At 44.6% G+C, this 70,777-nt stretch overlaps 2 protein-coding genes and 1 long non-coding RNA gene across 6 annotated transcripts; 1 reads left to right on the forward strand and 2 right to left on the reverse strand.

The window, feature by feature from the left end:
* Positions 1–5,660: 5,660 nt before the first annotated feature.
* On the reverse strand, positions 5,661–14,281 carry POU2AF3 (POU class 2 homeobox associating factor 3). The gene is made up of 5 exons (XM_084783812.1): positions 14,180–14,281; positions 13,205–13,299; positions 9,427–9,481; positions 7,855–8,084; positions 5,661–6,259 (listed from the first exon to the last, which is right to left on the reverse strand). The coding sequence occupies exons 2-5, from the start codon at positions 13,262–13,264 to the stop codon at positions 5,894–5,896; spliced, it is 711 nt and encodes a 236-aa protein (XP_084639938.1). The 5' UTR covers positions 13,265–13,299; positions 14,180–14,281; the 3' UTR covers positions 5,661–5,893.
* Positions 10,452–18,719, forward strand: LOC311598604. Of its 2 annotated transcripts, none has more exons than XR_014779598.1 (4): positions 10,452–10,642; positions 11,873–12,127; positions 14,085–14,532; positions 15,100–18,719. It is a non-coding gene; the product is annotated as an uncharacterized lncRNA (long non-coding RNA). The 2 variants fall into 2 exon arrangements; XR_014779599.1 differs by having other exon boundaries at positions 14,085–14,317.
* A 6,030-nt stretch (positions 18,720–24,749) lies between these two features.
* POU2AF2 (POU class 2 homeobox associating factor 2) lies at positions 24,750–54,407 on the reverse strand. Of its 3 annotated transcripts, none has more exons than XM_084783397.1 (4): positions 54,276–54,407; positions 29,825–29,867; positions 26,344–26,645; positions 24,750–25,301 (listed from the first exon to the last, which is right to left on the reverse strand). In XM_084783397.1, exons 2-4 carry the CDS (start codon positions 29,829–29,831, stop codon positions 24,900–24,902), a joined length of 711 nt encoding a protein of 236 aa, XP_084639523.1. In that variant the 5' UTR covers positions 29,832–29,867; positions 54,276–54,407; the 3' UTR covers positions 24,750–24,899. The 3 variants fall into 3 exon arrangements, with proteins under 3 accessions (XP_084639523.1, XP_084639522.1, XP_084639524.1); XM_084783396.1 differs by lacking the exon at positions 54,276–54,407 and adding an exon at positions 36,512–36,612; XM_084783398.1 differs by lacking the exon at positions 29,825–29,867 and having other exon boundaries at positions 54,276–54,403.
* Between the last annotated feature and the right edge of the window lie 16,370 nt (positions 54,408–70,777).

Here is a 70,777-nt window from a genome sequence, read left to right on the forward strand (position 1 = left end):
CCAGGTGAAAGCTGATGGAGAGTACCTCCTTCACATGTACACACACACACACACACACACACACACAGACACACACACACACACAGACACACACACACAGACACACACACACACACAGACACACACACACACAGACACACACACACAGACACACACACACAGACACACACACAGAGAGAGAGAGAGAGAGAGAGAGAGAGAGAGAGAGAGAGAAGCAGAGAGGCAGAGAGACAGAGAGACAGACAAAGATATGGGCACACATACAGAGAAAGACACACACAATATTGGCATATTTTAAAGATATTTTATTGGATTCGTATACCTTCATCTCCCTTCTAACCCTTATTTCATCCTAATCCCTTCTGACTCCCCAACACTAGGTATGAGGAAAGGAAAGTTAGAGGGGAAAGAGGGGCACAGACCTCTATAGGCTACTTTCTGCTGGTTAGGGGTGTTAGGTTCCTTGGGGGCAAATTCAATCTTTGTTGTCAGAATACCCAGCAGCCCAGCAGCCCAGCAGCCCAGCAGTCCAGCAGCCCAGCAGTCCAGCAGCCCAGCAGCCCAGCAGCCCAGCAGCCCAGCAGCCCAGCAGCCCAGCAACAGCAAATGCAAGAGCAAAGGGAGCAGCAGGACAAACCAGCAGCAGCCGGGAGAACAGCAAGGAGAGCAGCAGCTGCCACAGGTCCTCTTGAGGTTTTCTCATTTATACTCTCAGCACAGTCCCCAGAATTAAACTATCTGCAGCCTCTTTTAGTGCACAAGGCAAATCATAAGGACCTGTTATGAACCAGTCTCTTATCCCACACCTGGGATTAAAACAAAAACATATTAACATAACATAACTGGGTTTTTAGAGAAATCAAAACTTTCACTATGAGAGAGAGCGAGAGCGAGAGCAAGAGAGAGAGAGAGAGAGAGAGAGAGAGAGAGAGAGAGAGAGAGAGAGAGAGAAACAGACAGACAGACAGACAGATGCAGAGAAACAGACAGACAGATGCAGAGAAACATACAGACAGACAGACAGATGCAGAGAAACAGACAGACAGACCGAGACTATACATCCATATTTCCCAAAGCCCTGAAGGATGCTCCTCATCTATACTAAGAAAAAGCAACTTTGCTGTCTGGCCTAGAGAGCACAGATTCTTGTTTGCAATGAGTCTGATGCTTCATTTTCATGCAAAACTGTATTCAAATTGTTGATAATTTTAGTCCCTAATATTCCCAAAGGCCTATTGGAGTGTAAGTACAGAGGTTAAGTACTCTGCATTTAAAGCATGTGAGTTCTAAATGGCATCCTCTGACCACGTCAAATCCTAGCTCCAAGGTTTTAAGATACTTCATTGATCAAGATCTGTTCACCAGCAGGTTGTCTCCCTACTGCTACTTGTAAGAAAAGGACTGACAGGGTGGGGTCACCGTCTGGAGCAGTGTTACCAGTGTGTTGTACTAGGCGTTGATTATACAAGTTCAAGAATGTGGAAATGATGATGGGACTGTGTTTATTTTGACTTTGGTTATTCACATTGTTATTGGCGTTGACCATAATCTAATGATTTTCTAAACCATCTTTTCTAGATTGCCAAGCTAGTAATAAAAATACATTTATCACCTGGTGTGGTGGTGCACACCTGTAATCCCAGTAATAGGAGAGGCAGAAGCAGGCCAGTCTCTGTGAGTTCGAGGCCAGCCTGGTCTACAAAGTGAGTCCAGGACAGCCATGGTTACCCAGAGAAATCCTGTCAATAAATAAATAAATAAATAAATAAATAAATAAATTATATGTATCAGCAGGCAGCTCCCTTTTCATCATTCAGTTGTCCTTGTATATCTATAGGGGCCTCCCACATGTTCACTGCAGGCTTAGACTAGTCACCAAGATGTCTGTGCTCTGTGCCATTGCATGAGGTAATAGTTTACAAGCACCTGCTACCTTATGCTCTGTGTCATTTTATCTCTATTGGGTTCAAGAGCTGACCCATAATTTACATTTCCAGAGGACTTGAAGGTAAGTATGCGCCCGTCCAAACTGAACTTCTCACAGAGCCCAGGTTTAAAAACGGAGTGCCCTTTCAGTCCTTCCCTTTGCACGTTGAAAGCCCTTACTTAGCATTTGCTTTATATTGGCTAATATTCTCAGATAGTTTGAGAATAACAGATTTATTCATTTAAGTTTCCAACTATAATTTCATTAAAGGTCTCTGTTGTGTGAAGAACCAGCTAAGAGCCAGCTATAACCTTTATGGTGAAAGGTCGAATTCCAAAATGATTATTATTTTTTTAGGTGTAATATACAGAGCATATACAGAAGAAGCTTTGGGAGTTTGGATTATATCCTCAGATACCCTGTGTGTAAAAATTCTTATTAGAAGTATTAGCGGGGCGCAGTGGCGCACACTTGTAATCCCAGCATACAGGGAGGCAGAGGCAGGTGGATCTCTGTGAGTTCAAAGCCAGCTTGGTCTACAAGGTGAGTCCAGGACAGCCAAGGCTACACAGAGAAACAAAAACAGAAAAAAGAAAGAAAGAAAGAGAGAAAGAAAGAAAGAAGGAAGGACGGAAGGACGGAAGGAAGGAAGGAAGAAAAATAGAAGCGTTGTGACATGAACACTTTCTTTCATTTCTTTATCTCCATTTTCGTCTTCTTTAAGTGGGGTAAACACACACACACACACAAAATGAGACAATAGTAATCTGATGCTTGTGTGGTTGTTTGTGGGTTAGCAAGATGATACAGGAGGCACAGAGCAAATAAGTGATTAGTATTATGCTAATAGGTCCTTCCATTGAACTGTGGAGAGGAGCATTGCACATGCAGTGTAGACAAAGGCATGGAGGACACGCAGACACCTGGCCCCAGCCCACACTTACCTGGCCATGTTTTCTCATGCTGAGGCACAGGCATGCTGTCCATGTGTCCACGTGTGTGCTGATGCTAGTCTAGGCTAGCGGTTCTCAACCTTCCTAAAGCTGCAATCCTTTAATATAGCTCCTCACGTTGTGGTGAGCCCAGCCACAGAATTATCTTGCTGCTGCTTCATAACAGTGATACTTTTATGCGTTTGTAATGTAAATATCTGACATGCACAACCCCAAAGGGGTTGTGACCCACAGGTTGAGAACCGCGCGTCTAGGCCGTCCTGTGCTGCTGGTGATGAGCAGTTCCAGGGCTTTCCTGGGAGTTGTGGCAGATGTGTGGGCAGAGTCCATCCACTTAGTCATACGTTACTTGACCTATTGGTCTGGCTTCGAATCAAAATTTCTATTTTAAGGTTAAATGGTTATTTGTCTGTCTGTCTGTCTTTCCGTCTGTCTGTCTGTCTGTCTGGTGATGTCTATTGCTGGCTTCCACACACAGTGACACACACATACATGCATATGAGAGAGAGAGAGAGAGAGAGAGAGAGAGAGAGAGAGAGAGAGAGAGAGAGAGAGAACAAGAAAATAAGAATGTCAGAAAATGCTTTGTTAAAACTGGGAGGGAATTGATTGAGAAGGTACCAAACTGAGGGAGAAAGAGGAGAGTGGAGGAGGAGGAAGAAGAGCAAGGGGGAAGAGGAGAGGCAGGGGCATGACGAGGAATGGCATCCAGGGCAGGGATGTATTAGCACCAACCACTGGGCAGTGTTTGCTCCCCTGCTCTCCCTTGGGGACAGCTGCTGGAGGTGGGATGGAGACTATGGGGTGGCCTTGGACCACATGAATAGGTATGTGCTGACTTCAGGCCAGCATCGGTTTAATTTCAAGCCACCAAAAGTCTAATATTGTTGGCAGCAATCGTTCATTTCCATGGCACAGTTATTCTTTGAGGCAGGCTAGAACCTGTCCTGTTTGCCCAAGCCTTACTTAAGTTCCCGGAGAGAGGACACATGGCGCTTGCTGTTCTGAAAGCACCCCTGTCTTTTCATAAGGAGAAGGCCTCAGAGTGGCTGTGAGTCAGCTTCCCCGCGCTGAGGACCTCACACTGTCCTGGGGCTGACAACAGACCTTCGCTCGGGGCTTAATGACCCCATAGTCTACTTAACAGTGTTTTACAAAAGGTGCCTCTAACTTATTGCCACTCAAGAGTAAGGAGCAGAGTTTGGGGTTCCTTTAGACTCAAGTTCAGGTGCTACTTTCAGGGAGGATCCGTGCCATTGACTTAACTATTCTGGGTTGTGGTTGCTATGGAACGACTACGTAAACACGTGTTAATTGCCTGTCTTCAGAGATCATTACTGTTCTACGAGCAAGCGCTCATGTATACAAAGTGATGCTGTGTAACCTTGCCTCCCAAATTATCCCTAATTGGCCAATAAAATTGTCTATACCTGGGCTGGGCAAAAGAGAGGTGGGCCGGGCTAAGGTTTGCGGGCTTGGAGGGGAGAAGGATCATGGGACAAGAAGATGCAGGAGAGGAGGAAGGAAGAGGAAAGGAGCAAGTCGCCATGGGTTAGCGTGAACAAGAAGCATGTGGCTGGGAGGAGCTTGCTCTGAGGATTGGTGTGATGGAGAGAAGCAGCCCAAATGGAGCATGTGCAAGTGTTTATGGGAAATTTGGATGGGATGTGTGGCCGGGAGATAACAAAGGTAGTTTAGGGGGTTAAGATCTGCTCCACTCCAGTGTCTAAGGCATAGTAAAAATCTAACAGGTGTTTGAGTCTTTAATTTCTATGATAGTGGTCCAAATAGTAACTGCTGCATTTGATAAAAATATGAATAAGTATTATTTAATAATGCTTTTGCCGCACACTCCTTATTTTGCTCTCCGTGTTGTTATGAAGAGTGGATGGGACAGTGCCTGAGAAACCCGCACATAGCACACCACGTAGGAAGGGCCCAGAGCACTGTAGCTGTGGTGCCAGTACTGCACCATGTGTTGAAAGGTGGGACATGAGAAACGCACCCCAGATTTCACTCCTGTGATTTTACGTCCAGATGCCTTCAGCAAAAAGATTAGCGGGTGTCATCTGTCTGACTAGTGCAGTTTGACTCCGCATCCGTTACTTTCCTTGACCTTGAGAGACAGCTGGGCTCTTTAGCAGATTGATTGGATGACTCAAACTCTGGAAGCCGGCTGTAAGCAACACTGACAGCTTTAGAAGTTTCTGTGTGGGCATGCATGATACATATTTAAGGATCTGAGGCAGGAGTTCAGGAAGAGAAGATAACCACAAATCGTGGCATGGGATCTACTATACGGCAGATGCCAAGAGAGAGAAGATCAATATTTGCTGAGAAAGTTTATAAAGCAGTACTTTGGGGACGCAAAAGAGTTGTCTCAAGGTTAACATTGCTGTAGGTAAAGTGTGTGCTTTTGGTCACATTAACATTCCACTGACTAATGCTGGCTACAAGAGACCAGTGAGTCATCCTGTTTTTGTTTGATGTTGCTCCAAAAAGCACATCCTCAATTAACCAAAGCAGGTTTCCCCTTTTGCAGCATCTTAGTGACACCTACCCCTCTATTCTATGGCACTCAGGGCATTCCATTATATTAGAATAATTTTAAATGCACAAATCAGTTAGATGAAACTATTCAAGTATAGTTAGTGGTTATCTGGTTAGTTAATAATATTGAACTCAAATGATACTAGTAGTGGAACTTAAAAAAAAACCCAACACATATTATACAAAGTCATTTATTAGTTTACAAAAGAGTTTGTTCGTTACACCAAGAAGCAAGGCACTGGGGAAAAAATCCATACAAAAACTGAGCATATAAAATAAGAGTGTCACAAGACCAAGGTTTGAAGGCTTCGTGTTGATTCCTACGCTAGTTGTTGGGTAGTTGCAAACAGTGAGCTGTAAACCACGCGTGGGCTACTTTGTGAACGGGTTGACTGTTTTGAAGTGTCATCTAGGTGCGGCAGAGAAACAGATACACCCATGGCACATCCCAGTGTGGTTTCTACTAACTGTAGCAGGCATCCCAGCTGGTTTCTCTCTGATAGAAATCGCCAGGGGTGGCTGCCAGGGGGGCAAAGTCCACACAGTCTGTGCTGGAGTAGAACTCCGTGGTTCTGAGAGCATCCAAATGTTCTGCCTCACAGGATGCACAGTAGCAGGCGGAGGGGGCGGCTGGGGAGAAGTGGTTGTGCTGGGTGTGGGAAGGCCAGTGGTGGCAGGAGTAGCCTTCTTCTGGGAGGCTGTAGTGTAGGGAATCCAGAGAAGGGGACGAGGTGGGATTTTCTGGAGTGTAGGAGGGCAGCTGAGCTGGTGAGTAGCCGCAGTCGAAGGAGCCAGAGAGACTGGAGGAATCCGAAGGCGACCCTGGAGTCTAGAGAAATGGAGACCAGGAGACAAAAAGCTTGGTAACTTAGACAGGATCAAAAGAACTGAGCAGTGTGGGTTTTCTTGTGCAAAATGAGAAAATTAGGGGTAAGAATAAGCTCCAAACCCTCAGCCTAAATCCTTGGAGGTAATCTCATTTGCTGACTGTGGTTTCGCGACACCACATCCTATATTTCCTTTTCTCTTTCCCAACAATCAATTGCCTTGCCTCACTGCCCTCTTTGTTAAAACCCATGCTTTGCAGGCTGTTTTGTTCTTAAGCCACAGACCCTCACTGTGTCTCAGTCACCTGCACATCAAATCCTGCTGCATGCCACAGTATAAGCTGCAGGTGGCACCTTGGATGTCGCTCCATACCTTTGACTGCTAGGAGCCAGGTAAACACACAGAGGAAAAGCTGAGTCCTTAAGGACCCAGCATCTAGAACACTCCAAGATGAGATGCTCCCCATCCTGTCACCAATGGATTTCCCCTTAGCTGCCAGAGCTCTACCACCTCTTAAGCAAGTTTATGGTGACCAACCTTGGAAGCAGAGCAGGAACTATGTGCTCTCTCCTCACTAAAATACTCTCTCTCTCTCTCTCTCTCTCTCTCTCTCTCTCTCTCTCTATATATATATATATATATATATATATATATATATATATTTCCTAATATAGATACTCTATATATACTAAGTATATATTATATATACACCTAAATACACACTCTGTGGTGTTAATTTCCTCTCTTCTCTAAGTTCAGTCTCCCTCATATATAGACTTTTGACAGATAAAATGTATTAACATTTCATTTTATAAGAAAAAACTTACAAAGTTTAAAAAGTTATACATCTCTATGACATCAAAGCAGCAATATTACTCATTTTAAAGAGAACACATTTCTGAACATTTGAGATCTATCAAGAACAGAAAATCTAAATTCTTTCAAAGATTAGGATTTTTTTTGTCTTTGTTTGTGAGAAAGTCTCATGTACTTCAACTCCATATTTAACTGAGACTGACCTTGAACTCCTAATCCTTTTGTCTAAGCCTTCTAAGTGCTGGGATTAAAGGCATATACCACAGGATTTGTCTTACCAACCATCTCAGGTTTCAGTGTGTCCCTCTCAAATAGGCCACTTTGTAGAGCCAATTCAGCAGTGAAGCCAGGCCTCATTAGAATATTTGGTATCATATATATATATATACACACACACGTGTGTGTGTGTGTGTGTGTGTGTGTGTGTGTGTGTGTGTGTGTATTCCATTTCAAGGACTTAAAAATCTAAGAGCTATTGTTTAAACTATTGATTTTCAAATAACAGATGTCTTAACAGGTGTTTTAAAAAAAACCAAGTGAGTAGCACCAGGGGACATTTTTATTGCCAGACATCCATTTACTTGGAAAATCATAATACGTGTATTCAAAGGTTTATGCCCTTCAAGGTGCCCACACATTGAGCTTTAAATGCTTCCCTGACTATTTCCTGGTTGATAACATTTGTATGCTTTCTCACGAGATGATGCAAACACTTCTACAAGGCATCTCTACCCCACAGTTAGCAAGCACCAGGCTACAGGAAGGATGCAGATGAATTACCAGGCTCTGGTTATAGCAGAAAGGGGCCACTTGGCAGCTGTCTGGGAAATAGTGGGGAGCACTTTGTGTGGAGTTGAGCAAAGGCTCCAGGAGTGTCTCTGTCTGAAGGTAGGACTCAAAGATCTGATCGAGGCAGCTTGGAGTTTCCTCACAAGAGACACAGGTGGAAAATTCTCGGGGTTGAAAATAACTGGGTGTAGAAGACATCGGTTCAGGCTCAAAATACAGTCCTACAAGAGAAGAGGAAACATTTTTTTACTTGAAAAATGCAAAAAAAAAAAAAAGATTTGGATAGAGTTTTCTTCCATTTATTATATTTAGGGGGAAATGGTGGTCGAGAAGTTTCCTATAAGTAAACAGTTTAGGAATTTGGACTGTATCAGTTGTCTTAGGTTAATCCAAGTTGCAGAGAAATGAATCTGATCAGTAACATGATAGCTAGCTCTCAATATGATTAGAGTGAAATGAAAGGCCGCCTAGTAGCTCAGGCAGTATCTAAATGTGACAGTCAAGAAAGAGCGCAAGCCTCCACCTTTGGGAGTATAAAAGCATTAACAACTAAACTCCATCTGCACTTCAGGAAAGCTTCTCTGATGGATTTGTTGGGGGGTCCGGGCTTTGGGAAACCTTCTGAAACAATGCTCTTGTTGCTTTCCTCAACTTTCCATGTAGCAAGTTTAATTGTCCAGGAGAGGGCTTTGAGAAACGGCGCAGATGGTAATGCACATGCTCAAACTGGAAGCCTAGGGCGTAGAGTGGGAATTAGTAGCACGTTGCTCAGAAGCACAAAGAACAAAAGTGTCTTGTGTGTGGACAGCTTGCGATGAGAATACAATGAAAAAGAAAAAGAGTGATACAGGACCAAGGAGAGTAATCCGAAAAAGACATCACCCCTTCTTTCCAGTTAATATGAACGTTTCCACTGTGTGATAACCAGTCTTAAAGGTTCAAAGAAGAGAGGCTTAGAGGGAGCCCGTTAACGGTCTCAGATCCCTTCCAGGTTAAGTTAAAGTGACATATTTGGTGGGAACTGCTATAGGCACAGGCTTCCTTCTGTAAGACTTCCTTAAATTCTTAGCTGCTGAAGGGCACCGGAAGGATTGTTTATGTAACAGAGTTGTCCGTTTTGGGCTAGGGAAACTTACACTTGTTTGAACTGCTTTCTGGGAAGAGAGTAAAGAGTGGGAAGGAAGCCCCTGTCGGTTGCGAGCTAAAGGAACAAGAGCAAAGGCTTTATTCTGGATGTTCACATTACAACTCACACTGCACCAAGAAAAGATAGCAAGATTCTAAAACCAACCCCGATTTTATAGTGAAGTTTGGGTTGCCTGGAGACCAGCAGCCGGGATTAAACGTAAAGGACTAAAGTCTTGGTACAGCATAGACAGTTCAGAATGAGGACAAGACTTTGTCTTTCTTTCCTTTCTGGGCTTGCATCTGGAGTCACCTTCTGATTGGTTGGATTCCAATTAAATGGTGGTGCCTCTCTTAACCCCTGAGTCAGGCTCTAAAGGGCTTCTGAGATGGACTTCTGAAAGGCGTTGAGGGAACTGTAAAGCTGGCTGGACTGACCTGCAGGCGATGGCACGGTGGGGTCTGGAAGGTGGATACTGCTGCTTCCTGGCAGCTGTCAAAGCAAGAAGAGGACCATGAAGCAAAGGGAGGCGCTGGCTGCACTTCTCCACTGGGGAAGCTGGGCAGGGAACTCTGATGGGGACAGCTGCTTCTGCTCTGCGGTAAGCCTTCCTTTAGGAACGCTGGGCTTTCAACACAGCCGGCATTATGTTGTAGGTTTGATTTTATGTTTGCTTACTGAGGATTGCTTTTCCTTTCTAACATCAGATTTCTTGATAAAATTAAGTTATTAATTTAGATAAAGGTTAATGTAAATCATTTTTGTTACAGAAATACAACAACTCAAAAAAGCTCAGCAAGCAGCCACTCTATTAAGCAATTTATTTTCTAATGAATATGAGTTAATATTTACTTAACTCAACTCTGACTTTAGTCAATACATTTTCTTAAAGTTGTATCCACTACGTGGTTTCTGGGTCCTAGGAATTAATTTCCCCTAAAGGATATATAATGAGACATTGTTTCTAGATTTCTTAAATCTGAGAAGCTAAAATATTCACATTTATGACCTTTAAAATATAAGAAAATTATTGAAGTATTCAGTGATTCACATCCTATAAACATTTGAGTTCATAGCTAGAAAATGCAGTTCTTTGCATATTTCAAAAAACTATTTTCTATAAAATTTGTTTTTTTTAAATTATTGTATCTAAATACTGAAAATTCACAAGGCTGAGCCTTTCAAATACTGAAAGTTAAGCAGCTTGCCTTTTCCAGTTGAAAGCACAATTATACTAACCGAGTAATTCAGGATTTTTTTTTTCTTTTAGCTTCCAGGTGGTGGCTTTAAAGTTTAAAGGGACCAGCACTGTTGCTCTGGGCTAGGAAGCAGAGCTCACCACACCTCTCTTGGGTTGCAGGGGTTTGCGCACTCCTGTCCCCTGAGCCACTGCAAGCACTGCACAAGCCAGCCACAGCTCAAACAGGAGGTGTGTTACTTTTGAAAATGATCCATGCTGTAATGTCATGAACCAGGAAGCTGGAGGCCTTTACCAGCTCTTTATGCAAATATTTGGCTGCAGCTTGAGCTGAAGGACTTGGAAGGAGTGGGTTTTTAAAAAATCTGCTTCATTGTAGAGCTTGCTTTTAACCCCCTGCTTCCCCCGGATTGACCTGTTTGCTTGCTTCCCTGTTATCCTGTTATCTCCCGGAGGTATGTTGACAATATCCTATTTGATATTATCTTTCTTGTCCTTAGTTCACTTTCTACTTTGCTCCAAGAATACAAAGAATGGCACTTCTCTTATTTCAACCAGCACACATAGCCACAATCTACTATATATAAAAACATGCCAGGCCTATGAAAACAAAACAAAACAAAACAAAACAAAACTAATGGTTAAAAAGAAGAAAGGTCAGTTTTTATCTGTAGATAGGTACTAACTCAAGTTTCTCTCTTCTTTACCCTAAAGGTGAAGAAGTGATGTGCGTGTGTGTGTGTGTGTGTGTGTGTGTGTGTGTGTGTGTGTGTGTGTAAATTGATATGGCTGCAGTAAGTTTTGAAAACTAAATTTACTAGTCTGACACATATAGTTTCTTCTGGTACAGGTTGAGACCCAGATATCTATCTCAGTCTATAACTACCACTTATGATTGGTTTCTTAAAATTTCAAGCAGATACTATTCTGGCTTCATAGCAAACTATGGAAATGTCTTTTTTTTTTTTTTTTTTTTTTTTTTTGCTTTTCCGTATTTGGTACAATGAATTCTCTCTTATATTAGTTTCCCAGAGATGCCATCTCTGCTAAGCTAGAACGGTCTGCGGGGAGAAGGCAGGCATTGTTCTCCCTGGGATGCTATGTACCACCCTTGCTGTCTCAGCAGTCCCAGACTCCCAGATCCTTCTGTTTGCTCTCGGAAAGAGACTTTTACATCTGGGTCTCCTACTGCAACTCTATGTACTGGACTCCTGTGTGCTGGGAAGGGCAGGGGTGGGAACTTTGTGCAGGAGCAGAGTAGAGTTCTCCAACCAAGCAGTGTAGGTTCTTGATGGACATCAGTTCTGAAACCATGCTTCAGTCTCAGACGGAACTCAGAAAATGCCAGCTCAGACTTAGTCTCAGGATCAGAAACTGGTCAAAAACCCAAGGTGAAGTGTTTTCTCTTATCCTGTGCTCTGCTACAAGCCAACAACGGTCACACCATTAGCCACAGTATTCATTGCTCTGCCTAAATGGGATGTCCTGGGTATAGCTGAAGTGAGTTCTGCTAAGTACCAAAGCTCCTTGCTGAAAGATTAGGTTTTATTGTAAACACCTCTATTGACTGGTTTTTGTCTGCAAAAGCTTTTCCCGGATCCCTTGGCCCTATTTTTACTAATGGTATAGCTATGGACTATTGAGATGATTAAATTCTTTCCTGCTTAGTGTGATTTCCTCTGCAGGAAGATGAGCCTGCCCTGAAAAATAGGAGGACCTTGTTTCTGCCTTTAGCCTGGTACCAACCTCAACACTTTGGATCTTAGCTATCATGGAGGAATACAGACTTCTGATCTATCTATGTCATCTGATCATGACAGCCAAATGAAATAATGAAATACAAAAGTGCCTTAAACAAAGAGTCACTGCAAATTCCCCTTCGCATTGCATTCTGCTGTTACCTGAAATTCTGCAAACAGAGATAACTAATTTCTCTAGCTGTAAGTACCAAATCATAGCAAATATAGCTGAACTCTAAATTCCAAACACATCACTGCAAACTGGCTATCCATCCTTGGTTGGAATTGGCTTTAGTGACCTTTCCCGAATCATCTCGGTTGAGCATTCACTATGGAGAATACTGTTTAAGTTCCCAGTTAACCTTTGTACGACCCCATTAGCTTTCCACTGAAGGATGAAGGGAACAGATGAAAGAGTAAGGTAGTGTGCTGGCGGATGTGTGCCACAGGGCTGCTCAGAACTCAGCCCCGTCCCTCTGGCTCAGAAACCTGTCTCACTGTTCCTTCATAGCTTCTCCCTCCCATTGCTTGAGGTGCCAAAGTCCCGTTTGTGAAGTCCGACATGGAGCACACACAGTATCACATGTTGACAGGGACCGGCGATAGCATATGTGGTTGATCCTCCCTCCACACCCACTCCCACCCACAAGCAATAGCAGTGTCACGTGCTGAAGGCTCTTTGAATTGAACTCCTCCTTCTTGGCGGACAACCACGCGGAACTTATATGGTCCTGCAGTGGCCCTGAGCCCTCAGGTCTCATACGTGAAGTGTCAGGGCGCCCTACGACTGCCCGGTTCAGTTTTGTGATAGTTCTGTGTATTCCAGATAGAGGCCTTTCTCTCTGGAGACTTCCAACGATTGGTGATTTTTCACACAAATAACCTCAGGGCCTAAATTACAGAGAAACTAGGTAGGTTTCTTGGAGAGCTTTTTTTTTTTCTCTATGAATTTGTAGAGCCTGTATCTACATTCCTGCTTAACACCGTAACAACATACTTACCTGCTGGCTGCCTCTCTCCCTTGCAGAGGGCTAACAAGCCTTCCACACTCAGTTATGAGCTATAAGTGGTGAAAGACGAGCCTCCCACAATCCTGAGGCCTACACCATGTCCCTCATGTTTTTTGTGGCTACCTGTGGTGACCTGGGATGAAGTTGGGGACAGACATAGTAAGACTCCCTGAGCAGGGCTGTGTGTGTAGGTGACCACATCTTCCCTGGCGCAGGGCTGAGGGAGGCCTACCAAGGACTGGGGAGGGAGGAAGGGCGTCGTGCTTACGGTTGTCCCTGAGGCGGCCTGGTGTGCCCTTCTTTGCTGCAACAGTTCTTTCACGGTCATCTTCACACGGACACCTTGATACACCTTCGGTTTTTCTGGGGAGAGGCAACAGGGTCAGTGGTCAATTCCAAGTTTGGGTTTCAAGGAGTTACAGTAAGGGTCCCTTTGATAAGGCTAAGATACCCAAGGCCAAGCTTCTGCCTTTGCAGAAAACAAAGAAACTTAAAAAAAAAAAAACTTAAAAAAAAAAAAAACACCCACATTTCTCAAACTTGAAAAGGTGAGGACAGGCAGGTGCTTCAGGGTCCTAATGGGAGCAGTCCCATAGGCATTGACTCCTAACTGGGCCCCATCCTCAGGACAGTACATGTTGTTCTTTTCTGGAATGTGGGGGTAGCTCCAAAAAGCCAATTTCGGCTATGATAGTAAAATCAGGGCTTCTGGCTCGGCTTATGGACCTGGGCGAGGGGGGGGGGGGCACTCTCTGATTCACAACTGACCTCTCCGACCTCACCATATTGTTTATTCTCTAAGAAACCCCTGCCCCAACCCCCACACTGTATTCCTCTATTAGTCCAGGCATGGCGTTCTGAAGAGCCACAACCTTCAGCTGTGGTGCCCTTGGTCTGGAAGCCAGCCCTGAGACAAGTAGCAGGCGTCTGGGCAGCCTGTTAGCCTGTTCTGGCCCTGTGAGGGACTTCTCGGACTGACCCCAGGAAGGGGGCCAAGCTCAAGGCAATATTCTCCAGTCAGCCCTTTCTGTTTATTATTTACTTTATTTATATTTGTTTTTATGTCCTTTCTTCTTCATCCCCTTCCCTATTCCCGAACTCTGTCACTCTCTTCATGTCTCTTCCCATCCCCTGTCTTTCTGGCGCAGGCATTTCTGAGAGAACTTGGCTGTGGAGCGTTCCCCAGCAAGAGCTGCAGCTCTGAGTAAAGGCATCCCGAGGCTCCCTAGGACCGCGCAGTCACCTGGAGGCCGCCCTCCGGAAGAGGCCGCCCCTGAGCCGGCAGAGCTGGGCTGGGTGGCCTGGGAGAGCCCAAATGGCCGGTCGGAAGGGGTCGGCTGGGAGGGACCGGTGACAGCCTGGGGGTCCCCGGCAGAGCGCAGTGAGTAGGTCTGGCTGGTTGTTAGGTCAGCTTAGATCGGGCAGCTGCAGCTGCGCTTTCAGAGTAGAGTTTGACCCAGAAACCCAGTGTGACTCCCACTCCGACTTTGGCCTGGAGAGAGTGCAGCTCCTAGGAGTCCGACGAGGAAGGGCGGAGCGCAGTGGCCCCTGACCTGGACATTAGGGGACAGTGCCAGGCCATCAGCGCCTCGCCTGGTTAGTGCAGGGACCGGGGCTATACAGCAGGGAGACCCCCTACCCACAAGCCAGATCCTGAGAGCTAAGGTTGCCTCAGGAAAGCTAGAGCGCTATTCTTCTTCCCGGTCCTGGGAATTGGACATCTCGCTGCAGTGCCTGGGCGCGCCCTCTCCGTTCTAGTGTCCTTTCTCATGTCCACTGCCGGGCTCCTGGCTATGCTCTGGGATCCGCCGGCAGCGCTGGCGCGCCTCGGGGTCCACTCGGAGGCAGCCCCAGCCCAGCTCCCTGCCGGATGAGTCCTGCTCCAATCCAGGGCTCACCGTGAGCCTCTAGCTCCCCCCGCCGCCGCTTCTGGGAGCACAAGGTCGGCGCCTCCAACTCCCAGGACACCAAGGTGGAAAAGCGAAGGGGCAGCAAGGGGCCTGGGGTACGCCGTTGTCCAGAGCAGCCAGATGGGTCTCTGGGCCTCTGCCCTGGGGGAGCAGGCACTCAGCGGGGAGCCGACACAAAGATCCGGGCGCCCTCTCTGGATCCATGCCCGGCCCTGACTACTATTCCCTGACTTTGTGCCTCTCTTATACGCAGGAAAAGCAGAGGAAATACAACCGGATCCAAGTGCCCCTGGCCCTCTTGACCCGACCCCTGGAAAAGCATCTGAGTTACCCGACATCCTGGTCAGCAGGAGCTGGGCTGGAGACTGGATGCTGCAGCTTCCTGGGACTCAGCACCTAGGAGGGCTCCTGTGCAGGGAGAAAGGCAGAGATGCGACATTTTTAAAGTTTCACAAAACATGAGGCTGCACCCAGGTCCCTGGAGCAGGAGACACACAGAATTAATGTTTTATACCTTCTGGTATAGGTTTGAGTTTTTCCCCCCTCATGCCAAGTATTTAAAACCTCTAGAAACCCATGATTTGACAATCAATGATTGCGCGATACTTTCAATTTGAATATTCAAAGGCTTAACAAAATGGACTATCTTCTGCAGAAATCCTGCACATAGGCACCCCACAGGGAGTCCAGAGAAACAGGGAGTGAGATCCCTTTGGGTCCTGACCCTTGATTTTCTCCTATTTTAAGCTTTTTGTCCACTTTGCCACAGACAGAGCAAGTATCCTCAAAGATGCTTCATGTTGCCGCTTCAGAGACAGCCCCGAGGCCCCCACCGACCCAGGCTGTTCCCCAGGCATCCCCTGAGCCAGACTGGGCAGCTACACTGATTCTCACTTGTCCAGTCTCCATTTTTAAGGCGAAAACCTCAGATTTTGGAGAGTGAACATGGCAGCTGGTGGGTGTGGCACAGCAAAGGGCCACTCTGGGCCCAGGTTGCAGGTCAGAGGACAGCAGAGGCCTAAGCTTTGCCCTTTGTATTCCTCTGGCCCTGCCTGGCTGCAAGGCTTCCCTGTCTGTTGTGTCTCCTGCTAGGCCACAGACACCGGGTTTCCAGCAAGCAGTCCTTACAGTCCTGCACATCAGCACTCACTTTACTCCTCCCCCCCCCCGGGGTTATCAATCACTCTGTACTTGGCCGGGTGAAATTTCTTCAGGCCAAGACTCCACTACTGCACTATAGTGTACCCTATGCTCTTCCTCTGCACCCCAGCATTTTTTTTTTTTGCCTCATAGCATTCCTGCTTGTTTTAGAGGAAGGGGTACAGAGACAGCAGACAGCAAGGAAGTTGGCATCTGCATCCTTTCTCCCAGAAGCCTTTGCTTGAGCCATGGCTAAAGTCCTGGGGCGTTTGTGTGTTGGTTCAGTTGCTAAGGCTGAGAGTCTGGTACTGTGGCTAGCAAGCAACTTCAGGAAACTATTTTCCGAGGCGCGTTTTGAGACTCTCCCCTTTCTTCCATCTGACCTGGATGGTCAGACCAACCTTAAGGAGTTTTGATTCTTGTTCATGCAACTGAAAAGCCTCAGTACAGATATTTCAAAGCCAAGAGCCATGCTCTAGGAGGCAACCAACAACCTTTCTCAGTGGATCCCCTTTGCCCCTGCACCCCTCCCGCCCCCGCCCGTGTGTATGTGTGTGTGTGGGCACACACACGTCTATGTGTTTATGTGCATGATGATGATACCTAGAGCGACTGGCCATTTTTGCCTTGAGATTTCAAATGCCCATTGAACTGGATACCTTGCTTACTCATTCATTCATTCATTCATTCATTCATTCATTTATTTCTGTGTTGGGATAGACTCCAAGGAACACTGGCTACGCACCCTACAACTGAATTACTTAAAGCTGTCATCTGTTGTTCCTAGGTGCTAGATTTGTGTTGTTTAGTATTCCCACTGTGCAGCTGAGGAAGCTGACTAGAGGGACAAACATCTCACCAAGTTTAGTAGACACACGAATGACAGAACTGGGCCCCAAACTTCCGTAAGTCTCATCCCAAAGGCCTTGACATATTATCAGAGCATCCAAGGGGCTTAAGACTGAAGCGTACCAAGGAGACAATATGCTAAAAACATGGATCCTTGATGAAGCAACTGGCCTGAGGTGAAGATAAGCTGGCTGTGCCGACTGTGGTTTGTGGCTGCTGGGCCAGGGACCCTCTTCCTGGGGGCTTATTGCTTCAAGGATGTCTCCCGGAAGCCTCAACAATCCCTATGAGGTTGTAACAACAACACCACTCCAAAATTTGGGGCCAGGCCTGCTGCCACAGCTATTTCACTTATGGCACAGTAACTTGATGCTGGATGTGGAAAAGGATGTGGAAATGCTGAGAGGGACCAACATCTTGACCAGTGGATATCTAGTCTGCAGCTCCATCACTGGTCCATAAATAATCTGTGCGCAGGAGATAGATCTCACTATTTGTAAGGCAGATGTTGCCATCACTGGACTCCTTTTAAATGCAGTGGTGTGTGATCGAGCCACAATCCAACTAGACGTTCCTTGAGCACCAGGTATGTACCAGGCCAGGCGCAGTAATGAGTACTAGGAAAATACAAAGATAAGCAGGCCCTGGTTTCTGCCACCAATGGCTCTGCTCTCCCATGTGCACACTACTGCTTTCAGATTGTAGGCTCAGTCACACGCCAATCATTCATCACCAGTCAACAACCATATGATAAGTTGCTCTGGCCAGTCCAGTGCTTGCTTTCCGCTAGCGCCTTCTCTCCTTGAAGCACCTGTCCGTAGTTTTTCCCATTCTTCACACATCAGTTTTTCAGATCTCTGCTTTTCCACGCCACAAACCCAGAAATCCTTTAGTTTACCAGTGGCCGTCATAGAGTCAGTCAGCAGCACCTGGGAGGAGTAGAATGCATATTTTTTAACGTGTAAAGTTGAATGTTTTTACCCGAAAAAAAGAAAATAGTGATATTCTTTTGAATGTAAAGGACACCCCACAGGATTATGCTTTCCCCTCCAAAATAGGTTTTATTCAAGTTAGACGTGCACATATTAAATGACCTTCAGTATAAGGAAACAGTGTTGTTTAATCCCTTCCAAATTTGGCTATAGCCCTAAATTTTCTTTTGTAATGCAAAGTTCTTTTGTCACCTCACTTTTGGGACACTGTTACCAAATGTTGTGGGAAATATCAAGTTCCAAAAAGTTGAATACATAGAGCAAACAAGTATTTCTTGGTCCTTAGGATGCACATCTGGTCCATATGAAAATGACCAAGAAGACCAGTAATATAATAATTTGTACATAGTCAGTTTCTCCCCGTAGTATACATTCAGATTTCAGACTTTAAGAAAAGTTTATGATTAGTCAGCTTCTGATAATTTCTTATTTAGACAAGAAAAGTAACTTGGAAAGTTACTGTTTTTCTTAAAACATTTATTTTTATTGTATCATACTACTAACATATAAAAGCATGTATAGAATACTGTTAGGAAAACCTGTGTGTATTTCATTAAGATGGAGGAGTAAAACGGCGGAATGATTGTACGTTTATAACTATTATACTTTCTAAGCATTAGAACTTCTGGATTATTCTCCTTAAGATATTTAATTAGGAGATAATACCTTGATAGTGTTTGTTTGGTCTACAATTTTTCCCTTTTGTAACATGAAACTTTTTTTTCCTGTTTTTTTCCTGATAGTCTACTGGCAATGCATTATGCAAACCTGTATGTCTTGTTTTGTCAAAAGTTATTGTTAAAAATACTTATGTATCACATCTATAGTAAACATGATGCCAATGTTTGAAAATAACTAGAAAAATTTATTATTATTTAGTTTGACCCTGGGATATCATAGTTTTTGATTTATTGTGTTTGCTTTAATCACACAATAGATATTAAACCCCAAACAACTACTTTATACATCTTCTTTGAAATATATCAAGGTACACACAGTTAGTAAATGATACACCAGTGTTTTTTATACTACTTCAGAAGTTCATACTTTTTTTCTTAAAGATATTTTAAAATACTTAATCAGCCATCTTAAGAATGTGCCCACAATGTTCAAAATTCATCCCTCATCAACTCCTTTTAGAGAAGCTGTCGTCTACAGAGTCAGGGGCTAAATAGTTGCCCATCTTTGTGGTAGTTTTAATACAATCTAAGGCAGGTTTACTGTGCACATACAACACCTATCCCCAAGCCAGGTGCTGGGCATGCATGGTGAGTCATTCATGAGTCTCCCGACGCCTCGAATCTTTAACTAGAGAATTGTTCTATCTAAAGCAGCTATTTTCAACCTTCCCGATGCATTACCCTTTAATACAGTTCAATATTGTGGTGCCCCCCACCATAAAATTATTTTTGTTATTACCTCATAACTGTATTTTTGCGACTGTTATGAATATAAGTGTCTGATATGCAGGGTATCTGATATGTGCCCCAGTGAAAAGGATGTTCAATCTCTAACGGTGTCTGGGCCCTCCAGGTTGACAACCACTGATCTAGAGTGTAGGTGGTGTGCTATTTCTGGAATCAATGATTGGTGAGTATGTTGTATAAGATGAACAGTGTAACAGGGGCTTGAAGAGAGGAGCACTTTAGTCAGAACCTAGTTGCTGAACATAAAGGTAATTTTGTCAAGTCACTATAATATCAGAATGCACTGTGATTTATCCCTGAAATCAGTTGCCATTTTGGAATTTTAAATACAAGTAGTTTTAGTTATGACTATATATTTAAAGTTACATATTGAAAAAGTAGATCTTCAGATATTCTTTTGTGTATATGCACCTCTATATGCAAGCCCCTGTCTTACTGTGGAGGTTAGTAATTCCTTTTCCTTTGTGGACTTTCTCTCGGGGCACATCAGTACTCCCATGCCATTGTGTTACTAACTCAGCCGCGGAAAGTCATAATAATCACTTAAAAGTACTTATTAAACAAACAAGGGAAAGATGTGGTTTTCTTCTCTCATTCTTTGGGGTTTGAATTACATTGTAAGAGAAATACAAACACTTCTAACAACGCGCTGTCTGTCTCCAGCGGCTCACAGGGTGATTGTCTACAGTGCAGGCTTCAAACGGGCGAATGTTAAATTTCACTTAGCAATGCATTTGTTTATTTGTGTGTGTGGTGTGTGCATAAGGGGCGGTTATGCCTGACACAGTCCATGTGTGGAGGTCAGAGAATGCCATGGAGGACACAGTCCTCACCTCCTACCACGTGGGACTTGAGGGTAGAACTCAAGTCAGCAGGCTTTACCTAAGCCTCCTGGTCCTGAAGTTTCACCTTTGACTTCTGGTATCTTCTTAAGTAGGTTGAACTTGACATCACCATTTTCACCCATTTAAAACCATAAACATGCCCTGAGTCCTGTGAGGCCTGGCGATACCTAGAAGAGATGGCATTCTGGGCTGAGGCTCACAGTTTTCTCTGGTTCTCCCGCTATGAGTCAGAAGACATCAGGGTTGAAAAGAGACAGAGAGAGAGGGAGGGCAAGGAGAGGGAGGGAGAGAGGGGATGGAGATGGAGAAGGAGAGAGAGGAAGGGGGGGGGGAGCAAGAAAAAGAGAAGGAGAGGGAAAGGAGGGAGAGAGAGGAATCAATTTTTTCCACATTCTGGTATTGTGCAAGCAAAGGTGTGGCTGATACCCACACACTGAATAGGAAATAATGTATGGAAATTAATTTCCCTGCCATAACTTTGTAGTTTGTTTCCATTTTTTAACAAGACACTTCTGGAACAATAAAAAGGACCAAATTAGAATATATGAAGGCGACACATGTTGTCAAGCTAAACAGAATCATTAAAATCATTCACCACTTGGAATTTATTAGCCTCATTCTTCCTCTGTCCTATGGGCCAGACAGCTGCAATGGACAGTAGATGGAGTAAGGCTCCTGTGTGCCTCCCTTGTTATAGGTTAACCTTAGGGACACTATGAACAAGTTAGCCACTTTAAGACAGATGTAGACATTTTGTGTGTTCTGTTTCTCTCTACATGCCAAGGCCTGGTTGACAGGGTCTATTTCTTTGAGAACCAATGTATCTCCAGAATATTATGAGGAAGTGAACATGTTTCAGCAGATAAATGGAAAGTGAGCCAAGATGATGAACACTGACCATAACAAACAAATATTAAAATTATAGCGTACAGAAACAACACCGTACTGTCGCTACTTAGTAACTTTCCCTGGTGAGTACTACAGAACTATTGTCATTAAAACTTTACACAGCCAACCTAGAAAACTGACTCTAGGGCCCTCATGAAGATCCCTGATCTACAGAGGGCACAGGGTCTCTTCTTTGCAGTACAGGGCCTGATGTTCAGGTCTGAGGGACAGCTGGGTGACTGAAGGCCCTTCTAGAGCTACTGGGTACCAGAATGGAGAGCTTAAGTGGCAGACAAGAATCCTTTGCTGCAGGGGACTCTGCCAGCTCTCCGCTGTGAGCATATACTGAGTAGAACAGAGCGCAGGCCAACCTCTGCGAGCAAAAAACTGTCTGCACTCAAATTAACCTAAGTGTTCATCAGTGGATAGACAGATAAAGAACCTCCCTCACCCTGCCCCCTGACAGGGACAGACACAGACATAGACACACACACACGCACACGCACACACACACTCAACTATTAAAAAGTCTTGTGATTTATGACAACACAGATGAACCAAGGGGGCACATATGAAGTTAAATAGGCCAGGTACTCAAAGACAAGGTGAGCCAGGTGCTCATGATCTCATCAGCTGTCCTTAATCCCAGCACTCGGGAGGCAGAGGCAAGTGGATCTCTGTGAGTTCAAGGCCAGCCTGGTCTACATAGTAAGTCTAGAACAGCAAGGATACACAAGACAAAGCTGTCTTGAAAACAAAAACAAACGAACAATGACTAAAAAAAACACCCCTATAATCTCTGTGAGAATGTCCACCACTATCTCTCTATTTCTATCCCTGTTAGAGTTGCTAGGAGACCTCCCCTTCCTCCAGGGAGGCAGAGGCAGGCAGAGCTCTGTGAGTTCAAGGCTAACCTGATCTAGGAAGTGAGTCCAGGATAGTCAGGGTTACCCAGAGAAACCCTGTCTCAGAAAAACCAAAAACCAGATACCAAAGACCGAACAAAGAAAAAAGTTGACCTTCTAGAATTGATTAAGAGAGACTGAGTTAGGGAAGGGGAGGGAGCTGGGAACGAAGTTGGTTGTTGGTTACAAAGTTACAGTTGGCCTAAGTTTGCACAGTAGAGTGACTACTGTCAATAACAGTATGACACTATGTCAATAATAACATAGGTTATATTTCAAAAAAGCTAGAAGAGGTGATTTCCCTTATTTTTATTGTAATTATTGAAGAAAGGATTTTAAAGTCTTACTACCAAGAAAGGGTAACTATTTCTGTTTGTTTGTTTGCATTTGTTTTTTGGGGGGGTGTTTTAAAGCCTTGCCAAATTGAAGATTTTTAAAAAAAATTTATATTTTAATTTATTCAGATTACATTCTGATCGTTATCCCCTTGCTTGTACCTGTTTCCACCCTCCCTCCCTCCCTCCCTCCCTCCCTCTTCCACCCTATTCTCCTCCTCCCAGACCTCTGACAGAAGGAGACCTCCTCCCCCACCATATGACAGACAACAGCCTATCAGGTCTCATCCTGATAGCCTGCTTCCCCTTTCTCTGTGTGCCTGCCAGGCCTCCCCACCAAGAGGAAGTGATCAAATACAAAGCACCTGAGTTCATGTCAGGAGCAGGCCCTGCTCTCCCCACAACCGTAGACAATGGCTAGATCTGAACAGGGAGTCTAGATTTACTGCCTGAGTGAGGGTAAATGTTTTAAAGCCGTGGATATGCTAATTGCCATGGTTTGGCCACTGTAAGACGGTTGTGCATTGTGCAGGTGGTAAGTTTCTTATCAACTTGGTACAGACTAGAGTCATCTGGGAGCGGGAACCTCAGCTGAGAAAAATGCCTTCATCAGATTGGTCTGTAGGCAAGTCTGTGGGGGCATTTTCTTGATTAAGAACTAGTGCATGAGGGCCCAGTATACTGTGAGTGGTGCCACCCCTGGCAGGAGGTTCTGGATTGTAAAAACAAAAACAAAATGCCGAGGGGAGGCACAGGGAACAAGCCAGGAAGCAGTGTTCCTCCATGGGTCCCTGCCTTCAGGTTGCTGGCCTGACTTTCCTTCGGGATGGACTAAGCTGCAGGGTCATAAGGTCTTTCCTTCCCAAGGGCAAAGAAAGCAAATTAGAACATTCACATTGAAGTATCACACTGGACTCCCACAGGTGTGTACAATCATTTCGTACGTATGTATGTGCATATCTAGAGCTGTCCAAAAGCAGCTATTGAGAGAGACAGGTGTGTGTGTGTGTGTGTGTGTGTGTGTTGAGGCAGTAGGGACCCTTTGAGAGGTGGCTATAAAGCAACCACTGAAGCTCACTGTTCATTTGCTCTCTTGTGGGTACTTTCTTTGAGCACAAGGAAGAAGAAGGTTTTTAACTTCAGCATTGCTGTTGGTATTCCATAAGCCAGGTGTGGTTTCCCGAGATAGAAAGCAACATCAGAAGAGACGGAAGCATGACCACTGTTCATTTCTGAGTACGGATTACTATCCAAATTTGAATTTGTAGACACTCCCCCCTCCCCCGCCCCCATACACCTAGGGCACATAAATGATGAGATAACAGCGGAGGACATTTGGGGAACTCTATTGAAGAACTAGGCCAGATAAAAACTTTTAGAGACTTTGGTAGAAAATAAGAGTCTTGGCTTCTGAAAGGCAGGGGTGACCAGAAGGGTCTGAAAGGTACTGGCAGGAAGCAAAGGGTTGTGGTGGAAGACTGGATCAGGCTGGGAAGGGTCACCTATGGGCCTTGGTTTATGCATCCACAACGTCAAGGTCTGTGCAGGTCATTTATGGTAGGCATGCCCACAGGTCTCTAGCAGTGGCTCTATCAGCGGAGAGCACTCAGATCAGCAAAGGAATCCATACCGCTCAGACTTCCTAGAGCACATTCCTGTTTCTGATACCAGTTTCTTTATGTGTGTGTGGTTAAGTGCTATGCATATTTTAGCAATAAGCCACGGAGGTCTTCCTTTGCGTAGCTGGAAAATATTGAATGTATTGTTGATGACCTTTGCTTGCCCTTCCTCAATGCCCCTTTTGCCTCTTGGTATTCTGTTTACTGCTTGCAACAGCCTGGTCCTACCTTCTACATTTTCCTTTGAAATATGTGAATTGCTTCATTGATCATTGAATGCCCGCTGTACTCAGCCAATCTGGTAACTGTAAATTTATTCCATTAGTCAGATACTCTATGGTTCAACCAAAGCTCCCATTGATCAGCCTTTTATGGTGGGGTGGGGGGCGGTTCTGAAATAACATTTGGACATCTTGGGTAAAACTTTATATTTACAAAGCCAATCTCCTGACCTCATCCTATTTTATTGACAATAAAGCACTGATATCAGGTGCCATATTTTTTTTTAAACTGGGCCTTTACAAGTCCCTGTAACAAGGGAAATGTGTACAAGGCTGCATACTTTAAAGTTACAGGGTACATAAAGTGAGTTTTGTTTTACATGCTCCAAACTGCATTGTATGGTTTCCTTTGTCTTTTGCTAAATACACACGGTTTATAGCTAATAAAAATTAGACAGGAGAATCATTATGTTTCATGATCTGCATAAAGTTTTTAATGTAGTATAAGAAAAATAACCAGTGCCAAAAAAAAAAAAAATGGTATTTCAAAGGTAACAGAAAGTTCAGAATGAAATGGGTTAACAAAGTTCTAAAGTGCATCCCACCCTGGAAGGTTGTCGCATTAGGATGTGAGCCACAGGAGATTTGATTGACATTGTAGTGTTTTGTAGGCGTCTTATAGTGTATAAGAACAGAGGTGAATGCCAATTAGCACCGGCAGGATTATTGCTTAAACTGAAAATCCAGTTCGGAATGAGCTAGCACACTTATAAGAATCAGTGGACACAGAGTCCAACTTCCCTAAAAATGCAGACGTCCTCTGGCCTGTGTCTCAGTAAGCTCTTCGGCATTCATAAGAGCCCCAGGCCAGGCTGCCATCTTCTTTTGTCCAAGGTGAAGGATCGTGAAGGGAAGAGGCTTCTGACCCCTCCTCTAGGGAGAGGGGCGCCACCTTGGGTGGGAGGTCATTTGACACTGTCATGAAAGAAGTGAAGGGGTACGGAGGTGGGGTGGGGTACCCTGGGGTGTGGTGCAGGTCCTCCAATGCATGCAGTGAGTAGGACGGAGCCCCAGCAAGGGAAGTTCCCCAGCCCGTGCTCCTGTGCTGGGCGCTGCTTCCTGACTCCAGCTGGGAGAGGCAACTGGTGCTGGAAGGCAAGGTCTGCAGGGCATCCGCAGGCACAGGGTCTGGCTGGCTGAGGCTGTCCGGCACCGTCTGTTCCCATGACTCTCTCTGAGAAGAAAGGCAACCGCACAGGAATTAGTCTTTAGCTGACGCTCTGAGGATACAGCACAGCTGCTGGACTGCGGTACCTTCTAGATGCTGCTGGAGCCCACCTGCCAGGCAGCTTTTCCCAAACCAGGAAGATCTGGATTAATTTCTACTTGAGGATGTTACTCTGGACCCCACATACCTCTTTACACAAGCAGAGGAAGGCAGCACCCACTTCCGGTCTGGCGGAGTAGGCTCTAGAACAGCCTGCGGGTGTGTGTGGGGGTGTCCCTGCCTGCCCAACAGTCGTTTTCTTATGGGCAGTAGTTTTCATTCACAATACCACCCACCCACCTCCTGATACTGATCCTCGTTCATCTGAGAAACGGGGCACAGATTTCCTGGGCTGCTGCAAGCCTTACATGAACAAAGGCCCATAAACGTTCTTGCCACAGAATAAGGTTTATAATTCCCTGCCCCACCCGTTTTGTCTAAAATTCCACCTTCAGCGACTCATGCGATTGTGGCAGAAGGCTTTGCAGTTTCCCATAAAGGGACTATTAGCGGCCTTTAGATCTTTCTGAGCTGACTTCTTTGGAGGGATCAAGAGAGAACAAGGTAAGGGGGCCGTGCTGTGAGGAAGCTGGGCAAAAGTGAAAGCTTGGTGCATCTTTTTGGGAACTTACTGAATCCTGTCTAGGTGTGACCTCCACATTGGATTCCTTAGGGCTCACAGGCCTGAAGAATCTTGCGCTAACAGGGTGGGAAGGATTTAGTAACGATGTGAATGTGAATTCTATTTTACAGGCCCTTGGTTCAAACCCTTGGTTAGATAGATAATTCAGATGCCTTGGTTGATTGGATCTTTGAGCAGAACCCTGTCAGAAAGAAGTGCCCCAGCAAAGCTGGCCTGACCCAGCATCTCCAGGTATGATCAGGGCAGCCTCTGGAACCCCCGGGGGTAAGTCACATCTGGCATAAGCCTGGTTACCATGCATGGGGGCTGGGCCACAGGAGCTGGGGCCTCCTGTTCCTCCCTGCACCGAGCAATAGCCGTACTCACAAACACAAAGTGAGCTGGGTCACTGGGGAACGGAGGAGGCAGGAGCGGTGGCGGCAGAGTCGAGGTGCTGAACAGGGAACTCGGCGTGGGAGTCAGCGCTGGTGGGCGGTAGTCTCCATAGGGCTCTGCCAGGTAGGACTCCAGCAGGCCTGGGTGACTCTGCCCAGCTGAGGACTCACAGGCAAAGGGCTTGGTCGCGCTGGAGGTGTAGAGGTCATTTGGGAACTGTTTGCTGCTGTGGAAGTCTGAATCTGACAGGAAAGATCTCCTGACACCGTAGTACCCTGACATGACCGGCGATCCTGCAGCCAAATGATAGACAAACGGGCAAAAGTTTCAAGTGGGACACTCAGAGCACTGAAGTCTGCCTTCGTGTCCTGTGAAAAGATGGTACCCACATGTGTGCTATACCACCGTCAAGAAAGAAACACACACGTCTTTCAGCCTATACAACAGACACTCAACTTCAGTCTGGCTTAGGGATGAATTCGTGTTCCATGTACAAGAACAGCAACATGACAATGATTTATCAAGTATCTTCCAAGTCCAGACATTTGGAAGGGACACAGGAGGACAAGTTAGAAAATTCTTTGGTAGGGTACCCTAGTCAGCATTAACTGTTGACTTGACACAGCTTAGAACCACTTGCAAAGAGCCTCAAATGAGTGTCTTTGTCGGATTGGTCTGTGGGTGTGCATCTGAGGGATTGCCTTGACTGTTAATTAATGTAGGCTGCCCAATGTGGGAGGCACCATTCCCTGGGCAGTTGGCCCTGGGCTGTATAAGAAAGCTAGCTAAGTGTAAGCCTGTGGGTGAGTCTGCAACTAACATTCATTCATCTGTGCTTTCTGCTTCAGATTCCTGGCCTGCCCTCCCTCAGTGATGGAGAGTAATTTGGAAGCTGAAATAACCCCCTTTCTCCTAACAGTTGCTTTTGCTTGTAGTATTTATTGCAACTGGAATATTAGGAACCCTTTTGATGGAAACTATAGTCATTTTTCAAAGCTTTTGAACAACATCCCATAATATACAGGACTGTTTCCAAGAAGTTGTTTCTGGGCTTTTTACATAGATAGTGCCTTTCTAGATAAGATGACACACACCCCACTTCAAGCCAGGGACAAATGTACTGTCTTCTGATTTTTTTTTCCCCCTACACTGATCTTCACCACCATGTGATCTTTGCACTTAGCTTACATCAGTAGATAGCTTGCCCTGAGACAGTATGATTGCAGAGAAGCCATATTTTTGAGGGAATACAAAACAAAACCAAACCAACCAAATAAAAACCTTCCTGTGTTTCGGCCTTTGATGATTCTAGTGTTATTTGCTGCCCCCTTGTGGTCACACTGGATCCCTCATTCGCCTGGCCAGGACATATTACAGGCTTATGAAGAGAAAGCTTGGTAGAGTATTGTAAGGAGGAACAGAGAGAAAAGCTGGAACTGACAAGAGTTTTATTTAATAAAAGACCAGTGGAATGGTTTCAGGAGAGAAGAGTTACTCTTAAAACTCTTTGACCCTGCAGTTGTCTGTGGCAGGAAATGGATGGTTGTCAAGAATTTGTCATGCACGTATTCCACCTTAGACCCTTATAACTTGCATTTGCATACTTTAAGTCACTTTCTCAGACCCTCACAACTCACTTAAGCTTTCATTTCCTCAGATTTTTTTTTTTTTAAGATTTACTTGTGTATGAATGTTCTACCTCAAAGTACACCTGCAGACCAGAAGAGGGCATCAGAACACATATAGATGGTTATCAGCCACCCTGTGGTCGCTGGGAATTGAACTCAGGACCTCTGGAACAGCTGCCAGTGCTCTTAACTGCTGAGCCATTTCTCTAGCCCCCTCCTCAGATTTTTATATACCTTAAATTCCTTTTTTAAAGGACTGAGATGTGGAGAAGATGCTGCCTGTCTCTTTCCTTTTGCCAATAACAGCGAGTTGCACCAAGCTTTGTGCCTACTCACCTCACCTACTCTTCAGAGAGAAGAGAGGCCAAGTTGTTCACAGGTGAGAGCCTGAGTTCCTTCCATCTGATGTAGTATTTTATATTTTGGTCTTTACTCTGTCACCTGATACAGCTATCTTCCTAGAGGGTCTAAAAGCTCTGTGGCGGTAGGTCAGGTCTCATGTACCATCTTGTCTGTAAACCCAGGAGTGGAACGTTGCGTTCAACACCCCATACAAATGTATTTATTCAGAGGAGGCAATCAAGCCCCACCCCCAAACCTTTAGCATGCTTTGGCTCACCACACTTCCGTTTTAAATTCACCAATTTCCAATTTCTGAATTCTGCACTGACAGTTGTAATTCCAAACACACTTTCCTCAGAGAGAAATCTGGGCAAATGAAAATTCTTGCCATGGAACTATATCCCAAAGATTGGGGAAGGCACCGAATAGGTAAACAATGCTTCCAGGATGGTACGTTTATGTTGCTAATTTCAAAATAGAAACAATCATGAAGAAAAGCCCACTGCATTCCTAAGTGTATAGATATCTCCTTCAAACGAGGAGGAACATTCTAGAAGGCAGAACAATCTACAGAAACTCCTTTTAGTACAAAAGAGCAGATAACAGCTGAAGCCAAATGGAAGCAAACATGATGGGAAAACACAACAGAGACATTTACACAAATTATCTGGGCTTCTTTGGAAGGGTAGTGTGGGGGGGGGGCAGGCTGGAGCTTGTGTGTGCAAGGGTACTAATTACTGTTAAGAATATTCCTTTCTCATCCTCACAGGACTGTGGAACCGAGACACACAAAAATGACACAAATACAATACACTGAACTCACTGTGTATCACACAGAAATCACCTAATAACCAAAGCCCCAGCCCCTAGTGTTCCTTTCTCTTTCTATCCACAGTGGGGACATTGTTTATTATAGTGGTTCTTGACCTTCCTAATGCTGTGATCCTTTAAGACAGTTAGTTCCTCATGTAGTGGTGACCCTCAACCATAAAGTTATTTTGTTGCTCCTCCTTAACTGTAATTCTGCTACTGTCTTGAACTGTAATGTAGATATCTGATATGCAGGGCATCTGATATCTTGACGCGTAGGCTGAGAAGTTATGGCCTATTAGATTGTGATGTCAGGGCTGTAGACATTTTAACACTATGGCAAAAGGCAAGAACACTATTGCTTTTTTTCCGAAAAGCTTCTTCCAAGCGGGGAATCAAAAGGCCCACCTTTCAAGACCAAATCCACTAAGTTCAGCACGATTCAGATCTGTCCTCACTGATAAGTCGCCCCCCCCCCCCCCCCCCCCCCCGCCAAGGAAGCAAAATTGAGAGAAAGTGATGTGTTATCAAATCACTGGGAGCTCTTGGTTGGGGACGTGACTTATGGCAGAGTAGTTGCACGGCGTGTACGTGGCCTTGGGCTTGGTGGTTCCCCACACTGGAAAACAAAGCACAAACACTCATCAGCTGCTTTAAAGGGAACAAATTGCTTGTTGAAGTAAAGGTCTCACCTGGCATCTGCACAAATGGAGGCTGGGAGGAGCTGACACTGCCCTGGAAGGCAAACAGAATGCAGGTATGTTCATTTTTAGTTACAAGCCTGGATTTAATTTAAAAATCAGAAATATATTTTTTTCAAAGTATCCTTCCTCTCTTCCTTCTTTCCTTCCTTCCTTTTTTTGGATGTGTATGTGTTTGTGTGTATGTGTATGCATGGTTTGTGTATGTGTATATGTTTGTATGTATATATGTATATGTACATGTGTGTATGTGTGTATATGTGTGCATGTGTATATATATGTGTGAGTGTGCATGTGTGTGCGTGCATATATGTTTGCATGTGTGTGTGTGTGCATGTGTGTGTGTGTGTGTGTGTGTGTGTGTGTGTGTGTGTGTGTGTGTGCTGTGGGAGGGTGCACAGGACCTAAGGAAATAAGGAAACAGTGACCTTAGTTCGTCAGGCTTAGGGGTGAGTACCTTTACTTACTGAGCCCCAACACTGAAGCCTTCTCTTAATTCCTATAGGATCTTTGGAGATGTAATTACTTAAATTAAGATGTGATCATACTGAATTAGGACAGGGCAGCCCCCAATCCCATATGACCGATGTGCCTGTATGCAGAGTAAAGGGGTTGGAGAGATGGCCTAGTGGTTATGAGCATTGGCTGCTCTTGAAAACCAAGCAAGGTTTAACCTCAAGATTGGGCCTCAAGGCGGGCTGCTGACTACTAGAAGAAAGGAGGACGTGAAAACGGCTCTGTTCCTGGAGCTCCGAGGGACCAGAGCCTGCTCAGATCTCCAGGACCATGAAACAATGTGTTTCTCTAATTTTAAGCCATCTCCCTCACGTGTCTCTGTGCCTGTAGCCTCTGTGGGATCTGATGATACAGTAAGGGAAGAAATGCGTGCCTGGGGAAGATGAGCGACATGGGTGGTGGGGATGCGTGGGGACACATTCTGGAGGAGGAGATTTTGTACTGGCACCGGAATGAAGGGTCACTAGGTGTGCAGAGGCTTAGGATGTTACAGACAGTTCAGGCACACCTATTCACGGTCTGTTGTGCAAGGACCAGGATGTGAGTTTGGAGTTCCAGAAACTATGTAGAAACCTAGGTAGGCCACATGCGCCTATAACCCTTGCCTTAGGGATGGGGCTGCAAACAAGTGTATCCCTGAAGGTCGCAGGCCAGCCCTTCTAGCTGAATCCATGAGCTGCCGGTTTAGTAGGAGAGTAATGAAGGAAAGACGTTTCAACAGTGACCCTAGGCCTCTACATACACACGTACACACGTGCACACACGACACATGTACGCAACAGCACACCAGAGTCACACATAAAATAAAAAAAAAATGAATATTACCAAAGCAAATGCTAGCTCCAAAATGGCCCCGAATAAAGTAGGAGGTGAAAATGCCTTCCAAGGAGGTTAAGCCTCCAGAGTATTCAGTCTACAGGGCCTTGAGGACAGAGGCTATGAGGCCATGGCTTCATTCTTGGTGAGGGTCCCTTTCTGGTTTGCAGTCTTCTGATTGTGACTTCATGTGACACACAGAGATGATGTATCTACCATAGTAATTGCCTTCGAGTCCCCACCTCCAAATACAACCACACCAGAGGCTGGACTTGGTCCTGGAAATCCTGAGGTCCCAATCATCCACTTCATAGCCCTGACTTGGAATTCTGTCCTCCAGGCGAACTATCGTCGTGCACCACTCAGTGGCAGCGTAGTGTTTAAGAGTGAATACTCTAGAACCAATATGCCTACGCTTGAATCCCAAGTCTGCGTCACAGCTGTGAACTTTGGTTACATGAAAAGTAAATTAGAACACAGCAGTGGCATGCTTAAAATAGTACCGGGCATAAGTAGCCAGCTCACGCTAGGTGGCTTTTGTTACAGTAGTGGCCTCTCCTGTGATTACCGAGGCATACATATACCATGTTATCTCTACTTATACATGCTGATCAAGCTTAGCTTATAAATCAGGCACGGTGAGAGACTGTTAATACTATAAAACAACAGTAATACAACGGTCTGTGATAAGATGGCCTGTGTCGCTTCTCTTCTCCTGCTTTGGAGTAACTATTAGTGGGACAAGGGTGACTCGGATCTGTGCGTGGAGATGTGACCGTTGTTGGCCTGGTAACTGAGAAGCCTCTCTCCTTCTGCTGTCTTGGGTGGAGATTGAACCCTGGGCCTGTGCACGGCAGACAAGGACTCTACCACTGTAGCACATCTCCATCCCAAGGAGAAGGCTTCTGAGTGGCTGGAGTGCAGACAGCATCTGTGGTGCAAATCCCGTCTTCCGGGCAGGACCTGGTGGGACAGCAGAGACCTTTCACTGCTGCTTAGAACGACAAGCAGCGTAAAACACGACGAAGTATTCATTTACGGGACTTTTCCACTGAAGAATTTTCAGGATGATGCTGGCAGTGAGCAACTCAAGCTGTGAGACCATGGGGAGAGAGGACGAGTATAATACGATTTCGTTCTTGAGACAAGTTCTCCCGACGGAGTCCGAGCGGGTTGTCCCCCACATGCCGGGAGCACAGGCGTGTTACTGACACCCCTGGCTAAGTTGAGTGGCAGATGGGAACTCTTAGATAGGCAGTGGGCAGAGAGAGGTGCAGATCAGAGTCCCCAACGTCCGTGGGACGAAATCATGGATAAGCTGGGTCTGGGCACATGTTCGCATGTTGCCAGGGTCCCCACTACCCAGCATTCCCTGTCTGTTTCTGATTGTCAGAGTCTCCTCTGGAAGGACTTCTCCTACAGAGCTCTAATTCCTTCTGGCTTCTGCCTCCTTTTCAGCACAATTAAGTTGTGGTGGGGTTGGTAGCTGTTCAGGGTGTTTTTTTCTGCTTGAGTCTATTGTTAGGGTCCCCCCTTTCCCCCCCATTCTCCATTTCTGCTCCCTTTCGGTTGCTCTGGCCAAGCTGGGGCCAGGAAGAAGCTGTGAACCAAAGCTCAGTTTGATGCCTGGGTCTTTCTGACATTTTGTACGTCCCAGAGCATCATGGGCTTCTCCCCTGAGCATCAGTCACTAGCCTGCATGCGCCTCTGCACCTGCATGCTGGGGGCATCCAGGCTGCTCACTGTGGCTGACAAAGACCCGTCTGGCTTCTGCAATTCTGCTCTGAAGGTTCCCCCCCCCCACCTTTCCTTCCCAGCACCACCAACCCTGAGCACATCACTCTTTTTCTCCTTCTGCATAGTCTTAATTATTACCATGGAAACACCAGTGCTGTTCCCACCCAAGTCTGATTTTAATACGAGAGGCTCTATCATTATGGCGCTAGTTAATTTTATTTATAACTTGACGAAAAGAAGCCCCTTGTGTTCTTTCCTTCTATATAATTTCACCTTGTCTCTGCTGTGGGAATTACACACACTGTTTCCATTCTTTATGGTCACCCATAAAATTTTACCATGCAGACTTAACAAGGTCTACAAACAGTACCTAAAACCTTCCACTGAAAGACAAGAACTCAAGGACATTAACTCTCACTATCATTTTGCTCTGGTATTTTTTTTTACCCCATGGCCTGCTTTGTTCTTACAGTCAGGCAGTCACAATGTAGACACCACTATTATATTAAGCAAATCTCCGTTGCTTCTGTGCTTAACTTTTTCTCTTGCTAGTATTCATCCAGACTTTCCATTAGCTTCGTCTTTCAAAAGAAGGTCTCTAGAAAATTCCTTAAATGTGTGTTTTTAAAAGTAAATTAATTCAGGCTTCATTTATCTAAAAATATCATTTATTTCTGACCTTGTACTTGGAAGATAATATTTCTGATTTTACAGTCAGAATTTTTTTTTTTTTTTTTAGTATTTAACTTCTTAGCACTTTGAAAACATAAGCCCACTGTCTTTGGCTTTCATAATTTCACTTAAGAAGTCTACTATTACTCTTAAAGTGATTCTGTGTGACAAGCTTTTCTTTCTTGCTGCCTTAAATTTTTTTTAACCTGCCTTTCAGGTTCTTCAAATCTGTTTAGGAGTGGATCATAATTCTCCTGTTTTGCTTGGTACAGGGTGTGACTTTGTGACTTTGTGTTTCTGGGTTTCATGTCTTTCATCAAGTTAGGACCATTTGAAACCGTTACCTCCTTCAACATCGCTCTATTATGTCCTCCAAGGCTACTTAGATACATTTTGGATCTTTTGCTTTTATCTTACCTTTTGTTTTCCCTACATCCATGATTCTTTGTTTCTTCATATTTGTTAAAGATTGGGATAAATTTCTTCAGATCTCTTTGGTTCACTAATTATTCAATTGTGATTTGCTGTTTAAGTCACATGTTAAGTTTAAAATATTTTTTATTTGTTTACTTATTTACTTATGCACATGAGTGTGTGTGTGTGTGTGTGTGTGTGTGTGTGTGTGTGTGTGTGTGTGTGTGTAGGCCTTGGGTTGATGTTGGGTGTCTTCTTCAGTTACTCTTCACCTTAGTTTTTGAAACAAGGTCTCTAATTGAACCTGGAGCCCACTGATTTGTCTAAACTGTAGGGCCAGCAAGCCAGAAAGGGACCCTTCTGTCCTTTCCTTCTCCCACTCCTAGCATTGAAGCTAAGCACATGAGCTGTGGTGTGTGTGTGTGTGTGTGTGTGTGTGTGTGTGTGTGTGTGTGTGTGTATGTGTGTACTAGTGTATATGTGTATGTGTGTACAAGTGTGTGCATATTTATGTGTGTATATATATGTATGTGTGTGCATGTGTATGTATGCATCTACAAGTGTGTATGTGTATGTATGTGTGTACAAGTGTATGTATGTAGGTATATATGTGTATATGTGTGTATATGTATGTGTATGTATAATGTATGTGTGTATATGTATGTGTATGTGTGTGTATGCTGAGTCAGGGTTTTATGCTTATATGACCAACACTTTACTGAATGAATCATCTCCCCAGGTCCCTACTGAGTTTTTAAAATTAATATTTAATATTTTTGTTTTGATAAATTATATTTTAAAGTTTGCTTAGTGATTTTTGTCTTAAAACATCCCTAAGGTAAGTATCATTTTTCTTATTTTATTGACTATGAGGCTGAGGCACTGGATGAACATGCAAGTTTCTTTTGAGGGTGTGTTGCAGTGGCAGACAGTGAGATTCAACCAACACCTCTGATTTCGGGGCCCAGTTCTTCACCACCACGTCAGGCTGCCTTACAAGAATTTTATTAATTTGAAAATATAAGTAGAAATGCTTCACTGTTTTAGAAAAATTCAGCTTAAAAGAGAAATGATATAATTATCTACAAGCCCACAGAAATGTCAGATGGGACTGAGATGTGTTTGCATATGTGTGTGTGTGTGTATTCACAGTATGTGTGTATTATTATTTCATTAACATTTCACTTTGATGGGGGCCACATTTAATCAGGTGTTGCTTATATGTACTGAAATTCATAGATCTTATGTGCGTAACTTGATGTATATTGACAAATTTTGACAAACCCTTCTAACCAGCACCAGAAGCGTGTTATAGATCACTTTTATTAAATTAGTGTGTGCCTCTCTCTATGGCCAGGAACTATTCAGATTACTTAATATTAAAGCCAATGCTAACACACACCTCTTCAATCCACCTCACAGAACAAAGAAGAAAGAGCCTTGTGTGATGGGCAGGACTTTCCTGGGCAGGTTTAAGGACTCAGCCTTATTTCTCCATCCCGTTCTCAGATTTCATAGGTTAGGAGAGAAGAGCCTTGGGCAGACAAGCTCCCTTCCCCACGTGAAGGGGCAACTCCAAGCCCTTTATCCTGAGCTCAATATATTGTATTCCCTCAGTTACTTCTCATCCTAACAATAACATTGGATTTAATATTTCACAGCCCCTAGCTTTGACCATACAAGATGGTATATAATTTTTATTTTGCATACTGCAAACAACAGGATCCTGCAATACCAGGTAGCCAAATCTAGAGGTTTATATTTGAATGAAATTTGCCCATCTGCAACTTCCTGTAGCTAGCACAGCAGCCTTACAGCTGCCCCAAAAGCCCCTCCATGAAAATGAGTTAATTTGAACTAATAGGTCACCAAGGCAGTAAAGTGATAAGATTAGAAGTTTCCTGTGAATACATTTATTGCCATTTTTATGACCCTGTAATATTTTTAGGTGCCAATATAGTTGAAGAAATATATTGGGATACATGAAGAAAGATCTCTCTCACTGGCATAATGTTTCTTTTAAACTGCTAAATCCATTTTTAAAAATCTCTTTAAGTTGAAAGATATTGCTATTGACGCTTCAATAGTAATAATTATAGCTATTTGTGAGTAGGTGGTATCTCCAAGGAATTTGCAACATTTTACACATTAGTTTCCCACTGTCACCATACCCATGCTTTGGAGGCAGGTTGAGCTAGTGATATTATGATACACTTCCTTTTTAATGTAATGAGTGCTCTGTCTACATGTATGACAGCATGTATGTATGCCTGGATACCAGAGAGGGCATCAGATTTCATTAAATAAGGTTGTGAGATGTCATGTGGGTACTGGGAATTGAACTCAGGACCCCGGGAAGAGCAGCCAGTGCTCTTAACCACAGAGCCACCTTTCCAGCCCTATGTTGCACTTTCTAACATCACATTTTAATATCTGAACTTAAATCCATTGTAGGTCGGCCACACGATTTTCCTCTAACTTTGTAACGAATGTAAAGTTTGTGCTGAAGTTAACACACATTACCTTTAAATGGATACCCCTGTTAGGTGGGCACACTTTCTTTTCCCAGGAAATAAAAGCAGGCATAGAGAATTGGGTGCTCTAATGTGATAAATATGTTGCAGAACCTGGGGGAAATCAGATCTATGTTATGTTTTATATGGTGCCTACACCACCTCGAGCATCTGATAAATCTGACTTCTTTCACAAACTTTGAACACACACACACACACACACACACACACACACACACACACACACACTCTTCATTTATGGATCCATGCATCTAAGCTATCCAGTGAATCAGGAACGCTCCGTGAAGTTACAGTTACAAGTATCTACAACGCACCAATTACTCCTCATAGCATGTGGATATTGTCTCCGGCTTACAAAAGGAGACACCAAGCACAGGAGCTGTTTGCCCCCACAATCAACTAGCTAGGTAATCAGAGAACAAAGCGTGAGACGCCAGCCTCCCAAGCATCACTCAATAGACTCTTGGAGTTCGTTGGCTGCCCTTGATGCAGAAACCTCCATAGGGCTTTGCAGGTGTCAACAGAAAATAATTGCTCAGATTAGGACCTAATTAAGTAGACGGGTCACCTGTGAAAATAAAATATGACTACTGTTTCTTAGAGGCTCCTCCCACCCCCTTCCCCCAGCAAGAGGAGTCACTGGTCTACTCTTGAATTCAGGGTATCAGGTTGTGGTTTGAGTTGACTGACAGAATATGGCCGAAAGGGATCTGTAATTTTCAGATCTTAAGGAAGGGAGTTTAGCCTCCAGAGGGACAAGAGACTGTGTGAAGCGAAAGTGAGGTGACCTTGCCAACAGCCAGCAGCACCAACTACCAGAGAGGAGAGAGAGAGAGAGAGAGAGAGAGAGAGAGAGAGAGAGAGAGAGAGAGAGAGAGAGAGACAGAGACAGAGACAGAGACAGAGACAGAGACAGAGACAGAGACAGAGAGACACAGAGACACAGAGACACAGAGAGAAAGAAAGAGACAGACAGAGATAGTCAGAGAGACAGAGAGTCAGAGAGACAGAGAGAGACAGAGAGGGAGAGACAGAGAGACAAGAGAGACACAGAGAGAGACAGAGGGAGACAGAGAGGGAGACAGAGAGAGAGAGAGAGACAGAGAGAGAGAGAGACAGAGAGAGAGAGAGACAGAGAGAGAGAGAGAGAGAGCTCTTCTGCGCATGCACTTCACCTGAAACTCCAGCTAAGTGCAACTGAATGAGGAGTCCCTGAGGGAACAGCAAATGAAGATTCGGATGACGCTCAAACTGTAAGAGATGACAATTGTTTTAAACTCCCAAGGCCAGGTGGCTTATTAGGCAGCAGTAAGTCGCAGATCCATAGCCCGGAAAAAGCAGCTCATGAGATACAATGGCACGTTCCTATTTTCTACCGATGGGAAATGAGCAACCAGGTTAGCGAGTGTGCTGAGTGAGAATTGTGAAGGCTGGCAAGGGGTAAGGGAGCTCCCAGGTGCAAAGAATCTCATGAACTGAGCATGGGGTGGAGAAAAAAAAAAGCAGGGGCAGGGAGCTTGGTTTTTCTACAAGGAGCAGAGAGCTATCTGCTTGGCAGCAGCAGATGTTTCAGTTTGTTGCCTGTTGTTGACTGTAGTAATTCCAGAGGCACAAAGACGACGTGGGGTTTCTAGTCAGCATACAGACTCGGGGACAATAGCGATGAGAACAAGACTGGGGGTTAATGGAACCAGCGCTTTCCTGTAGCTACTTGTTATTAGGCGTTATGTAGGCATCACTCGCTTTAAGTGACAACTTACATAGATGTGTTCTCTTCAGTGTGCTAGGAATTCTCACCGAATGCTCACCACTGATCTTTCAGATGACACTATGAGGTATCCACCAGTCTGTAGATTGACCTGTTCAAGGTCACTTGATGTAGCCTGGGTTCTAATCTAGACCCGTTTAACCACGAGATTTGGTGTAGGTAGAGAAGTGAGGGCAAAGGTAAGAGTAGGGGGCAACTGACTGTCTTGAGAGAATGGAAGGAGTTAGATTCAGGATGAGACCTGAATCTAAGTCCAAAACAATGACAGGAAATCACTAAGCAGGATGGAATAGGACGTCTTATTGTGGAGAAAAACCAAGGCTTGGGCTGCTTACAGCCCGTGTGCCTGAGGTGTGGGGATGCCAGCAGGACTTGTGAAGACGGTTACAAAGGGCCCTAGAGCCGTGCGAAGGGCTCGGAGTTTGTCCTCCAGTGGGCAGCGATCCTTCTGAGTCTCAGTGGTGTGGCCGTGGTGAGAGTGCTAGCCTAAAACATGGCCTCTGTTGCTGGAGCCATGGATCTGGAGTTGCTGGCAGAGTTGTGGTTGTAGCCACGGTTAAAGTGCCGTTCTAGAACAAAGCCTCTGATGCTGAAGCCGTAGGCCTGGAGTTGTTGGTAGAGTAAGTGCGCAGCTGTTAGCGTCTGTGGACACCTGATGTGGAGGGTCTGGCAGCGTGTCAGGAGGCCGGCAGGTGGCACTTCTGTCTGCATCTGCTTGGCATCTTTTAGAGGCTGTATCAGGAAGGCTGATTCATGCCAGTTGGTGCTGGGAGTTGTTCTGGCCACCTGTCCTGGCCACCCATACAATTCCCAGGGCTCTCGTCGTCTTTTCTTCACCACTGACCATCTTCACACTGATGCCTATGTGTGGGAGACTACAGCATCTCCCCATTCCACATTACAAAATTAAAATTCTTCCATGATTTAATTTAATGGCGCACTGTGGATGTCTGATCCCAAGGCCAGTAATTATGTCTAATTGAGAAAGGAATGGTGAAATCTCCTTATAAACACTTACCTTATGTTTACAAAGCCTCACTTTGCGTGGTGTGTCTTCACTCTTGGTAGCCTGGGCAACATTAGGGACTACATCATCGATGTAAAAAGAATAAGTGATTGTCTTAAAGGTTTTACAAACAAGGCGGTACAATGAAGAGGGAAAGGCATGTTAAAATTCTAAGGGAAAGGAACTTTTAAATGAAAACACAAACTTACTATTGTAATAGTACGTGTAGCTATATATGATACACTTTGAAGCCAACTAACCTGTTGCATCAACTTAGAGTCTAACAAACTGTCGCAGCAAACATCTGTGAAAATGCACGTGGCAGAAGGGTAGGGAGACTTCCACAGATTTCTACTGTATCGTTTTTACACTTTCCACTTGTGTATTCTCTTTGTCAATTGCACAGTGGACTGCTTTTGTAATCACAGCAATTAGTGAATAAATATTAAAATAGATGTCAGACCTTATATATTTATGGATAATCTCAGATGTTTGGGGAAAAAAAAGTATTCCAAGTGTTTTCAATTTCTGAGCCATGAGCTGTTTTATGTCCCTTGGAAAGCTCACACAATTACAGAGCTCCAACTTTTTGACAGTTTCTTAAAATTTATTTTAACAGCTCTCCTGCTTGGCACAAAATTATGTCCAGGCTGTCTCTGTGAGAAAGTGGTTGCCGTCGCCTAAGTTACAAAATGAAGCATATTTTTATACCCCTGGCTCTTGGTGTGCCTTTGAAATGCTGTTTGTATTTATGCAGCTCAGTTAGAGCAACAAGAGCCACTGGGAAGCATTTTGGCCAGCACAGATCCTACGGAACTGCAGTCCCACCAGATGGACCGGCCACGGTTGTTTTGCTGTAAAGCCTGATTATTTTTGCAAGCTGCAGGAAAGAATTCACCACCAGGAATGATTTTAAATTTCATGACATTTAAAAAGAAAATTCCACAAAACCAATAGTACAGCTGAGAAAATAAGTTCCCTATGAAAGGCTTGCTTTTATTATTATTTAAAATTTTTTCTGCAATTGTGAAAGAGCAGGTGGCTGGGTGGGGACCACGGAAAACACTGGAAGTGTGGTTCAGTCCTCCAAACAGGGCAGGGCAGTGGGCTAATTTAGGTCGGACAAAAGGCAGTCCAGAAAGCCTTAGAAAATGAAGCAGTCATTCAAAGAAAGACCAACTATATCATTTGTACCCCTAAATTCAAACAATGGCACTTTGCATTTATAAGGCATCGAGTGCTCAAAACTGTCGCTTTTGTTTTTCATTATTTCTGAGCTCATGAGGATCTTCTTCAGCAATGTGAACAAGCAACGTTCCAAACACGTTGCCTTGGGAATAAGCAAGGGGTGTCAGGGAGATACTCTTTGCTTAGACATAGTTTTTTTTTTTTTTTTAAGACAGGGCTTCTCTGTGTAGCCTTGGCTGACCTGGACTCACTTTGTAGACCAGGCTGGCCTTGAACTCACAGAGATCCGCCTGCCTCTGCCTCTCACAGTTCTGGGATTAAAGGCGTGCACCACCATGGCCAGATATGGGTTCCCTTTATTAAGAACATCTAAAACTTAATGGGGAATGAGGAATAATGGATTTTTCTGTGGGATAACTAGGAAAAAATAGTAAGGTAAAATGAAGTAAATGTATTAAAAATTGAAGTTTTCTCAGTAGTTTTGGTAACCAAACAAACATGAGGTATTTCTCAAAATGTAAGAAAAAAATCATAGAAGAAAAATGAAAATATAAGAAAACACGAAATACCCAAACAGTAGCAAAATATTAAATACCCATTAGTCATTTGATGACAGTTCATTGTGCCTAGGCAAAAAGATAATCATACTGAAGCCAAAACTATTATAGGATTGGTTCTGTTTATGAGAGTTGCAGAGGTTAAAAAATAATTTTAACGGTTGCTTTTAGGAAATCCAAGCAAATCATGTGGATATCCTTCAATAGCCATGCCACCTACTTTTTTGCACTCCCATGCCTTCAGAGCTTGTGGCACCTTGTCCAGAACTTTACAACCCCTGTTTTTATAAAGCATTTGTACATTGCTATGTTCTTAGCTCATAGCTGTAGAGTTCTGTGATCAACACCACACTTCTAAAATGTGGGCAATCAGCTTCTCAACCTCCACCTTGCACTGCTCCTTCCAGCCTACCACTGCTACGTGCGTGCGTGCATGCGCGTGCGTGCATGTGCGTGGATGCGTGCGTGCGTGTGCGTGCGTGCATTTGCGTGCATGCATGCATGCGTGCGTGTGTGTGCGCGTGCGTGCATGTGTTGGTTTAAATTAGAGTTCCGTGTTAGGAAAGAGTTCCATTTGTCTTTTGCATGTGGTCCCAGGAAAGGAGAGCAACAGTGGTCTCCACCCTCCAATCTGTTCCCCTGTTTCTAGAAGAAGATGAGGAGTGAGAATGTCTTCCTCAAGTTCTCTATTTGCTAACGCTGGCTTTGGGGCACGGCATGGCTGCTGCACTCTGGAACTGTGGGCAACAGATGCAATGTCCCATGCAAGGTCTACACAAGATCCACACAAGTCTACCAATATCCTAGAGTGGAGGAGAATGGAGCTCACAGGGTCCCCCCCACACAGCCGAGGACAATGAATGTATACAATTAATAGATGAGAAGAGACATTGTCTAACCACTGAAAAGGTGTCCAGGCACCTATAAACAGCCCCTCAACCCATACACCTAACTAATGAAACACAATGGAATTCACTGGGTTATTTAAAAAGGAAAAGACATGAAAGTAGGAGAACTAATCAGGAATATATATATATGTACATGTATACTATATATACACATGTATACTATATATACACATGTATAAAATGTCACAATGAAACTCATGTATAATTAACTAACATATGCTAACAGAACATCAAAATATGAGTAATGCACTTTCATGTGTGTAACTATGGGAGGGTTCTGGGTACCACGGGAGTAGGATAACACCAAGGGATGGGTCTCTGGGGACAGTATGTTCGGAATCTTCCTCCAAGTGGGGGTTGATCCTGGGAATGAAGATCATATGTTCCTTTGTCTACTTGAGAAAATAGGAGTCACAACAGCCCCTGAAATCAGAGAGGCTGATTTCACAAGAGGCGCCAGGGGTGTGTATAAAGGAGAGAAAGCAGGAGAGAGAAATGGGCTGTGAGAGCCCTAAGGGTTGTTTAGAGAAAGGAGGCTTAGGGACTTTTTAAGAAAATGGAAAGGAATCTTCTTCAATGCCCATCTGTGACACGAGTGGATTCTGGCTCAGGAGCTCCTCCACACTGGGTGGGGCTGTGGAGAGCCCGTGAGACGTAGTGGTATAGAGAGATAGGAGAGATGGAGGTGGACTGTATGTGGGCAGCAGAGTTTGGAATCAAACTAGAGAAAATTGTTGAAGAAAATGAGAACTTTTTTGGGGGGGGGATCTGGTTCTTTTTAAAATATATTGGGATCACAGAAAGTCTTGGTCTTTGGGGGGCATTCCCTGGACAGTCTACATATGTGTTGCAATGATAGGTGTGGAAGTCACGTGTGGATAGTGCGGCGCACAAGGCATGATTGGAACCCACCACTATATATGGAGTGTAAAGCTTGGTCTGAAGAACTGAAAAGCAGTGGCGACTCCAAACCTTGTCCCACCTTGGTATGGATAATATACGTTCAAGAAGGCAGTATAGCCACTGCAGTTGAGGTATAGTTCAATTGGTTGAGTTCTAGTCTAACATGTACAGAACCCTCCAAACCCAGATGTGATGGTGCACAGCCGTGATCTTAGAACGGCAGAAGTGGAGGCAGAGACTGCAGAGCTTCAATGCCACCTTCAGCTTCATGAGTTCGAGACTAACCTGAGCTACAGGCTATACCCTGTCTTTAAAAAATGGGGGGTGGGGCGCGGAACAACACATCAGGTGAAAGAAGAACTCTGGAATGCCATAAATGTGAGTGTAAATGGAAGCGCCATAGCTTTGTACCTGATTCCTCATTCCCCCACCTATTTTCCTCTGGAGGCCACTGTGCTCTTGTTGACAAATGAATATATTTTAAAGTAGAGAAATGGGCATATTATTTGTAAAGTTTCTCTTTCAGAGCCCTGCAGTAAATGGCAGCTATTATGATTGATGTCTGAGACAGGGTCTTGTGCAGTTTTCAATTGATGGTGCAGCTGAAGATAATCTTGATCTCTTGACCCTCCTTGCTCCAGCCCTCCAGTGCTGGGACAAGCAGGCATGTGCCACCACATCCAACCATTCTTCTTCTCCTCCTCCTCCTCTTCCTCCTTCTTCCTCTTCTTCTTCTTCTTCTTCTTCTTCTTCTTCTTCTTCTTCTTCTTCTTATTATTATTATTATTATTATTATTATTATTATTCTGGAGAGAAGGGATGAAAGGCCACACTATTGTACCACCTGTGCCAGTCCTTGACAAGATATTAAACTTAGTGCCAGGCTGTTTATAGGTCATGTGGTTGCTTTGTGCTTGATGTAATTTTCTGTCTTCCATACTTTTTGCAAATCCAACTTATAAAACTCTAGTGTGTGTGTGTGTGTGTGTGTGTGTGTGTGTGTGTGTGTGTGTGTGTTGTGTGTGTGTGTGTTGAGGCATGGGTGGAGTATGTTTTGAGGTCCGAGGAAATCTGTTGAGTTAGGAAGAAAAACAACTCTGCCCAGTGGGAGAAGAGGACACCTTGAGTGGTGGTGAACACTGATCCAAGACCCTCTCACACTGAGGAGCAGTAGGCTCCGGAGGTCCTGTCAGGTCAGTGAGCTGCTAGCAAATCCTGGCTTCTGTCTTCTCTGTGCTGTCTGAAGTGAGGCTTTTCATGAAATGGAGTTTATGATGAGTAGGTCAAATCCTTAGGTAAGGGTAGCGAAGGACTGGGCTATTAGCACTGCGGAGTGGAGCAGCTGCCAGCTGTTAGCTTAGACTTTCACCTGTCTTGACCCACAGAAGGGAAGAGGGTGACACCGGCTTCGTGTTCAATTAAGCTTGCTGCTCCTAAGACAAGGAGTGGCCTGAGCTGCCTCAGGTGGCTGGAGATGAGGCGCATATGTATAATGGGATATTATTCAGCTACAAAAAGAAGGAAGGCCTGTGATTCGTGGCAACCCCACACGGAACTGGACACTTTATGCTAAACGAGTTAGGTCAGGAGCAGAAAGACAAATCCTTTCCATGTTCTCCATCACGTCTGGAACCTGTACAGATCCAGCTCCTAGAGGGATTACCAGAGGCTGGGGAGGGAAAGGAGGAGAGACATGGCTAAAAGGCAGAAGTGTGCGCCTGAGCAGAAGAAACAAACTGAACGTCTCATTGTGCATCAGAATCCAGCTCTGGCTGGTAACTGACAGTGTATCCTATACAGCTAAACAAAGAAATGACCAATGGACCAACACTGGAGGGCATGGGTGTGCCAGGCCCACTGCTTGGTTATATAGTGTACATGTATATTGAATATCACACTGTACTACCAGCATGTATAGTTATTCAGTTAACATAAAAACAAAAATAACCTCAAGCAATATTTAAGATTTCTGGCCTTCACTTCTGCCATTTTGCTCTTTCATTCACTCAAAGTAAGTATTTTTTTTTTCTGGTCTACAAAGCTAGTGGTTTGCTATGCTTCCATTTATATCACAAATGGTAGTGATGTGGTGGGACTAGCTGACTCCCAGGCCTGCCCTCAGAACATCCCATAATCTAGTGTGTGTCCCTCTGAGGTTGTCACTTATTGCCGGTGCTTATCAGGTGGTGGCATGTGTCAACTGTTATAAAAACCATAAAAGGCACCACATGCTGAGCACTCAGGCTGTGTCACGTGATGTACCAGGTGCTCTACAGACAAACCTAAATGCCTCCGTGTGTATGGTGGGTATCGCTGGCCCTGTTTCTCTGGGGCAAAACCGAGGCTCAGAAATCAGGTCTGTCTCCATTGACGGAGTCTGAGCCTGTGTCCATAACCCTGAAGGACAACCTCCTAGCTGTTCTGTCATACTGCCATTCATCCAGAAGGACAGGAAGAAAAAAAAAAAAGCAAGACATTAGGCAACTGGTGAGATCTAGAACAGCAAACAGTGGGGTGCGATGCAGTAAATATTAAAGCGGAAAAACGTTATCTCTGGGATCCAAGGGGTATCCGAGAAACCATCCCAGGCAGGGGTAGACGTGAGCTTAGAAGGGCTGTGCTACCTTCTCACTCACCTAACCACTCTGCAGGCAAAATGGTTCTCCTATGTCATGTGGCAGACTGAGAGGTGCAACTCTCCTCTCTCTTGACTTTTGTCCCCTCTGTGTGTTCCACTGGACTCTGCTACTCACTCACTGACCACCTGAATCATCGTACTCTAGCTCAAGGCACACCATCCTCCATGAAGGTCTTACTCCCCACCCCCACACCCTGTCCACACATTTTTTTCAGTCTGAGCCTGCACAGTGTTCACTGAGGGTCACAAGTACTCCCTTGACACTCCGAACGAAGCCATTTTGCTATTTTATTTTTCTTCTTCAAATCCAGTTCCTTCCCCCTACAACAGAGCTGTGTGATCTTCTGGGGCAAGGGATTTCTCACACAGCTCTGAGTTCTCGCCTGCACAGAGCCTTGTATGCAGTAGGTACCTAGTAGAAACCGCATTTATTGAGCACCAATGCTGTGCTAAGCCCTTGGAAAAGGACTGACTGTGACCTTTGTGATAACCTTGGCAGGGCTTAAGGAAAGACGAGGCCACAGTCGCAAAGCACACAGTTTGCAGGTGGCAGAGCAGCTGGCCTGTGAACCGAGGCGATGTAGGTGTGGCGCCCAAATTCTTCACCATGCGTTTTCCTGTCTTAGAAGTTGAACTTCAGATGGTTCCTGGGTGACGGGGATCTTCAGCACTAGCTCAAGGATGCCGCAAAGTCAGGACAAGCTATTTCTGGGAGATCAGATTCAAACTTACTTCTTTTTCATCTATGGTGTGGTGTCTGTGTGCAGACTCATGTATGTATGTATGTATGTATGGTGTGCTTACCTGTGCATTCATGTGTGGAGGCCAGAGATCGACCTCAGGCCTGCTACCCCCCCTCTCTCTGCACACACATGCATGTGTGTGCACATGCATGTGTGCGTGTGATGGGTATGTGTGTTTGTATGCGTGTTTGCATGTATGTGGGCACACCTGTGTTTGAGAGCATACACCTGCATGTGGGGGCTTGAAGTTGATGAGAGGAGCCCCCCTCCACGCATTTACCTCATTCACTGAGGCACGGCATCTTAATCAAACCCCAAAACCCAGGGCTAAAAAATGTGGCTAGTCTTAGTCAGCCTGCCCTAGGAATCTCCTACTTTGGTCGCCTGAGGCTTGAGTTAGAGGACAGTAGCCACACCTACCTGCAGTTTAGAAGAGTTCAGAGCAAATGAGCTCTTGTTCTTAGGCTTGTGTGACCAGCTCTTTGCCACTGAGCCATCTCCTTAGCCCCTCTACTTTATTTACTTATTTATTTATCTATATTATTATCATTGCTACTGCTGCTGCTGCTGCTGCTGCTGCTGCTGTTGTTTTGAGACAGAGTCTCTTTCCCAGCCTGGCTGGTTAGCGAGCCACAGCCATCTGCGTTTTCTGCTCCTCCTTCCCTGGATAGCCCCGACTGATGCATGGGTACCAGCACTCCTGGCTTTTGCTTGAGTGGATGAGATCCAAGCCAAAGTCCTCCTGCATACTCAGAAAGCACCTTACCAACTGAGCTGCCGAGACATCTCCCTAGCCTTCAGAGATCTATTTTAAATGAGATGAGGACATTTGAAAATGAATAACCAAAAGAAATAGGTTAAAGGAAGAGGGTACACATTTTAAGGTTTTAGTATTAAAAAGGAAATATTGAGCTGTTGCTCAAAGGTGGAAATATGCAGAACTGGTCAAAAGGTCTGATACTCAAAAAGGGGGATGTAATTTATAAAATTGTACTGTTGGGGACCTTTGACATAGAAATGTGTTGTAATGGCTCTTGTCATGGAAGAGTAATTATATACAATAGTGTGTGTGTGTGTGCATCCATCTATGTATATATATGAAGATGCTTCACTATGGTAACCAGTTCACTATCTACACGTTATCTCGTAGCATCATGTTTTATATCTCAAATGGGCCTGGGGGGGATGGAGTAATTGGTAAAGTACTTGCCCTCAAACCAGGAGGACTTGAGTCTAATACCCTGGTCCCCATGTGAAAAGCTGGGCATGGGGATGGGGATGGGGGCTGTGATCCCACAGTCAGGCTGTAAAGACAGATGGTTCCCCAAGGTGCCGTGGGAAGTCAGCTTTCCGCAAGTGGTGAGTTCCAGCCTAGTAAGAAACAGTCTCAAAGAGCACTTAAATCTACATTTGAGGTTGCTCTCTGGCCTCTGCACACATGCATATGCGCACATGCATGCATGGCCACACACACATGTGCACTCACTCAAGTATGTATAACATACCTGCACACATAGAGACCATAGGTGGCGCACACCTGTGATCCTAGCACTCAGGGAGGCAGAGGCAGGCAGATCTCTGTAAGTTCGAGGCCAGCCTGGTCTACAAAGAGAGTCCAGGACAGCTAAGGCTACAAACCCTGTCTTGAAGAACCAAAAGAATGAATGTTGAGGTGAGAGGCGTCTTAGGGAGGTGGTTCAACCTGAACTGCTGACAGGAGCCAAGGCTCAGGATGGAGAATGGGACTAACTCAAACCACTTTAAGTGGCCACACTGGGGGCCTGGAAGAGACTCGGGCACCAGCAGTGTTTGGGGACAGAAGAGGTGTCTCAAAGATATTTTCTAAAGTTTCAGTCAAAGTCAAAGAAATTCTTGAGATGACATAATATATGGTTTCCCGTTGTGTATTTCCCCCTGCTATTTCACAGGAAACCCAGATGCAAATCATAGGTCTGGACGTCACATGTTTATATTTGGTGGTAAAATGGAGTATGCGTGGGATTGGCAGAGGAAAGCCGCCGCTGGGCAGGGACCGTGTAGCCCTGATGCAAAGGTAGACCCCAAAACCCAGCCAGCCAGCGGACACCTGTCCTAGAGTTAGCGTCTTTTCACACCTCTCACTTTGATCAAACATTCTCAATGACTCCAGGCCATAAAAACGCTCCACGACGCCCGTTTACCTGCTGTTCAGGATTTCTTTCACATTTGACCCACTGCCAGGCTTCGTTCCACTACTCACAATGTTTTCACCAGAAAAATGATTAGGACAAATTATTAACCAAGAGCTCCAGCTGACACTAGGACCACATCTAGAACGTCCTTGACAGAGGAGCTAAGCAGCAACTCAAAGTAGACGGGTTTAGGACTGGGTAGAAAGAGAGCAGAGGTGCAATCACTAATATCTGAGAAGCAGACATGGGGTCGGTACGAAAGGGTCACGTCACGTGAGAGAAGTTTTGTTTTACGTTTATTTTGTGCAATGTTCAAGGCAGCGTAATCCAAATTATTCCCTGTGCGGAATAGTTCTTGGCATTTCCTTCAGTTAGAGGCTTTCAAAAGTGGAGCCAGATATTTCTATTTATTTTTCCTCATGTTTATGTAAAATATTAACTCAAGCCTTCACATCTGCTCGGCTATTGTTACAGATTGCAGCATTTCCGTGGGCGGGCCCAGAAAGCTATCAACCACATCCACCAATCCGTGGGCGACGTTAAGCACCAGCCCCTGGCTCCGGGCCCTTCCACACATTACAAGGTACTCCCCTAGCCCTCCCACACAATTGAAATTCCAAACAGCTTTTCCATCCTCCCCTCCTGCCAGCTGCTGTACATTCAATGGTTCTAGACAAATCTTTCGGGGTTGCTCAGGAAAAACTTGATTAGTGAGCTAACTAGTCTGTGAATCGTCGGCTGACTTTCAAAACGGAACAGAAAAATTGTGGCAATTAGGCATATTGCCTTTCCTTTGTGTTCTATAGATAACGGAGTTTATTGAATCTTGTGATGTGATCCTTAAAAAGTTAAATGATTAGCTTTTATGAATTCAATTGACATAGTGTAGTTGCAAAATATTTTTTTCATTGATTAGAAATCGAATTCTATATATATGTATTTTAGTACCAGGTGTTGTCTAGTGGTGTCTATTTATTTATCTTGGCAGAAATCTGGGGAAGTGGTAAAGAATGATGGGAAAAACCAAACCAAACCAAACCAAACCTGAGAAAAGCACACAAAGAAAACTCACAATTTAAAAACACAGCATTTGTCAAGCCACAATACAACAAGTAAAATAGTGGAGGTGATTTGGTGAAAATCTTGCGTTGTACAAGATTTTTAGTTTTTATGATATCTTACAAAACTTTACTGCAAAGCAAAGAACATGAAAGTTGTTCTTGAGGATTTTTTTTTAAAGATAGAAAAGCACAGCTTGTGTCACCTTAAATAGTAGTCCCAAGGAGCCAGGGAGTCCCATGGGCCTCTTAAAAACTGCTTCTGGAAGCCTGTCGGCCGAGGGGACCTAAGTTTTCATAATACGTGCACTAGTTTCCTAGGACAGCTGTAACCTGTCACCATACACAGTGTTTAAGATTATCTGAATGAGCTCTCCTGGCATCTGAAACCCAGACACCCCAAGCCCAGCCCTTGGAGAGACTGCCCCTGCTACTGGGTCTCAACTGCAATCTATGCTCTGCTTCTTCAGCCTTTGCAGTTGCTGGGGATCCCTTGATTGGCTGCCTCATTGCTCCAAACTCGCTGAATAGCTCATTTTACCTTTCCCTCTTGTATCTTTTCTGTGTCTCTCTAGCAAAACTGTCCTGACAAAGACACACCTGACTGCATTAAATGCCCACTCAGGTAAACCCATCTCAAGATATCTCTGTAGTCACCCATCTCCCGACAGGTCCCAGCGGGTTGAACGCCATCTTTGGGAGCTCAGTTTTTGACTGGGAAGTCACTAGTCCTTAGCCGTGCTGGCAACTGAACATCTCAAACATGCCTCCTGAGTTTTCTGACTATGAACACGTCTTAGGGCACTGCTTTGGAAGTGGAGTCAGAGTCCTGGGAGTGAGGGCCTGCCAACCATGGGATGCTTGAAGATTTTTGCTCATCAAGTTATGTTTACAGTGAGCATAGAAAGAGGCCTTAGTAGCACGTCCTCACATCTATCCCAATCTCCTGGTAAGTGAGGACTTTCGTGGAACATGTCTTTTGGGTGCCCCATATTTGGCCACCTCCCTTTGGTGAGGAGGCCTAGTGGCATTCAAAGAAAGAATAAGCAGGCTACCAAGATGAGACTTGATAGCCTATGACCATATAGTGGAGGAGGAGGTCCCCCCTCGGTCTTAGACCTAGGGCAGGGGAATAGGGTGAAAGTGGGATGGGATAACAATTGAGTTGTAATCTGAATAAATTAAATTAAAAAAAAATAAGCCTTAAAAGTGGAAATATCTTTCTAGACAATATCTTTCTAGACAGATGTCTCAGTATTCTTAAGTAGTAAGTAGAGAGTGAAGTCAATTCATAGAGATGCTTAAAGCCCAGATAAGTTCACAGTGGATGTCACTCGCTGAAGCTTAAGCATCACTAAAGTGAGAAAGAAGATTCTAGTACTGAGATGGTACACTGAGGACATGACAATACAGTATATGTGTACCACCTAGGGTGGCCTTGTCAGTACCATGGTTAGAGGTGACTAACACTTTTCTGTTGCTAATTTTTCTGTCTAATACATATTCACTTACATTCTCTCTCTCTCTCTCTCTCTCTCTCTCTCTCTCTCTCTCTCTCTCTCTCTCTCCATGTAGTGAAGATTGTCATGCTCATGTCCACTCTGAGCTTTCATTTTAAATATAGAATTTAGACTCAGCAAGTCTACTACTTGCAACTTGTACAAAGTAGAAACAGTCACTTATGAAAAAATAAAATTTATGTGCATGTGTCTGTGTAAGTGTATGCCCTGTGTGTGAGGATGCCTATGTAGGCCAAAAGAGGGTGACAGATCCCCTGGAGCTTAGCCACCTGACTCGGGTCCTCTAAGCCACTCTTATTTCCAACAACATATTCATCTGTAAAATGGGAAACTGTAAATGCAAATCTCAGAGGATAATGTCTCCATGAAATGAGATAGTACACAGAAAATATCCTCACATAAATATTAGAGTTATAGCCAGGCATGGTGGCGCATGCCTTTAATCCCAGTACTCGAGGCAGAGGCAGGCAGATCTCTATGAGTTTGAGGCCAGCCTGGTCTACAAAGCAAGTCCAGGACAGCCAGGGCTATACAGAGAAACCCTGCCTCAACAAAACAAAAAAAATATTACAGCTATTTTTGTATTGTGTGCCTCTACTGCCAGGCCATAAGCATTCAGTTCAGTGTTTGGCTACATGAATGTATACTTTTTATTGTGTAAGTATTTTTCTTTTTACTGGGTTATTTGGTATTTCATAGACTGGATAAATGCTCTATATATCTGGCTCCCAGTTTCTCAGTAATTACCAGGCTAACAGCAATGGCTTAGCTGCATAAGTGATAGTAAGGCATGCTGTACTAGGCTTCGGAACTTGTTCTTTATTGTAAATAGCAATATGCAAAGGAAGTATTCAAGGAGGCTGTACAAAATGTCAAAATGAACATTTCCTGGCCCATCCCCATAAATAGGACAAGCCCAAGAACCTGTATTTTAAGATGAAATTGAATCATGTGCCTTCAATGAGTACAGCTTTCAACCTCATCAGAGATGTTTCTTTGTGCAATGAATAGTGGTTAACATAGAAATTCACAGCTGGCCAAAGGGCAGAGAATAAGTGCGTGTGGACTGTTCAGTCATAAAAGGGACATGTATAGCATGTATAGCATACCCCTCTCCAAAAGGCGCAGAGACCACTACAGAAGACGGGCGGGGGGGGGGGGCAAGATTGCGAGTCACAGGCAAAGGAGGACCAAGGAAAGCAGTATCCTCTGAGCATGATGGGATTTAACACAGTATCCCTGTTTGCCTGCACAGACCAGGACAAGATCAAGCCAGCTGACATTCCAGCATGGAAGGGAGAGGGGTTCACAAGCCCTGCATTGGGCATGGGAACTGTGGGCAATTGATGGTTTTTTGGGGAGGGAGAGTCGGTTTTCTTTAAGAGTGTAGCCCTTAGAGGCTGACCATGCTCCTGTGGAAGGAGTCGCACCAATGAGTTTGTGGGCAGCACAAACTGGACTGGGGGGAGGGGAGGCCTGGGAAGAGTTAGGGGAAGGAATTGGGGTGAATGTAGTCAAAATATATTGTATGAAAATCTCAAAATATTGATATTTAGCTAATATGACTTACTACTTGTATTTGAAAAAAAGAAAAACTTGAAAACCAGAGAGAAACAAAGACAAAATCTATGATTCGATATTTTATAGGTGTTGGGCATGTAGTCCTTCTATTTTTAAAAAAACATATACACCATTTAGATATAGTCGGCCTGGTTGTCCTTTTATTTTGCACACCTTTTACCAGAAGCCTACTGCTCCGCCTTATCTACAAATGGATGTGATGAATTCTAGCCTCACTCACACTGTACAGATACAAAGGCTGCTCCTTGCTATAGTGTGTGTAAGGCTTGCCCTTAAAAAAAAAACCTAATTTGATGTTTCCTTGGAACTTTTAAAAAGCAGGTCTCAAAAATTCACTTGTTCTCCTGTTTGAGGTTATGGCTGAGCAATCCCTGTCATTTGCTCATGGAAATTGTTCATTTTGAGGAGATTCAGAAACATCCTCCCCCTTCCCCCCCCACCCCGATTTCCCCTCTCAGTCTGGTAATGATATTTTTAACACACCGTCCAGATGCTTCTGAGCAGGCATTCTGAGAAGTACCGGATGGGGATGTGCCAAGGAGCCGAGCTGTTCCGATGCCTCTGTCTAAGGCAAGCTCTGAGGGTTGGACTAGAATGGGAGAGTCTGTCTGAAGAAAAGGGCAGCGGGCTGTGCGTTAAAAGGTGTTCCTGGATGCGGATCTTGATTCTGAAGTGGATCCCTTGTGTTGTAGGAGTTTTGCTATTGGAGCTGTGGTGCAGGTAGTGTCAACAAAGTCAGCAGGTATTCTGGAGGAAATACTCCCCTGTGTGCCTAGCACTAGATGCTGGAATGTGGCTGCTCCGTTACTGTGGTCATCTATACGCCCAGCCTTCAGGCTGTGATATTAGTAGAGTGCATGACATTACCTTTTCATGTTAGCTCTCATCACTTTTGAGACCCCCACCACAAGTTATTAGGCAGAGAGTAGAGCTACAAGTACCGAATGGGACTGACAGACAGTGATGAAGCTCCAACCCTGCTGCTGTTTTCAGAGAGGATTTATATAGAATAACATTTATCAGATGTGGAATATGATGCATATGAAAGGTCAGCATTGTATCCTCAAGCTCTGAGCCTTTCTCAAGTGGGACTCTGTGTGTGTGTGTTGTGTGTGTGTGTGTGTGTGTGTGTGTGTGTGTGTGTGTAAAAGTCCAGACACATCCTGTTTCTACTGCCACTAGCTGAAACAGTCAGCCAATTAGATCACAGAGCTCTGGAAGCATTGCTAGTGGCCGACAAACATGCCTTGAGGTGATGAGCAGTCAGAAATGTTTATGTAGTGAGAAACTCTGAAGGTCATTTTGGTGGCTTCATTTCTTGTTGGATCCAGTGACCTTCCCGGGGTTACATATACAGACGGTCCCTGGCGGGCCATAAGTGCCCCAGGGTTACATATACAGACAGTCCCTGGCGGGCCATGGGTCCCCCTCTACTTGTATTCTTTCCATTACACCAGGTACCTAGTAAGGCAGAGGGCTGGCATCTGCGGACTGTTATTTACATGCCACGAGGGAGTAACCCATTCTATTTGCAGCGTCATATGACCAATGGCAGATGGATTGAGACATGCATACTGTTCCAAAGGCGAAACGGACAAACGAACAAAAACCGTTGTAAAATGGGATGAGGAGGACAATGGGGGAGCGGGGGGGGGGGGGGAGTGAAGAGAATACAAGTCTGCAACTTCAGAAGCAATTAAATCAGGACTTACATTGAGTCTGGAGTTAGTTGTCTGCCGGGATCGCTTCTCTGCCAGGAGGTCTTTCACCGTGTGCTTCACTCTCACACCCTGGTACACACGCTTGCTATAGTCTCCTGGGACTTAAGCAAATGGAGAGGTCACAATCAGGCGCAGATGGCGTCGTCAGGTCAACATGCCAAAGGCTGAAGATCACGATGCTGTTTTCTCATTACAACGAGAGAAATGTTGAATTTGAAATGGATTCAAAGGAGTCCTATTTCCTGCTGACTGATGAAAATCCATCCACGCTCTATGTCGATGGAAGAGACACCCATCCGCCTCTTACACAACAGCTCTTCAAAGTGGCCTCTGGTTTCCAACTCTGCTTTGTCAAGATTCACTCCAATAACATTTACAATATATGTTTTGATCACAAGGTCAAGGATTGGATGAACTTAGAATAATGCCTCTCACTACACAGGAAGAGGTTAAAGATGAATGACCCAGGTTTCTGGGGGAGAGTAATGGAGAAAGACATCCCGTGGTGACCTCTGACCTCCACCTATACCCACACAAACACACACTCAAAACAAAGCCAGACTAAGGGTAAAAAAGAGTTATTGGTTCAGTTAACATAGTTTTGAGTAGGTACCAAGTGCAGTTGTTGAGGATACCATAGTGCCAGTCAATTTAACTCAATCCATTTTGTAGATCAACACACTGAGCGATGTTATTTGCCAAAGTCTCAACTAATAGCAATTATAGATGCAATTTAGATTCAGGTCAATTTGTAGCACTAGCAACTAGGAAAAAAATTTCACCAAGAAGAAATGACAGATAGATGGATTTATAGAGAAATATCTTCTCAGGGTTCTGAAGTTGGTCAGCATTGTCTTAAGCAACTTTGAGCTTTGTGAATCAAGATGGCCAAGTCATTACTGGAAAATCTTCCTCTTGGACCACCCTGAAGGTATTCAAGCACTGAATTAGTGGTTGAACTGGACGCACTTCCAACTGTTTTTAAGCTTGGAATTGCTGTGGTAGGCTGGATGGCTCTGATCCACTTTAACTGAAGTGCTGCTGGCTCACAAGCAAATTCAGCTGGGACAGATTGAGTGTCTATGCATACGACAGAGCATACTCGTGTATGTCTGAGGCACATGGCCAGACTCTAATCTGCTTGACTGTGTAAACAAACTAGGGTGCATCTGACACACAAATCAATTTGTATTACAGAGAGAGAGAGAGAGAGAGAGAGAGAGAGAGAGAGAGAGAGAGAGAGAGAAAGAGAGAGAGAATGAACAGTCATAGGTAAGGCAGGGTAATGGGTGGAGGAGGTTGTGGGTTAAGCATCAGGAGCTACATAGCCACAGCCACACGTTAGTCACTGGTGTGGGCAAGTGAAAATCTTTCCCATTGTTTTTTCCATTTGTGAAATGGTTGTAATTTCTTCTTAGCTGTCTTCAGGAATTTATAAGGAAAAATAACCTATACTTCTGAAAATGCTTCAAAACGACTTAATTTCATTAAAATGCCCATATGTACATAGAGTGGGAAAGCAAAGGCAGGTTTCAAGAGAATGAGTCACTTAGCTCAAATCCATACACAACATGGCTTCAATAAGGTAAGATTATTTCAGGGGCTCCTTTTTGTCTAACTTTGGTAAGATTTGGTCTACATATCTTTTTATTAAGGAGGATTAAAATACTTCTTTCAAATCCCTGTCTAATACAAGGCATGAGATTTGATCTAGAATAGGTTGTGTCTTATTTATTTTCAGAAAAGCCTTAGGCTACATTTATTAATTAGTTATATATCCAATATTTTCCACTTGTCAATAGAATGCAAGAGAGTATGCTGTCTAGTGGAGAGGGGAATACCTGAAAATAGTTATAAAGGAAACGTGCCAGGTACAACAATAGAAACCTGTCTTGAATATTTAGAGAAGCAGGCTACATTATTTCCTTGTGGGGACAGGTGCTTGGGAGCCGGGAAAGGCGGGATCAGATGTGAATGGAGACTTCAAGGAGGAAGTCAAAGGAATAGTGAGTGCGAGGCGGACAAGAACATTCCAGATGTGGAGGAGGTCAGGATAGGCAGAGGTCTGGGAGCAAGAAAAGAATGAGGTGAGGGAGAGGAAGTGGCCGGGAGGGAGGCTGGGGAAATGAATAGCATTCAACCATGTTGTTTTTTGGTGCACGGAAGGAGGTAGGACTTCATGCTATCAGCAGTGAACCATTGAAGGCTCTTCAGCAAGGGCAGGTATGCCTCGATTTGCATTTTAGATAGACTATCCAGGCCACAGCCTAGAGGGTGGATTTCAGAACCACAAAGCCACAGGAAGATCGGTTTGGAGAATTCTAGAGTACTTGAGACAAGAGGCCATAGGGCAGGCAGGAGGCCCAGGAGCAGATGTAAAAAGTATTTAGATGCAAGAGGGTATGGAGGGAAGATTGGAAGGAAATCCTCATGTTTCCACCATTGCTCTAGGATATAAGTTTTAGAGCCATGGTGATATTGATGGGAAACCAGGAAAGAGGAAGTAACCCCTTGACGAAATGTTTTTCAGGATCATATGATGACACACAAAGGTAATTGCAGTCTGCATCTGGCATGCTGGGATAAATGTCAGGATACTCTAAAGGGCTGAGACAATTATATTGAAATCCCTATGATACTGACGTATGTATCTCTCTCTGTCTCTGTGTCTCTCTCCGTCTTTCTGTCTGTCTGTCTGTCTGTCTGTCTCTGTCTCTGTCTCTGCCTCTCTCTCTCTCTCTCTCTCTCTCTCTCTCTCTCTCTCTCTCTGTGTGTGTGTGTGTGTGTGTGTGTAATTACTGGCATGTATTCATCATACATATTAATATGCTTCATAAAGATGTTTATATATTACGTACTTTGGCCACCTTCCCCTCACACCCTCCCCTATCTTTCCACGCCATCACCTTGCTAATTCCTTTTCCTTCAGTCTTGTTCTGATTTTTTTCACATCACATATAAAAATGAATTCATGTATTTACATAGAATCTAGGGTCCACAAATGAGAGCGATATACAGCATTTGTCTCTCTGAGACCAACTTGCTTTCCTTTATATAATGATCTCCAGTTGTGAACGTTTTGATGCAAATAACATCATTGTATGTTCTTCATGTCTGAATAAAACCCTACCGTGTGTCCCGTACCATATCCTGCCGTATACAGGTTCTGGACTAGAGGATTAACCACGTTTCAAGAAAGAAAGAAAACTATCTGAGGTGGTAGAATGACAAGGACAGAAGAACATCTTTTTTTTTTTCAGTTCAGTGGTTGGTGTGGCCCTAGTAAAAGAGACTCTGAAAGTGTGGGGTACCTATACGTCAAATGAGGATGCCAAGGGAGGGATGGAGGCAGTGGGGGTGGAGAGCCTAATTTCTTTTGAAGTTTGAAGGGCAAGAGGAGTAGGAGACTGGATGATGGTCACAGAGAACTTCAGCACCAAGAGGAGGTTTACTTCAGGTTTCCTTTTTTATGTATGCGCTTAAGGGAAGCAAAGAATTCACAATAATTGAAGAAGAATTTGAAAAGGGTCAAGGTTTTTTTTTTTTTTTGAAAAAGGTTAGAAATAAATTGGATAAAAGCACATCTTAGTCCTCCCTCTGTGAAGGGAATTAAAAAAACAAAAGGTTCCATAGTGATGAAGACACTTACGCTATGTGTTTAGATTAATGCCAAGGGCGGGTTAGTCAGGGTTCTAAGGGCTGGAACAAAGTAGGAGTCAAAATCAGGTAGAGAAATCAAGTTGAGGATGTACATCTTGTGATGTGGTTCTCACCATGCAGTTCCTGGAGCTTCAGCATTAGCAACTCGGAGCTTGTCAGGGATGCAGATCCCCAGACCCTGCTCTATGGTACCGAGTCAGAAACCCCAGGTGTGCGGCCCAGCTCTCTCAGTGATTCTGATTTCCATGGAAATGCCAGCATCTTGACCAGACACACCAGGAAGACTCGGTGACGTTCCTGTGTGTGGTGGTGGGGGGCGTGTACATGTTGGAGGGGCAGCTCTAACCTTGGCAGCCATACTGGGCAATGAAAGGGCACTCTGGAAGATGGAAGGCAGGAACTCCCAAGGGGGAGAGGTCCAAGCTGGATCCCCCATGTGTTTGTAGGCAGTCTTGACATTGCTTTTCTCTGAAGGAATTTTAAATTGATTATTTGAATCTGAACTAGTAATTTATGTTTTACGTGTGTGCCAAAAAGCCTATGGCAAACATGCCTTTTGCAAATAGTTTTTTAAAAAAACATGGTAATTAATAGATGAATAAAGTTCACATGACTTTTAAAGTTTTGTTATCAATCAGCTTTTTATACCTATTGGTCTTGACTGAGTGTGAACTGTGGGGCATGTTATACAAGTTTTAAACACAGAGCAGAATCCCATCAGTGAGCTCAATGAGACATTTCCATGTGAGAGAAGGTAGCTGGAGAGTGACTTTCAATGTCTAAGCAAAGGTTTGTGGGAAGGCAAGAGGCTGACTGTGTACTTAGAAGGATGTTAGAAGGATGCTCTTAGGTTAGGAGGAGAAAGACCTGGTGTCTAGCAGCCATGCATAGGCAAAACTGATGAGGCAGGAGGGATCCATGAGTGTGTGGAAGTGGCAAAGCAATGGTGTAATTTTACTTTATAATCAATCAATCACATGGTTTGTATGTATAATGTATGCGTATGTATGTGCAGAATCCAGAGGGTGATGTCTGGTCTTCTACTCTGTCTGTCCCTTCTTCCTTTAAGACAGGGTCTCTCATTGACCCTGGAACTCCCCGGCATCTGACAAGACTCAGCAATCTTCCTGTCTCTGCCCCTCACAGTGGTGGTGTTAGCACACATGCGGGGCCATTTCCTGCCTTTTGTGTGGTTGCTAGGCATCCAAACAGAGATCTTCGTCTTGCTTAGCAAGGACTCTTAGTTATTGCACTTACATGGGCCTGCATGGACATTGCCTCTCAGTGACCCAGGCTCTGATCTGCGTTTTAGACTTGAGTAGCCATCTCTGCACGCATCTCCAGCAGACACCTCCACCTCCTATGTTCAGCTAGAAACCATCTTTTCCCCTATCATAGTTGATGGCAACATCATCCTCCACTCCACAAAGCTAAGCAGTCACTCTCAACTCTCTGTTCTCTGGTACTTCACAAACAGTAGTTTAGATACACAGGCGTGCTACCCATGGAAAAGGCCTAGAATCCTTCACGCTTTCTTTATCTCCAGAGGAAATACTGTCCTCTCATGAAGATTATTCTAGTACCCTTCTAATGCATTGGTTCTCTCATCCTGTGGGTTGTGACCCCTTAGGGGGTTGAATGACCCTTTCACAGGGGTCCCTTAAGACTGATATTTATATTACAACTTGTAACAGTAGCAAAGTTACAGTTATGAAGCAGCAATGAAAATAATTGTTTGGTTCGGGGCGGGGGGTCACCACCACATGGGAAACTGTAGTAAAGGGTTGCAGCGTTAGGAAGGTTGACAGCCACTGTTCCAATGGGTTTCCTGCTTCCATCCTTCACCTGCCAGCCTTAGTCTATTCTCACAGGAACCAGGGTGGGTGGCACCTGATTGTGGTGGGCCATCCTTTAAAAATCCAGCTGTGTCACTGCTGTGCTCAGAGCCCTGCAGCACTTCCTCCTGTCAGTCTCAGATGACCCCGTGCATCCTCTGATCCTCTTATCTCATTTCCTGCCTCCCTCTCTGCACTCTATGTTGGCTCTGAAATGGACCGAGAGTGCTTTTGCCTGAGGACATTGCTGTCTCTGAGCTGGAAACTTAGCTCTTCTGTCTTTTACCCCTCTACCCCGTGGCTGATGCCCCTGTCTTCCTCAGAGTCTCCGTGTAAGGCCATCTAAGACATTCCAGATTCTTCTCCTGCACTTTTATTTCTGTTTGGGATTCGCCATTTTACAAACTCCCACACACTTTCCTATTTAGAAACATGTTGCTTGTTTTCTGTTCCTTGCAGAGAGAGAGAAGCCCATGAGGGCAAGGATGTCGCTCACACACCCCAATGCCTGCAGATGGCACACATCAGGCTTGTAGGTGAATATATGTTGAAAGCTTCTTTTCATTGTTGCTGTTAATAGTAGTGAAAGTGATGGAGTAGTCACATGAATGTCTATAGGAATTTATGTTACTGGGCTGGTGAGATGGCTCAGTGCATAAAGGTGCTTGCCGCTAAACCTGAAAACCTGAGTTCAATCTCCATGGCCATATGGTAGAAGAGAACTGACTCCTACAAGCTGTCTTCAGACCTTCATATGAACACAGCACTGTGCCATGCCCCCCCAATCTCCCCCATGCGTACACATACACAGATGTCATTAAAAATTAAAACACATTGCCATGCACTGTTTAGTGATGGTAACATGCTGTGAAAATGAGTTGTTAGGTCATTTCATCCTCGTGCAAACATTGTAGAGAGAACTTAAGCAAATTAAGGTGGCTATGATGTCACTAGGAGGCCTAAGGTTATTGGACTCCTGTCCTCTATGCATTTGGAAACTGACTGAAACATTAATGCGGCATACATTTTGTATCAAAGATGAAAGACGCCACTAAAATCTTCAACAGAATGTTGTGACCTTTGTCATATTTGGAAGATAAGAACAAAAATGTTTGAAGAATTAATCCGAGAGCAGATCCTGGAACAGGTTTAGGATGAGAATACAGGGGGGGTGGGAAATTATGAAATGGAAACAGTCATGAAGCCAGCAGACATGACAAGAAGGGAAAGATTTAAGAGGCCTCTCAAAGTGACACAAATACATGTGCACACATGCACTTGGACACATACACACATGTACACACACACACACACACACACACACACACACACACACACACACACACAGCCTACCATGAAGATTTGGATAGGCAAAGGGCATTTTGATTGTGTTGACTCCGAGGTTGTGGGGATATAATCAAATAAAAGTAAATGCGTTCTGTAGATAAACCAAGAATTTAGGTCTGCGTTGGCACTGTGTATCTTTAAAACTATTCTAATTATAGCTATGAAAATGATGCTCTCCATAGAAGAATTTGCAACCAGGGGAAAGAGGATATTTAATCATGGATGCTTAGAACAAGAAAAGTGTCTATGGAAGGACCAGTGTTGGAAGCGTCTAGAAAGACAGAACAGTAGGGTTGGATCAGGGTGGATGCACCAGCGAGGTGAAAGAAAGGGAGCCCAGAGAAAAAGAATGACCAGCAATTTCAAATACCTAGAACCCAGTAGGTTCTCTCTCTCTCTCTCTCTCTCTCTCTCTCTCTCTCTCTCTCATCATATTCATCATCATCATTATCATCTCTTTCTCTTATCACCATCATAATCATCATTGTCATCTTCATCATCTATCTATCTATCTATATAGATATAGATATCTCAATAGCACTTTAGAGAAGTTGGAGAAGATGAAAGTGAGAAAAACCAGTGAGATTGCAAAGGCTCTTTAAACTTGGGAAAGAGTCATTTATCTCACAGGCCGCAGAGTTTTGGGAGTCATGGGAGCAAGCAGGGGTGAGTGGGTGGGCGGGGAGGGAGGACATGAAAGTAGGCAGATAAAGGAGCCCTGCAGCAACAGTGAGGAGGTGTGAACACCTACTTTGACAGCAGTGCAGATGGGTGCGATAAAATAAAATTTTTAGCAGATCAATGGCGCTTAGCATAGATTCTTTGAAATCCCACCTGGAATAGTCTTCTTCCTTTGGAAGGGGCTATGTTCCCTGTTTTGGACAGAGTGATATTTAGGGCTCGCAAACGTTCCTGGCATTTCTACTCCCAGACGTTTGACCCCCCTCTGTGCACTGTGTCTATATAAAGAGTCTACACCTGCCTCTGAGTGGAGCGCTGGAGAGCTTTTATTCAAATGCTCTAGATACAAACTTACATTCAGAACAGTTGTTGGGAAAACAAAGATGAGCGCTTCAGAGAGAAAGCGCAAGCAAATTCATCAGTAGGAATTCATCTGTCCTTTAGAATTGGGGGAGAAGTTGGCACTGCAGGGTTGTGATTATGTACATGCAGCCAAATGTTTCTGCCCCACTGTCTCCTGGTCCCCTTTTCTTTGGGGGAATATGATCCACGGCAGTCTGAGGGGTGCTGTTGTTTTATTTGGTTTTGAAAAATTACTTTTTCCGTCAAACCAAATGTGTATGGTCTAAGATTGATTTAATACTTAAAATACTGGTGACCCTCCCCCAGAGCATTTTTAATTATGCTAAGTAACACATATGATATTTGAGACATATATCCTTATTTTAGTATTTGAACAACTTTTTTTTGAGATCTATTTTCTGGCTTTTTAAATTCTTTAGAGGGGCTGGAAAGGGCCTGGTGACATGAAGTGAGGGAGTAAAATGAACTGGTGAAAGAAACACAGAACAAACAGACCTCCCCTGCAACTTCAGCAAAGAAGTTACAGTTTGAGTTCTGCAACTGGACAACAGCTCAGTGAAGCCAGCAGGCACAGCTCTTCGGGTCATAGCCCCTCATGACACTGTATGGAGGCCTCCCATCTCTCAGAACAGTCAAAGCAAAAATACTGAGCAGATGGGCTGTTGATGGATAGCCTACGTGCTTGTTCCAGATTCTGCTTGTTAGAAAGATACCAAGAATGAAGTCTCGGACAGGCGGCAGCAGTATAGTGTGCTCGGTCACTGTCTGGGTTAACTGCCACCCCCCTCCTGTTGAAATCTTTTTCCACCCCCCACCCCCCCTAACTCTGGCTGCCTCACTCTCAGAACCATTGATGCTCCTTGCTGTACACTGTTTGTGGCTCTGTTTCCCATCTGGGACGATGAGGCATTAGCTTTACTGTGGGAAACTGTCAGGACACCACCAGAGGTGAACAGTCTCCAAGCTTGAGTCCAGAAAGGTTTGCATTATTAATCAGAAAAACGATGCCCACTGCTTATGACATCATAAGCTTAAAGATGGAACATTAAAAAAAAAAAAACACGAACAGTCAAATTCCTATACGTTTTAGGGCTGTGTTAAGATCCTTTCATCACACCATGGTGTCCCACATGTGCTCTCGTCTCCTACCTCTTGCCAGGGGGAGCTTCAAGCTCTTCTGCCAACAGCCAAGGCCTTGTTGTAGAATGCAAGGTCCCTACCTTGTGGGGTCAGACTTTAATGAGATACATCCCTTAAAAAGTATAGCGAGCTACTGTTCAAAGGCCTTTGTAGAGAATTTCTAAAGCATTTCTTCTGTCGTTTATTAACACTCAAGATGCTACCATCGTCATCCCAAGTTTGTTCCCGATTGTGTGCGTTCTCCTCTACGTCACACTAACACACACCACTGCAGGATGGGCAAACCAGGGAAGACTTGTGCTCCGAAGTCATTAAATGACACTCAAGCCTCTTCCTTACCACGTATTAACAGAATGGCCTTTGTCACTAACCCCAAAAGTCTAAAGTCTGGTGCCAAAAGATGTTTTAAGCTCTGCACACACGTGGATTTTTTTCTGTCCTTTATAATAAGGGCTTCCCAGAAAGCACCACATTTAACACAAAGTTCTACTCTCCTGGAAAAGAATATGTTGCTATTCAGTTCACCGTTTTGTAAGAACACTGTTCATTTGAGTAGATTTCTTGCTCAGAATGAATACCCACTTAACTCAATGCATCTTAAAATCAAATCTAAGAGCAATACATTGTGCCTAGAGTTATAAAAATATCCCCAACAGTTGGCTTCCGCCTTGGTTGTATTTTTTGTGCACTCTAGCCAGATAGCTCTGTTGCAGTTTTATGCTTGATGACGTTAAGACTGTAGTCAGAACCTAAACTTAGGGTTTCTGAAGATCATTTTTAATTGTAATAAGCAACTCACCGCTGTCCATCCTGGAAGGTGCCGCAGTGCCAGGCCTCTGACAAATGTCCTTAGTGAGGGGTCCTGATCTGGATAGCTCAGCCTGGTCCTGGTGAGACGCCGTCTGCACACTGAGTGATGCTTCTGAAGTGACTTGCTTCGGATTTGATTAAATGCAAATCCTTTGGTGTATGTTTCTCTCCAATTTGCATCCCCAATGCAGATTATATATGAAGGTACTTTTTCCCTCTCTAGGGATTTTTATTCAGTAACGATGAGTTTCCACTAGGAAACAACTCTCTTAGATGTTTGTTATGGAAACAAGGAAGCTATTATTTGCTTCATGAATAGCAGCGGTGTTTTCTCATCCCTTAAATTAGGGGTTGCCTTTAAAAAGTTGTGTGGTGTATGAAAAAGTCCACACTGTCCAATTGCCACTGTGTTTATATTATGTAGGTTGTTAAGATTTTTAAACGTTGGACATGTTTCAAACATAGTTAAGATTTTAGGAAGATATTTTCAATTCCAAGCAAGAAATAAAAAATCTCATACCATTTAAATACATGTAGATCATCTTTTTATATGTAAACACACGTGGGTGCTACTACACGGATTCACTTATCAAACATTTGTGAGGTGCTTAAAGAGTCTCTACACAGCAGCCCTCTCTGTGGTGGGTTTCCAAGTTGCAGGTGGAGAAGCACCTCTAATCAAAAGTCTTCCTTGAAAGGGAATCGTTTTTGGTGCACTGTGCTATGAGTTCCTCTGGAGACACATTTAAAGAAAACAGAATTTAGGCATCCCAGCATTTCCCTCATGCATCTTTGACGACTCATAATAGCTGCTTAATCTAGCTTTGACTCTTGTCTCCTATTCTAAGCAAGGTTGGAACTAGGCCCCTCCTGGAGCACGTCCCTAGTCATTCAGGATTTGTACAAGTGATATTTCATAGATTCACACACGCTGTCACCAGTGCTCCCCACGAGCCTGGGTGAGATCGAAGGAACCTAGAACACAGCAGTGTGTTCTAGAGCAGCGGCTCTCAGCCTTCCTAATGCTGCAACCCTTCAACATAGTTCCTCATGCTGTGGTGACCCCCCCAACCATTAAATTATTTGCTACTGTTATGAATCATAATGTAAATATCTGATATGCAGGCTATCTGATATGTGACCTCTGTGAAAGGGTCGTTTGACCCCAAAAGGTTTGGGACCCATAGGTTTGAGAACCACTGACATAGATATTTTGTAAGAGAATTAAGAGGTCCCAAGGGCATGATATTTTAGATCTGCTCCACTGGATGGGCAGCTGTCGATTAAAAGAACTGGAACTTTCTGATGCGCCAATGTGTATACTGTATGTCTGTGCTAATTTTTCTCGTGGAGTATACCATTTGTGGTTTCTGAGTGTCCAGGAGAAAACCAAAAAAGGCAAAACTTGTCTTAATTTCTGTTTCATGACTGCACAGACCCTGGTCCAGCAAGCATCCCAACTCATCTTGTGACCTCTCCCAGTCAGTAGCTCACAGCCACATTCTTATGAACGCATTAAATGGACTCCCCGCTGCTTCTATAGCAAACTCCAGCAAGCTTGTTGAGCCCTTAAAACATGATACGATTAAAAGAGGCTGGGACAACTGAAAAATTCCAATCAGAATACAAGAATCTTATTGTATCATAAACACAGTTATGAGTTCCTACTGATGACAAGATGAAGACCAACCTTCTTGCCTGGCTGTCAAGGCTATCTGCGATCTGGCTCCATCCTAACTTCCTACCTGTCCATCATTGCTTTCCTCCATGCATCATAGTTTCTCATATGGCTCTTGGACCACTTTCCCCAGAATCACTTCCCTATGCCAGACTCCCCAAGTCAGAATATCAGGTGATCTTGGCAGGTAATTTACACTGTAAAGAGTCCCTCCCCGCCCCATGTGTTCTGAAATCCTAAGGGCTCATGGCCTCTCCAGTAGCTACAACTAATCACTCAAGTGTTTGCTTGTTTTATTTCTTTATTCCGCTATGTAGTTGAAGGAGTATACTTTAAACTTCTGATGCTCCCACTTCTACCTCCCCAGGGATAGGATTACAGGCGTGTGCCACGACTGGGCGTATGCAGTGCTGGGATCACACCCAGGGCTTTGTGCACGGTTGACAGGCACTCTACCAACTGCTAACTCTCCAGCAGCCCAGCTCAGTGCTGCTCAAGGGAGCCATAGCCACCTGTATCCTCTGTCTTTGTTTATCGTAGTCCCAAACCAAAGCACCCTTCCCTCACTTCATGCTGAGGAAAATTCTACAGATCTTTTAAGATTCAGCCACAAATATACTTTTTCCCCCCCTTCGTGGTTTACTTGTATATGTACCGAGATGATTTTACTGACACGAGAGCTGTTACAAATGCTGTCCTTTCTTGTGTGTGGTTTGTAATACACCCTCTCACTTTCTTCATTTCCCCTTCCCCCCCTTCCTCTTCTTCACAGTCCCATAACCCAGATAGCCAATTCAAAATCAAATGCCTAATGAGCCTGAGCTGTCTCTGGCAGCGTTTGCCGGCGCCGTGTGGCTCGACTTCGCTGCAGCCTTAGTCCCAAACATGGGTCATACATGTGTTGCACTGTACTGGGCTTTGTATTATGCAGAGCCAATGAGGGCTGCCTCAAACACTTCAGTTCAGAGTCCTGCTTCCTGCACGTTACTAAATACAATGGTTGCCACTGTACATACAAAGTTTCTATTCTTACACATGGGCCTGACCAGCGTATTCAGGGCGCTCCTCATGTTCCAGGGCATCCTTTTGGGACTATGCCCAGAGCTGTTTGTATCCATTCCTAGATGTGTGGCCTTCCACTGCAAGTTTATTTTTTACTTATGTGTGTGGCTATGCCAGGTACACGTGGGTCCTCATGGAAGTCAGAAGCAGCCATCAAACTGCCTTGGAGTTTGTGAGCTGGGAACTGAACTTGAGTGGTCTGGAAGAAAGCACGCTTTTTTTAACCCTTGACTCATCTCTCTAGCCTGATGATAACTTTAGTGACAATTTTTATCCTAGCGCACTCTTTAAAAAAGACATTTTGACTGGTATTTACATGACTAGGCTGACCATCTCTGCCTTCCTTTGCTTGGGACAGTCCTCATTTATACTGACCGTGACTTGTCATCTAGTTAGTGTCCCCCTTTCACTCTTTTGGTGGTCACATGGTCAGGTCGGCAGTGATGCAGGGATGCAGGCAGGGACAGTTGCATCTTAACTGCTGGGTAGAAAACAGCAGTTATAGCATGACCTCTATCTTGGGAATGTGGAAACGCGAACTCTTATGTAGCTTAGAGCTAATGAAATAGAAAGATTTTCATAAGATTTATTACTCCCAATGTTGACTCCCCCAACTCATTTTTCTAATAAGAAATACAAGGCAGTTTCCATGGAACATTCGGTTCTAGGCTTGGATATGAAATGGTCCCTCAGAGTGTGAAAGCCGGGTGACATTGCTGGTCCTGTTTTGGGGAATGTTCTAGAACCTTTGGGAGTTTGGGTCTTGCTGGAGGATATATGTCACTGCAGGGGATATCCATGGCGACCTTGTGACCCTTCTCTCTTCTTTCATCCCCTTTCTGACAGAAATGCTTTGCTCTGTCATGTTTACCCATGAGCTGCATCAAACCTTTTTCCCTGAGTGTTTCTGTCAGATAGGGTCACGGTGACGTAAAAGTCCCTATACTGAGTGTGCACAAGGGAATAAGCAGATCCACGTCACCGTGGGATGACCGCTTAGTGGAGGGTAGATCCAAAAGAAGGAATAGAACGCCGTGCAAGCTGTGCCTCTTGGAGTGTGTCCTGTCTCCAGGTATTTAAACTTCAGGGAAGTATTTATCATTTAAAAAATTCGTGGCTTTGATAAGCATCAAAATCTCCCCTCTCCCAAATGTTCAGTGCCCTACTTTTATTTTCATTGTTGTGAAAAGTAACCCAAACAAAGAGCGGCTTAGAGGAGAAAGTGTTTATTTTAGTTGACAGTTGCAGGATACAGTCCTTCAGTGAGGGGAAGTCAAGGCAGCGGGACCTTGAAGTAGCTGGTCAGGTCACATCCGTGGTCAAGGGCAGAGAGAGCAGATGCATGCCCGGTTCTCAGCCAGCTTTCTCTACTCTTAAGTGCTGGAGGATGCTCTGATGTATTTTCATGCTAATTACTGCTTGCTGTCTCTGTAACCCACCTTTTAATTAATAGAAAGCTATCCCACCTGGGCAGGGCAAAGGAAATAGAGGTGCGGCTACTGTTCCCTGGCTTGAGAGAGAGAGAGAGAGAGAGAGAGAGAGAGAGAGAGAGAGAGAGAGAGAGAGAGAGAGAGAGAGAGAGGGAGGATGGCCTCTGGTGAAATGCAGCTTAGAAAAACTAGGTGAAGAAGCCATGCTCTACTCAAGGCAAGGGCGACCTTGAAAGGTAAATGCAAAGGCGAGAGAAAATGAAACAGTGAAGAAGATGGGCAGGGCGTCTGCAATCCAGATGGATACGAACAGGAAGGGGAGAGAGTAAATTGTCACATCATCCCAGATTAGCCTGAAAGGCAAGAATTATTTCTTTCTCTGCCTTTGTCTGAGAGCTGGGCTTTCCAGAGCCTGGGATGTAACAAAACCCAGGGACAGGTGGGAATGTCTGAAGGCTCATTCATGGAAAACTGTAGCCCTGGCTGCATAGTTTCTAGGGGCAAGTGGGAGCATTCCGACCAGCTATTTGTTTTTTCTGGGTTTGGACACTAGTGCAGATCCATACTAAGCTACTCCAGACTGGCTTTGCCAGTTAACAGCCTTAGCTGCACCTGACACCAAACCAGGAACGTGACTTAGAGTTCTAGAAACTGTATTGTGTCCCTGTATTCAATTCCTTCGGACCACATCTCCCAGGTCTCCTGTAACACAACGCTCCCAGTTCACATACCTGGTGTGGACCACTGTTGTGCCTTGGGATCCACTGAGCTGTCCTTCCAACCTTTCAGGAAGGGGGTGCTTAGAGCTCCAGTCCCAGGTGAGTTACCCCAGTCTTGCTAGGCCCCCCTCAGGCTGCTCCTTAAACTATGTCAAGAAGCAGAAGTTAATGTCTGCTAGGGCCGAAAACCACAGGAAGAGGGCTTTTTCTTCCCTGGAATATTCCACATAAGCCCCGCAGAAACTGTTCTGACAAGAATGAATTTTTGTCTGGTTTGTTCCCACATCGGCTCCGTGTCACCAGCTTCTGTATGGACTTACTCTCCTGTAGGTGCTAAGTAGGGTCCACAGACATATGTTAAGGCTGGCTCTAAGGTTGAAAGAGATATCTGGGAGAGCGCCGTGTCAGAGAGTAAGTTACTAGGGTATGGGGTTTAGTTCGTCTGAATTCTACCTAGCCCTTGCTTTTGTGTTGACATATTGGGCAAAATTACAGTCCTTGAACAGGTTGACATTTTAAAACTGCAGCATCTAATGATAGGCGACTATCAGCTACAGAGAATACAGAAAGAAAACCCTGAGCATGGGGTAGGTTTGGGTTTTGGTTCCCTCTTCTTGCTGGAGAAGATCTCGATTTCCTCTTGCGTGAGTCACCCCTGGATGTTCTTCCATATTGAGCCACGAGGTGGCGCCTCAACTCTATGAGAAATCCAGTGAAGGCCTTGCATTGGATCCGGGTTATCAGTAAGAGCTCTGGGGTAACTGCAGAGACACGGAGTATGTGGACTCTTCCTTTCCTTTAAATTCTGGAAATCAACCTCAATGGTCCATCGTGACGGGCTGCACAAAGTAGGCCGTTTGCACAAGATCCCCAGTTCAGTCCTCTGACCTACTTTGCCAACCTTCACTGCAAAGTACCCGGCCCCGCCTTTCTCTACTGTCCCTGCAAAGTACCCCGCCCAGTTTCTCTACCGTTAGAAGGGAGAAGATGGGTGACCCACAGGGCTGTTGAACTGTGACAACATGTCTATCGTTTATTAGCATGCTCCAAGTTACAAACTAGATGGAACCAAGCAAACTCCAGCCCCCGAGAGGCTCTGGCTTACTGTCGGGACACTCACAGCCTTACCTCTGAGAAGGAGCTCTGGCACAACGCGCCCTTCTTGCTTTTGGGTCCTGGACAGCCCTGCATTTGACAAGCAATCTGGGAGAGAACGCAGCCTGTTGTCTGGGACTGAACTCCCAACTGATTGTTCGGAAGCCGAACAACACCCAAGGCTGCTGCCCCAGGGTCCCCTGATCCCCACTGTCCCTTCCCCTACTTGTAATTATTGCACATCTAATAGCCGTCATCTCACTCATTTCTCATAGATTTGCACTTTGTGGTCTGTGGGGGAAAGCATTTTGTCCTTTGTTTATTTTTAAAGCTTTTGCATTTTTCTGTTTAGCATTTTTTTTTCTGCTAAAGAATGTTTTTGGGTGGTTCCTCTCCAAATGTCTCACCATGGACGCCGGGGACGGTAGTTGAAAGTGACAGAGAGCAGCTGTCTCCCATGATACAAAGAGTGGCCTGGACTTAGAGGCCCCTGAGGCCCCTCACTCAGGCCTCACAAGAAAGCAGCAGAGGCTCCATGCCCTCTCTCCCCTTGCATCACTTCCCTAAGCCTAGGCAAAAAAAAAAAAAAAAAAAAAAAACAACAAAACAAAACAAAACAAAAAAACCTAGAAAGGTCGGGGGAGGGCGGGGCTATGTGTCCATCTAAAACCTA

This window comes from Acomys minous, assembly GCF_964271855.1.
Source record: "Acomys minous genome assembly, chromosome: 5".
Classification (NCBI taxonomy): Eukaryota; Metazoa; Chordata; class Mammalia; order Rodentia; family Muridae; genus Acomys; species Acomys minous.

Bases quoted from the DNA above. Each gene is read 5' to 3' on its own strand.
- POU2AF3 (XM_084783812.1), bottom strand. From the start codon at position 13,264: ATGACCGTGAAAGAACTGTTGCAGCAAAGAAGGGCACACCAGGCCGCC. The intron at 9,482-13,204 runs GTAAGCACGACG...TTGCTTTGACAG, and splicing joins AGGCCGCCTCAGGGACAACC to CTGCCAGGAAGCAGCAGTAT. The intron at 8,085-9,426 runs GTCAGTCCAGCC...CTTCTCTTGTAG, and splicing joins CACCGTGCCATCGCCTGCAG to GACTGTATTTTGAGCCTGAA.
- POU2AF2 (XM_084783396.1), bottom strand. From the start codon at position 36,574: ATGCCTGCTTTTATTTCCTGGGAAAAGAAAGTGTGCCCACCTAACAGG. The intron at 26,646-29,824 runs GTGAGACCTTTA...ATTTGGCTGCAG, and splicing joins TCCATTTGTGCAGATGCCAG to GATCGCCGGTCATGTCAGGG. The intron at 25,302-26,343 runs GTGAGTACGGCT...CTTTCTTCTCAG, and splicing joins ACCCAGCTCACTTTGTGTTT to AGAGAGTCATGGGAACAGAC.